Source organism: Aegilops tauschii, chromosome 2 (assembly GCF_002575655.3).
Source record: "Aegilops tauschii subsp. strangulata cultivar AL8/78 chromosome 2, Aet v6.0, whole genome shotgun sequence".
NCBI classification, from domain to species: Eukaryota; Viridiplantae; Streptophyta; class Magnoliopsida; order Poales; family Poaceae; genus Aegilops; species Aegilops tauschii.
Window position 1 is genome coordinate 43,734,811 of NC_053036.3, and position 72,089 is coordinate 43,806,899.

Consider the following 72,089-nt stretch of genomic DNA (forward strand, 5'->3'; position numbering starts at 1 on the left):
CCGAGGATAAAGGGAATTACGTATGTTGTCATAAGGTTCGACCAATAAAGATCTTCGTAGAATATGTAGGAGCCAATGTGGGCATCCAGGTTCCGCTATTGGTTATTGACCAAAGAGGTGTCTCGGTCATGTCTACATAGTTCTCGGACGCGTAGGGTCCGCACGCTTAACGTTCGTTGACGATATAGTATTATACGAGTTATGTATGTTGGTGACCGAATGTTGTTCGGAGTCCCGGATGAGATCATGGACATGACGAGGAGCTCCGGAATGGTCCGGAGGTAAAGATTGATATATAGGATGATATGGTTCGGCCAAGGGGTGAAGCCCACGGGGCTTTAGGTTGGTGCAAAAGGAGTTTTGCGGAGGCCAGGGGCCAAACGCCGGAGACCCTGGCGTCTGGCCCTAGGCCAGACGCCGAGGCTCATGGCGTCTGGGCCAGACGCCAAGGACCGTGGCGTCTGGTCCTGGAAGTCCGAGAAGGACTCTTCCTTGCGGGCAAAACCGACTTTGAGGAGGCTTTTACTCCAAGTTTTTCGACCCCAGGGCTAGCACCTGGAGCACATCAAGAATCACCAAGCTGTGTGCCGGCAGCCCCGTCCCCTCTAGTTTATCCTTCGTCATAGTTTCCGTTGTGCTTGGCAAAGCCCTGCGGAGATTGTTCTTCTCCAACACCGTCACCATGCCGTCATGCTGCCGGAACTCATCTACTACTTCGCCCGTCTTGCTGGATCAAGAAGGCGAGGACGTCATCGAGCTGAACGTGTGCTGAACACGGAGGTGCCGTACGTTCGGTACTTGATCGGGACGGATCGTGTAGGTGTACGACTACATCAATCGCGTTGATAAACGCTTCCGCTTTGCGATCTTCAAGGGTATGAAGATGCTCTCCCTTCTCGTTTCTATGCATCTCCTAGATAGATCTTGCGTGCTCGTAGTAACTTTTTTTGAAATTGCATGCTACGTTCCCAACAGTCGGTAGTAGGCCGGGTTGACATGGTGGACGTGCCCGGGAGCAGCCGGGCCGCCCCATATCCGCCCTACATTTGGGCTGGATATGAGGGGCGCCGAACAACCCGGGCGTTTGAGGCGCCCGGTAGTTTTTTTTTACCGGTCAGTGACCGGCGGTCCCCCGGGCGTTTGAGGCTGGTTTGAGGCGCCCGACTGTAGATGCCCTAAGTGTAGGTAGACGTGCTATATATGATTCGCAGGCGAGTCACTGGCTTAGAGCATCTACAATCGAACTTCTCAGATGCCCCCTACACGTCTGGGCAGATGACCTGGTCAGGAATTGTCATGAAAACACGACCCAATCGCACTTCATATCAACCCTATACGTTCGGACTGATCAACACTTCTCATATTGGTGGCGGAGAGCCCGGATGCGCCCGGGCGCGTCCGTCACGTCGGATTCAGCCCATGCTGGTCTACCCCAAGTCCCCAACCCCATATATATTCGTTTATATCTACATCCCGGATCAAATCTTAGCCACTTCTCTGCACTCCATTGATGGGATGGCACGTACGCACGCATGACATGCTTCCATCCATCAGTCCATGATTGATCCGTCAATGCACATCTCATGAGAGTGCTGCGTGCGTGCGTGTGCATGCAAGCGCCATGCCATTGCATGCGCGTGAGCAAGCCACCGCCACCAGAAGAATGCGTGCGTGCATGCATGCATGTCACTTAACCTTTCTGACCTAAACGCCAAGGTTAGCGGCGTCTGCCCTTTGCCATGTTAAACGGTCAACAAAACTGAACAGAGGCCAGACGCCGGGGTTCGCGGCGTCTTGAGTACAAGCAAGACGTCATGGTTGTTGGCGTCTCGAAATGTCAGATCCGAAAAAACTTCCAAACACGGGTCAAATCGTGCTAAACTTTGACAAATGGGCCAGAACAGTAAAAAAGCCCTCCTGCGATGCTGCAATGGAGTATTGTCGGGGCCGCCGGAGCATCATCGGTGCTGCAATGAAGCATCGCTGGGTCGTTGGTGCACCTGACGCTGCAATGGAGCATTGCCAGTGCAGCAATGGAGCATTGCCGGTGCAGCAATGGAGCATCACCGGTGCTTCAAGGAATTACGCGCCTAGCACAAGGAAGCGAGGATGATGTGGTGGACCAAGCTTCAAGGAATTGCGGGGAGACATGGGGCACGTTGAGATAGGCAATCAAGTGACCCAGAACAAATTGTGTTGGCGCAAATCAACGGCTGGCTAGGCGGCTGACCTTTTTCTAAGTTCAAAGCATCATTATAACATTGAATAGTTTTCAAGAAAAAATTGTAGATATCAAATCTGATATTGTTGATTTCACTGATATTTTACCTTGTTTTTTTGGACGAATTTAATTGATTAGATGATTTTAACTTTCACAGCCCAAGCTTCTGCGTAGCTGGATTTCTTTAGTATTATAGATGATCCTGTATCACATGGAGAATGGAGAGTGCTCACCGGATGTTTGCCTCAACAAACCCATTGCAGACTGCTCACTGGTTGTTCGCCTAAGAATTGATCAAATCATACGTAAACATGGCATAAACCACACATCTCCATGTTTACTTTCACTAAATTTGCATGCAGGACACCACATTACAATGCCACTGACCTACTACATGTTCAAGCTCAAAGCCACAACCAACTTTTCTGAATATAAGGAACAGTAAAGCAAACCAAAGAATCCATGATCACAAAAGGGGGAATGGACCGCTGAAGGGATTCACCATTAGGTTGCTTTAGCAAACATCATCTCAAGCTTGGTCCACCACAGCGGCGACACCTTCGGAGTCGCGCCCTCAGGCCCCACCGCCGTGATCTCCTTCATCTAAGCCGCCACCTCTGCCATCCACGGTCTGTTGCTCGGATCCGGGTCGATGCAGGACCTCCCGTCGACTCCAAATGGATGACTAGATATAGGGTGTAGGTGCACTGGGCGGAGGGTAGGAATGTGAGAGGGTTGTGTTGCTTTCACCAACAGAGAAAATCGTCCGAATGAGATCATTAGATGTGTGGTGGCTTTGAGTAGACTTTGTTACCTTAATCATTGTTAGGCCGGAAGCTTTATGTTTCGTTACTCTACAAGCCAAATATTCATGTAAATTTGGAGAGCACTAAAGAGAAATCTTAGATTATATTTTGGCATTGATGCAAGGGTAAAGAACTTAGGGTGTGTTTGGTTCTCTAGATAAACATGCCCAGCCAGACAATAGGATTCTAGCTCACCCGAGGCATAGCTCATACGAGCAAGGCTACTTGTTTGATTTATTTGCCTAGCCTCCACTAAACCATGATCACAACGGCAGTTACTTGCTTAATAGGCTTGTGCTCAATTCTTGCCGATGGAGGCGAGCCAAATCGGCTCTCCTGTCCGGGCGTGGATTTTCTAGCCCATGCAGGCTAGTTCGCTAGGCAAAGCTACCTTTTTTCTACTCCACACCAAATAGCCATCCAGGCTGGGCGAGGCTAGAATTAGGCTTGCTTGAGATCCAAATGCATGCTTACTCGTTTGATCTCCATCACATGGCTGCATGTGTAGTGCAGATTGTCAAGCATTATGAAATTTTCCAGCTGAAGATGAATAGAAAAACATATGGACGCGTCTAGCGAGCAGCCGTTGGCTCGCTAGCGCTTCGCGGCAGTCGGTAATCTATGAAAAGTATTTTGTCCCCTTGTGCTGATTAGGAAAGGTTCTTCTGGTCCCAACTAATTAAACAAGAAATAGCCAACAAACATGTGTATTAAATGATCCACATGCATCCGCTGCGCCTTCTTTTACTACATGGGCATGGATGGCTTTCTACCATTTAATTCATGATTTAAAAAATTCAAAAAACCATAATTTTCAAACCGTGCTTCGAAATTAAGATCCGTTTTCACTGTTGGAATCCTCGTGACGTGCTCTTCGAAACTAGATCCCGTATGGGTATGTTTCGATGAATTTTTTGTGTGCAATTTAGTCCCTTATTTTGTACAACTGACTAGAAGCGATGTGCAACTAGCTGACAGTGGATGTGCAACTTTCCGCCTACTCGTGGACGTGCAATTTTCACTGATGTAACCTCCACCCCCTCAAACCACCCCTTCCAGTGACATGTGCAACTTTCCCCCTGCATGTGGATGTGCTTTCATTGTTTGCTGCATCCGCCAACTGCCTAGCAGTGGATGTGCAACTCCGAATACTGCCACGACCAACTGTCTAACAGTGATGTGCAACTTTTCATCGCACCCCCGTGGATGTGTAGTTTTTCCTTCTAGCAACCGGTCCAAACCACCTCTGCTAGTGAGATTTGCAACTTTAATGCCATGTCTATATGCAGCTTTTCACTATCCTTGTGAATGTGGAACACCATCACACTATCCCTGCCTATGAGATGTGCAACTTCGTATGTTTTCTTGGCCAACTGCATAGCAAGCTATGTGCAACTCCGTGTGTTGCCCCCGCCAACCGAAACTACATATCTACAAGTAGGGAGGGGAAAGAGTTGCACATCGATAAGTAGACAGTTGGCTTGAACAACATACTAAGTTGCACATATCGCTGGTAGGGGAGGTGGTGCAGGGTGTGCCAACAATAGGCATCCACAAGTAGGGAGGAGGGTTGCACATCTACTACAAGGTGGTTGGCAGGGGTAGTAGACTAGTTGCGCATCACAAAAGTCGGTTGTTATGGTTGCTATGTTGTAGCCTCATCGGAAGTTGGATCATGCAGCTCTAAAATTGGTTTTGGAAAAAAGTTGCACCATGCAGTACTAAAGTTGCACCATGCAATACTAAAGTTGCATCATATAGCCCCAAAGTTGGCATCGAAAAAATTTCATCGAAATATACCCATGCGGGATCTAGTTTGAAAGATATAGCTTTTTGAATTTTTGAAAACCCGAAATAAATGCAGATGGATCTGCCTTTCTTCTCAAACTAAAGGAGCAGTGTGAACGCATTTAATGTCACGCCTACATGCACTAGTAGGCAAATAAATTAACGCATGCATGCGCTGTGAGAGCGAGGCCGCTCGTTTCATCTAAAAAGTGCGCGTGCACTTTGAAGAATTTGGGAAAACATATTATACGCACAAAACTTTCAAACTAAAAAGATGGACACTCATTAGTATGTTAATATCTTATCATGATATCTCTCATTATGTTACACTAGGCATGTAGTTGGGACACTATGTCAAGGCTCATTGGGGCCATGGGGGCCAAAGCCCCCTCCCCCAATATGTTTATAAATGTACAAGATTAATTATGATATTTTGAGTTAGACATCTACTGCAATCATATGCTTCTGTATCAACACTACAAGTCGCTTAGGCGTATGTTTTGTCCTCCTGGCTGGAACCAACAATCTCCCTGTATACGAAAGGGGACGAGGAGGCCGCCTCAGGCAGTGTGGTAGACAGTTCACTGATGTTTTGCTCGTACTTGATGGCCACCTCATAGTTTCCACTACCACATTCATAAGCCCAATAACCAGTGCTTGGAGCGTGGTAAGGAAAACCAAAGCCAGTCCAACAATGAAAGCTGATGTTGACTTCATAACTGTAATCTCGTGACCTGAAAAATGATAGGTAAATCCCTTACAAAAAAGTTAAGCATATAAGCACTTTTGACTTGATTTGTAGTGGTCAGTTATGCTAGACGAGAAAAGAGTTTCCTATTTCAGAGTCTTTTTATTCCAATATTAAGGATAGTGTGTGGGCCTATACTGAAATAAGATGGTTGATCCCATATCTGTAGTCAAATTTGATCAATAAATACAACCTTCGTAAGCTAATATAAGAGCGTTTAGATCACTATTTTAATGATCTAAAAGCTCTTATATTTCTTTACGGAGGAAGTATATACCTATACATATACACACTTATTACTTAATAATAATAATAATAATAATAATAATAATAATAATAATAATAAAGCTAAGTGCATTTCTCTGATTTTTTTATCTGTTCACCCATATTATTATTTTGAGATTTTTTCTTCTATCCGAGGTGTTACTATTTTTTGGTCCGCATTTGGGGAAAGAGTTTTGTTGGAAAAAACGCCTTACTCCCACTTGGGCCACGTTTGCAGCTACGCACTTATCTAAATGAATGGAATTTCAGCATGTGTTTTTTGATTTTTTTTGTTTTACCTTATTTTTAAAAAAATTACCTTTTTTTTAGATGCCCATTTTTTTCATTTTACCAATTCGATTTTCTTATACCGAGGCCTAATAAACAAGCAAACAACGCTGTTCCAAGCCCAGCCAGGTTTCCGGTTCAATCGTACCCAGGCCCAGTCCTAGTGAGTTGGTGGCGGCGTCGGGCCTGTTTTGCTGTCGAGGCCGCCGTGTGGGAGATCGATCGAATGGAGCTGCCAGCGGAGTCGCTCGTTTAGTCCCACATCGCTGCCGTGGGAGAAGCTGTGGGGAGCGAGGTGTATAAGAGGGCAGCCAGGGCCAGCGGTGGAAGGCACGCAGCTGCGTGGTGACCACAAAGCGAACTATTCTTTCGCCTTTTACTAAAGAATACCGTGTGGGCGCCACAATGAGCAGCATACGCTAATTTTTAAAGGGTCCTTCCCCACAAGGAAGGGTCCCACAATGCAAATTCAAATTTTATCGGAGTTCTCGTTTTGACGTAAATAAACTGCAGGCGTGCTGCAATCCCCGTCCCCAAGTGACGTTTTACTAAGTTAAGCCGGGAGCAGATTGAATAAATTTCAAGATATATAAATCTGACATTGCTTATTTCGCTGATGTTTTGCTGTGATTTTTTTGGGATGGTTTTAATTTATTGGACGAATTTTAACTTTCACAGCCAAGCGCTCTGGATTTCAATTTTTTGAGATGTTTTGCTGGATTTGATCTTGTATCACATGCAGAGCGCTCACCAGGTGTTTGCCTCAACAAACCTAGTGCAGGCTGCTCACCAGATGTTTGCCAAACCACACATCTCCCCGTTAACTCTCACTAGATTTGCTGGCAGGACACCTCATTACAATGCCACTAACCCACCACACGTTCAAGCTCAAAGCCACAACCAACTTTTCAGTACAAGGAACAACAAAGCAAACCAAAGAATCCATGATCACAACAGGGAGAAATGGACTGGACTGCCGAAGGGATTCACCATCAGGTAGCCTCAGCAGACATGATCTCAAGCTCAGCCCACCACAGCGGCGACACCTTCGGGGTCGCGCCCTCAGGCCCCACCGCCGTGATCTCCTTCATCTGCGCCGCCACCTGCGCCATCCGCGGTCTCTTGCTCGGGTCCGGGTCGACGCAGGACCTCGCGACGTCGCACAACGCGCGCGCGGTTTCCTCAGGGAAGGAGCCCAGGCTCGAGTCCATCAGCTCTGCAAGAGGCATCTTGCCTTCAAAATAGATGGACGCCCACTGTTCCAGTGGCAGATCTTGCTCAGGGAAGGGTACTCTCCCGGTTAATATCTCCAGCAGTATAATGCCGTACTGATGCACGATGCTCTCCGTGTCCAACATGGTGCAGTCGTCGGTGACCGAATCAGATCCCTTGGTGCCATTCCAGAAATCAAGATCTGAAACCTTTGCGGCAAAATCATCAGTGAGGTGGATAGTTGTTGAGCCGAAGCTCCTTGGCACGACGGGTGGATTCAGCTTGTGCATTTGCTCGAGACAGTATGCTATCCCCATCGATATTCTAAGTCGGGCCATCCAGTCCAGATTCTCAGCTTCTCTAACTGCAACACAATCAAAAAAATTATCAAATACTGAAATTGTTGAAGTGTGTGAACATTGTAGGAATCATTCTGTTGACAGAGAGAAATCTAAAAGGATATATTATGTACACACTTACCATGGAGATGCTCGAAAAGAGTCCCGTTCGGAGCATATTCAAACACCATAGCTCTGGTGAAAGGATTTTCTTCTTCACAGTAGCCAAGCAGATTGATGAAGTTCTTGTGGCCCACTTTGGATAAACTTGAGATCTGAAACCATAGCCGTTTCAGTCAATGTGTATTTCGCAAAAGAAAAAAAATGTGCGTAAGGAGGTCAGTGGCAGCTTACCTTTTTCCTGTAGTGGGATTCACATTCTTTTGACCAATCATTCTTAGACGATATTAAACTTGACACAACCGCTATTTCGACTCCGCTTGATAATGTTCCCTTATACAACATGCAGTTAGCCGTAGAACCAATTATATTGCTGAAATCCTCACAGGCTGCTTCCAGCTCTGACCGCTTCAAGGAAGGTACACCTGGAAAACATGATTGGTCATGTGTTAAGGTACAACCGATATACAATTACAAATATGCACAAATAGAAAGGTTACCTGTCACAAATGCTCGCTGCAGCTGCCCGCTTAACCCTGTGACCCAAGGCCTCACAGTACCCACTTTCTTCGCTCGGCAGTATACAGCAAATGCTGCTGCCATGACAAGGAGAGCCGCACCACCTGCCGTGACCAAACCGTAGGCTCTCCAGGAATGCCTATGCAAAGGGTTGACTGGGGCACCAACTTGAGGATCATGACTTGGCTGTGGGGTGGAAGGCAGAGGCCTGACGAAATGTGGAGGGGCTAGCGATGGGCGAAAAGCTGAAGGCGATGGTGATGGAGCGGTGAATGGCGAGGGCGACGGAGCAGGCGAGGTTGCTCTTCTCTGATGCCTGTGCCTCGGTTGCAGGAACTCTGGTGGGAGGTGGTTTCCACCGCCTACCTGCAGTAGTCTTCTCGGATGCGAATTTCTGATGGGTCAACAGCACATGAAGCAGAACAAAGAGAATATTAGTGGTTGCATATTTGGTGCCTCGTCTCTTCAACTGTGAGCACATCTTACACTTGAGTAAGAAACACTTTGACCATCATAGATAAATTTTACTCATATTGACACTTCCAGATGTATGAACAGGCTATTCAGCTAAGAGCTAACCATATGTTTATGTCGAGCTGTATGGTATCATTATACTATAAGAAAAACAGTGCCAATTCAGATTTGTTAATTCCGTTTCAGATGCTGGCATGATTGATAGATACCAGAAGAAAAAATGATTGGAGCAATCAGGCAGAAACATGGCCTCCCCCCAGATTTGTGCCACCTTTCCCCCTCCTGTACCAAGACTATAACAACTCGGCTCCACCTAACCACCGGCCGATAAGCCAGACCACCCCAAATCATTGCTGAATCACCAACCAACAACACCCAGGAGCGAGCCAATTTACAGTCATACAGTTGCATACGCCCCCCAAAAAAATCCCAGAAAATTCGAACCCAAGCTCTGTCGAACTCCATGACTAATAATAGTACTAAAATCACCAAGGGCGCCGCGGATTCGCAAGCTCACCTGAGTTCAACGGAAGCGGCATCCCTAGTCGCGCCCCATTCCTCTGCACCGAGTCCTCCTCCAACCGCTGCACAAACCAAGAGCAGGCAAAATCAGCTCACCTGGATCACCGGAAGTAGTCCAAGAAAGAAACAAACAAGCAAGCGAAAATCCATGGAGAACAAGACGAACCTGGGCTGCCGTGGGCGAGCGAGCAGGAGACGGAGACCAGCAACAGAAGCAGAAGCAGCGGCGGCGGCGGCGGCGGCACGGGAAGCCGGTGACGCGAGGAGGGCGGCGGGTCGTCCATCATCAGCACGGCAGCTCGTGGGGAGGAATGGCAGCGGCGGCGAGGCGAGCACGGGGCAGTGGCATGTGGCTGGAGCGAGTCGCGGGGACCAAATGAGAAGAGAGGAGAATGAAGCTGAGGCTGCTCGGTATGGTGGTTTGGTGGCGAGGGGAGGGGAGAGGGTGGGGGGATCTGGGAAGGGAAGCGCGTGAGCGGTGGAGGAAAGAGGTTGGACGCGGCCAAGGGGAGAGGGGGGGAGAAAGAGACCGGCCAGCGCGGCGACAAACGTCATTTATTTTCCTATAAATAAATAAATGCTTTCCTCTCCTGTTTATTTTCTTATAGTATATCATTAAAGCTTGGAAAAAAGGCTGGACGCGTTAACACTATTTGTTTCGTATTTTGTTGTTCTTGATTTTTTTTTTGGCCTGTTTTAAATGCTTTACTTTTCTGTTTTATTTTAAATTTTGTTTGCTTCTTTTTTCAGGCGAAGCAAAGGAGATGAAAAAGGGAATCATTTAAAGCAGGCCAAAAGAGAGCCAAAAAAGAATGAGAAGATTTGCAAATCACGGGTTATAAAAGTCTGGAGCCGAGTTTACGCCGACGCCCCTGCTGCCAAGTAGCGGTGTAGACTATGACTTATTGAGAGTTTTTGTGGCCGTTTGCCAATTCGGATTTGATAATTCTCGTCTGTAGGACTAACATAGCTCATCCAACTGCTGCCTCATTTGATTGATCAAATGGAAAAAAAAAAGGAAGAAAATAATCCATATGAATCTTTGCATTAAATCAAACGGTGTAAAGGTGATTCTCATCTACTCCATCCGTTCATAAATACAAGATGTTCTATCTTTTCTTGTGAATCAGATGTATGTAGACATGTTTTAGTGTGTTCGTTTGCTAATTTCAGTCTGTATTACAACATTTATATTGAAATATTCAAAACATCTTATATTTGTGAACGAAGGGGGTGGATGAGAGCCAGCCACCTCCTTATTGAGAATAACGTGGAAATCCATCTCGTGCGCGCGTGCGTGCGTGCGTGCTTACGGACTTGGACCGGGAGACCAAGCACGACGGTTTGTTTACCTCGTAGTAGTAATTTGGTTTACATGGATGGGAGGTAGTACTACCCCAGAAGCAGAGCAGTTGACCGTGACTAGCAGCGACAGTATTGTTCTTTAATCGCAAAAATAAACTATCACCAAGACTCACATGCCGCATTGATCACTGATTTGGACGTGATCCTCCTTCCAGCTCCTCATCAACTGCCCCCCGAATTACTTTACAATCAAGTGGCGGTTATCCGTGACCCATTCCAGCTCGCCGTCGACCGTTAACGAGTGGATTAACTTAAGTACTGGCGTCTGACGACGCAGGATAAAATACTTGATCTTGCCTCGTTTCGGTGTCGACACGATCTTTGAGCTAGGAAAAAAGAGAGGTCCTAGGTTCGTGCCAACAAAAATATAATATCAGGTGACATGATGCAGTGAGTACTCCTGCACTAGCTGACCTCTTTGAGCCAGACTAAAAGTCTGGCTCAAATATTTGAAGGTGCATCCGCAAAATTCTAGGCGAAAATCCTCATGGAGAAACGTCACAGGTTCAGACAGAAGACCGAGTGAGCTCACTGGAGATGAAAGATGACAATGCGCACATATAAAGGTAAAAGATGGTACTACCAAATGTTGGTAACCTGTCAATTAACCGTAACCGATGTGTCTGTTGTTCATTCCTCCAACTCCAACTAATTGACCGCGACCAACGAGCAGATAACTGTAGGACCAGTATACCACAAGGAGAGGATATCTTAGGTGACCACGATAGAGCTATCAGCGCGAGAGCGGCGGCTAAACTACATCAGTGGCTTTCGCGAGCCAACAGAGCTTTGGAGATGCGGCAAGGCTTCTTATCTCTCTCGAGGACCGACTAGCGGAAGTAAACCGACACGAGGGGGATATCGACGTCGTTCTCGTCCTCGTCCTCGCAGGCCACGCCGATGTCCAGGTGCCTCCGGTACTCGGGCACGTCCACCTTGCCCACCTCCCTGGCGACGTCGACCACCTTCTTGGGCAGCCTGTCCTTGTGCCTCGCGAACATGTTGTTGTACAGCAGGGAGGTGCCGCACGAGATGCTGTAGGCGGTGAGGCCCTTGTCGGCGAACCACTGCAGGAGCTCGGCGAGGGTGAGGTTGCCCTGGACGGACCACCGGTCCCACACGGTCCAGCTCGTCTCCTTGTGCTTCATGACCTTGGGCGGGACCGGCTCGGCCATTGAGAAGAGGGGCAGGGCCAGGTTCGCAAATGTGTTGCGGTAGTCCTCGACGGGGTGCTCGCCGGCCATGACCTTGTACAGCTCGAGGCACACGAGCCCTGTGGCCATGGCGGTCGAGGTCGCGATGGCTGGGATGATCCTGCCTGCGATGAACTTGGCCTTCAGCTTGTCGACCTCTGGGATGCTGTAGTTCCTCGCGCGCATGTTTGCTAACCCGGATATTAAATCCATGTGGAAGTTGGTGTCATCATCCTGTACAAGAGAAGCCAAGGCATTGTTACATGCTGAAGAGTACAGAAGAGTTGTAATGTGGATATAAACACTTGTCAACATTTGTGAACATAAGTTTTGAACCTAGGACTTGCTGATGCAATATTTGGACCAATTACTTACCTTCTCAAATTGGATAGGTTTCATTTGGAACCCTGGAGGTAGCCTCTTGGCATATTCTTGCAACTTAGCCAGAAGATCTTCAATAACGGCGACATCATCAACTGAGGTGCTGGAAAGATTCGATGCCTTCTCATCTGTCACAATATTAACCCCTTGCTTTGGCTCGAATGTAGGAACTATGATCTTCTGTACTACATCAGCCAGCTTACTAGTGTTCTTTGCCCATTCAGGTATAGCAACCCCAAATGACTCCGCTCTCAATATCGAAGCAGACATGATGAAGTTAAGGTGAGACTGATCAGCAGCTGAAAACTGCAGTGCACGAGGGAAGCGCTTGGGGGCAGACCAGAAAGGAGCACCCATACTGGTGGCAGCATCTTCAGGAAAAGTGAATGTGAGCTGCTTCACACGGTTTGAGAAATAATCCTCAAATCTGGCAAAAAAGAGAAAAGAGAGATTTTAACTTGAGCCAAAACGTGAAGCACAAAAATGAGCTACACACACCTCTAAGGAAAAGAGAAGTTATAGAAGTACGGTACTTCATGCCAATGCCTTGTGAACAGCAAGGTGATATAATCTCAAGTTCTCAACAGTACTAGTCTATACTGATCACACAATTGAATGTTCAAATAAAAGTGAAAACGGCTGAATCAGATCATCCATGCCTGGTAGACCGAGCTAATATTTTTTTGTGATGAATTATCTAGACGACTAAGTGAGCAACTTAAAATCTAGTTGAGAGCCTAGCAAAAATGTAACAAAATTCATGTAAAGGAGAATGTGATGTTTTTGTTATAAATTATCTAGACAACCAAGTCAGCAGCTTAAAATCCAGTTGAGAACCTAGCAAAAATGTAACAATATTCATGCAAAGGAGAACGTAACAAACAAAGGCAGAAAAGAGAACGTACTTCAGTCGGGCCCAGCTTATGCAATCATCAAATGTACTGCACCGGTCTTTGTTAAGACACTCAGAGACACGTTCAAGCAATTCTCTTGCTTGAGCATCACCTGCTTTCCTCATTGCAGCAGCATATTGAGCAGGGTTAGACAGAAAAGAGTTCACTTCATTTGGCGTTTTCTCAAGCAAACCCTCAAACTCTGAACGAGCCCATGTCAAGCAGTGATCAATGTTATGTGGAAAAGAATGGACTGTGCACATAGGCGCCTGCTTCTCAGGAGGATCTCTTGAAGCCCCGTAATTTTCAGTAAGGTGAGGAATCACCATTTGAGTATTGCACTTTGCGCCCAATGTACCTGACTCCAGCAGTGGCTTCTGGAAGTACAGGCACCTCATGTCCATATACATCCTGGCATTGACATTATCAAGAGCATTGATGACAACATCTAGGCCCTCCCAGAATGTGTCATGGAAGACATTCTCGGTATCTGGACAGGCACGGTTCTGGAGAGCATCAATGTAAAGGCTGGGGTTGATAGCATTAGCAGCTGTAGCAGCCACAGTAGACTTTGCCTGTCCAATATTCCAGTCACGGAACAAGAATTGACGGCTTAAATTACTTTTCTCAATGATATCATCATCTGTTATGGTTAACTTCCCCTTGCTGCTACAAGACACTCCCATTAACGCAAGGTTTTTCAGGAATTCACATCCAAGAGCACCAGACCCTACAACAAAAGTATTAGCCTCCTCCATTTTCTTTTGAAGCTTGGAACCAAATACAGAGACCTGAGCATCATAGCGGCTGTTTGATGGCTTCAAGTCTTGGGGTTCCAACGGATATGTTGGCAGGGATTCAACAGAGTCAAAGTAGAAGAACTGCATAAGTTGGAGCTTAATCAGAAAAGGATTATGTGTGACCATAAGAACAAAGAAGACAGGTGGATCAGAGCACAAACCTGGTTGAGAGGATGGAACTTCCCTGAACAAGCCTTCACAACTTCTTGGCCAACAATACCACCAAACATCGCAGCCATAGGGTTCAATACAGCTCGAGAACCACTTGCAAACTGTCGGAATAGTTTCTCATCAATAGTGTCCAGCTTGCGATCAGCTGAGGCTTCATTAATAGCAGCAGCAATCTTCAGAAAACTTTGAGCATCCTCCTCACAACCAGCAGCAGGGCAGCGTCCATGGTCTTTCTTAAATTTGTCCAGAGCTTGAAATGCCAGGTGAAGCACAGGGGGGCGCTCAAACTTCGAGAAGTCACTCAGAAGAAATTCTCCAGGATCTGTCATGGCATCTCTTAGTGCCTTGAAGCATAGCACCTTTGGTTCCTTCACCTGTGTGACAATTCCACCTTTTACATAAATGCCAAAGTTACTTGTGTCCTCCTCGATGCTAAATGAAAACGGCCTTGCATTTTTAACCTTCCTTGGTTTTCCATCATTCAGTTCTGTCATACCATGGACCTCAGAGAAAACAACAAGATCACCATCTTGGAACTCAAGCCGTTCATCATCAACACAGGATATCAGTGCAGGATTATCATTGCTGATGGATGCAATTATACCAGTATGCGGATCTTCACCATCAACATCAAGAACAGTAAACTTTGGTCCAAAGTCACAAAAGACACTACCAAAAAGGCCGCAGACTTCAGATTTGATAAAGGAAATAGGAGGCTGGTGGTTGTGACAATAATAATCAAATTCATAAGCCTTGTCTAAACCTATATCAGTGAAAACAACAGCCTGCCATGAAAATAAGCTTCAAGTTAGACAGTCATATCAAAGCTTCAACACGAAGTGTATGAAATCTGAAGTGGTGTATGCAGCAGGCTACAAATAAGGTCAGTGGTCAGCAACAAATAAGGTCAGTGGTAAGCTACAAATAAGGTCAGTGGTCAGCAACAAAAAGTTTGCAAGTGGAAAACAATGGATTTTGACAGTAAGGACTAGAGACAAACCTGGAACTTGGACAGGTGCTCCATCGTTAGTTCCTCTGTCAGAGCTGAGATAAGAACAGCATTGTTGAGCTCCTGCAGCTTTGCTACACAAGCAGCGGCCCTGTTCTTCCCAATGTCATCCTCAGATAAAAAGAAATTGCCAGACAAGTCCCACATCTCCACATTTTTTACATCATGTATAGTGACAGACTTGACTCCAGCAAGGGCAAGATTCTTTGCTGCAAAAAAGGTCAGCATGTATGTTTAATACAACAGGCCTAACACATGAGAAATGTGGCATATTAGTTGCAGAACCAGCTGAGACTTTTAACTAGTATAAACATTAAAAAAATGGGTAGCCACAAACAACACAAGCACTGGCCCCATCCCCAGGATTCATTCGCATTGCTGATCAATAAATCAAAGGAGCATTCAGCAATACCCAGTTTCTCTGTTATGGACCATTACATGCCCAACAGGGCGGGTTAACAACATTCAGCAATTTCAGATCAGTATCTCTACCAGATTGGGGCAATACCACCTCCATACAATAGACAAAAACAAACGCATAGACCAATTAATCTACATATACATGGAACATTGGTGAAGAATTTTCCAGGACAATTCTACATCTAGAATACAGTAACGTGGTAAGCCTTTTGTATAAACATTGGAAATTTATATAGACAGAAAAGGCACAAGCACTCATTCCCCATCCCCAGGTTCCATTCCGTACTGAAACGAGCATCTAGAAGTTCCCAGTTTAGCTGTCAGAGCATTCCATCCCCAACACAAGCGGTTAAAAACGTCCAGCGATTCCAGACCAGTATCTACCAGAGTTTAGGCAGTATCAGCACTACATAGCAGACAAAAACAGACCCCATAGACCAGTCAAATCTCTACATGGAATGGACATCGATACATAATATCCCAGGGCAATTCAGTATTTGCAGTATGTCATTGCAACAAACTAAATATTTATACGAAACGTATCAACCAGATCAGTATATGCAGTATGTCATTGGAATTCAGTATATGCAGAGTATGTCATTGCAACAAACTAAATAATTCCAGATCAGTGTCAACCAGAGTTTGCGCAATATCAGCACTACATAGAAGACAGAAACAGACCCCATAGCATAGACCAGTCAACCTCTACACCGAATGGACACTGGTGCAGAGTTTCCCAGCACGATTCAGTGTATGCACGACATGTCATTGGAACAAACTAATAAACAAAAAATGGCAGGCGGAGAAGGGACTAGCAGGCGAACCAATTTCAGCGCCGAGCCCGTTGAGCCCGGAGACGAGGACGTCGGAGGCGAAGAGGCGGCGCATGGTCTCCCTCCCGTACACGGCGAGCTGCCTGCTGTGGAGGTCCTCGTCGATCTCCCGCGGCGCGGCCCCGTTCCGGCCCCCGCTGCCGCCCGCGCCCTCCGTCTCCCCGCGCCTGGGCCTCTTGGCGTCCCCTCCGCGGCCGTTTTCGTCCCCCGCCGCGGCGTCGGACGGCCTCTTGGACGGGAGCATGGCGAGCAGGCCCCTGCGCAGCAGCCGCCGTAAGCACCCCATGGTCGAATCCGGAACAGACAGCACCCCATCCCCGCGCGAGGCGAGCGCTATATACTACTAATCGGGGAAGTGATGGAGTGGAGCGGAAGGGAAGTACCTGTGGGGCGGCGGCCTCGCCGGCGCGGGGGAGGGAAGGGATCGGCGGAGGCGCGTCGCTTGGCGGCTAGGTTTCGGGGCCGGGCGGCGTGGGAGCTTCGGGAGGGAGTATTGATTCGTGGGGCGGGCGGCGGGGGGAGGGAGGGGGGAAGGGGGAGGCGGCGCTGGTGTTGGCAGCGCGTTTGGAGTTGGACTGGTGGGGGGAGGATGACGGGGAGGTTTTATATGCGGGGAGGCAGGATTGGCTGCTCGCGAATCTTAGGGTGGGTTTGAAAGCGGGGGTTCAGTGCTTGCCCATTTCGAAACGCGGCTAGCTCTGGCACTCCCCGATGTACTGTCTACCAAACCGTGTTGTGGTTGTAGTACAAGATTTCAAAATACGAACTTGATGCACAAATTTTGTTTTTGAATCGGTCGCCGGGGGAAGGAAACCCCCCGCCCGTATGTCGATCTCGATTCGGAAAGAGATTGGTCTGGTTTATGTGGGAAACCGGGTTGAAAGCCATTGGTTGGTTTATGAAGAAAACCGGGCCGAAAACCATATAGGGTAACAGTGAAACGCACGCATGCACACACACACAAGGATCAATGTGACAATACAAGGATCAATCACGTAAGCGCAGGTGGTTAAGAGGTGCGGCACTGGTTATGTCATAAGAAAATACGTACATGACACCACAAGCAAAAGAGAGGTTGACATGGCAGGACAAAGTTGGCCTGCTCGTCCACACCAGTGCTGCTAGAAAAAGATGCGATCCAGGTGCCGCCACCACCAACTTGGGAGTCAAGATGATCGCCAGGTGCTTATCTTCCCCTTTGGCCTCCCTTCTGTCGCTGGGCCTCGTGGGCCCTCTGGCGGGTCTTCTGGCGGGCTCCCCTCGGTGAGCCACCTCCGGTGTATGACACTGTCATGGGAGGCCAATTATTTTTGTCCGAGTTACAACTCCACCCTTGACATGCAATTGGTGGGGGTCGTCTTTCCTGTTGTCCCAGTTGCAAGTCCATCCTCGACATGCAATTGGGGCCTCGCCTTTTTCTTCCAGTTGCCATTACATCCTCAATACGCAACTAGGGGGGCGGCCAATTTTGTCGCAGTCATAACTTCACCCTTGGTACACATATAGGGGGCCTACCCATTTTTGTGTCGCTTGCAACTTCATCCTCGAGACACAATTTGTCTTGACCGAGTTGTCACCCTTGACTGAAACTCAACCAACCCAGTTGCATGTGCACCCTTGATACGCAACTATTCCCGACCGAGTTGCATATCCACCACCGACACACAACTCACTCGACCAGTTGCATGTCATACAAATTTGATTTGTTTTTTGATTTTTTGCGCCATGCAACTTATAAAATGTTCACTGTATTTTAAAGAAATCATCGCATATTTATAAAGTCTTCATCATGTACTTTGAAAGAACATATTCACCTCGTCCTAAAAGATGTTCGCCATGTATTTTAAAAGGTTTATCGTGTATTTTTTAAAATGTTTTATGTGTGTCTTTAAATTTGTGACAATTATTAGAATTCATGAACATTTTTTAAATTCGCGTTTTTTAAATTCTTGAATATTTTTAGAATTTGTGATTTTTATTGACTACATGAACATGTTTCCTATTCATGAACAATTTTGGAATTTGTGAACATATTTTCATATTCATGAATATTATCCAAAATTCATGAACATTTTTTAAAAGAGCATTTCTGACACCCAAATAGACTAATTTGTTTGAAAAGGAAAAAAATCCCTCTTTTACTTGCCCATGTAGGCGCTGACATACAGTTCCTGAACCTAGAAGTTAAACGAAGCAACTTAACCCGGCAAAAAAAAAGGAAGCAACTTAGGGCCTATTCTGATGTCCTACAACTTCTCAAGAACTTCTTAGATTCAGCTTCTGGACTTGGCTTCTCGCTACACCTGGCGCTGGGAGCAGAGCTTCTCCAGCGCTGGCTTCTCACTACAGCACGCTTGCAGCCCAGCTGTTTTTTTTTTGAGGGATTGCAGCCCAGCTGGTGGGACTGCAGGCCTGCTCGTCCCAGCTTGGGCCGGCTGGAAGCAGCCCGTTGCGGGTGCAAAGTGCAGCCCACAGGCCGAAAGAGAGAGAGAGAAAGGATGGCTGGGCTGATTTTGATGTTTTTTTTTCAGAGGAGCAATTTTCCTGCAATTTTGTGGCTGTACAGAGAGCTATTTTTACTACTGCAGTGTTCAAAAAATAGAAAATGTATTTTTCAAACTGTCACTAATATTCCCAGTTATAACAAAGATGAATGACTTGTTTTGTCATGTGTTGTACAACAAAAGCTTCATGAACATACTGTGTCATATTTGCATATAAGTTTGCAAATCAAAATGGTCACACATCTAAAGGCATGAACATGATCACTCCACCAACTAAGAGCAACAACGGTAGCTAGTTCGTGTCTAAACAAATCCATATTAGGACCACTTTCCGCCGGTGTTGAAACATCCGATGCATTTGGAGGAATAACATTCTTCTTGTATCTTTCTAGAATAGTTGGAACATAATCCGGATCCCTCTCACATCGAAGAAAGTGGCGATCCTCTTTATCATCGAGACAGACGTAGTTGTGTCGTCAAACTTCATGAACTTGCAAGGGCCACCAGACCAACACGCTGTCAAGCAAACTGCAACTCCAGTTCTGCTTTGATACTGGCGCCTCGGACCTATGAGAAGGCCAATCGGATGATACCATTGCAGTGGAGCTAAGAGATTTTTGAAGAAAAAGGAGATGACATAGGTGCGTTGAAGCGCTATCGGCACTTGGCTTGCTGACCAACCGACGCTTCACCTTTAAGTCTGGCAGTTGAGGTGCCTATATAGCGTTGCTATCCGGCCTAGTAGAGCATCGAGGAATACAATGAACACTAGTGGCAAGCGACCAAAAAAAATAAGTACTAGAACATCTTCTACGGAAACAAATGAAAGAAAATCAAGAATACAACACAAAAGTGATGCACCATTAGCACATTGTTTTCTACCAAGTAACGAGATTGGCACCAGGTTTGGAACCTAAGGGATTAACTCGTAGCTCATTTTCTTTTGGGTACTTAACATGTGTGTTTGAATCTGGATGGTGATAGATCAAGTTATACATAGTAGCCACATGCCTAACTCCTTCTATGGTTTGGCTATCATAGCACATGAGATTGTCAGATTCTCCTTGGAACAATATACGGTCATTAGACTGAAGGAAATATGCCCTAGAGGCAATAATAAAATTGTTATTTATATTTTCTTATATCATGATAAATGTTTATTATTCATGCTAGAATTGTATTAACCGGAAACTTAGTACATGTGTGAATACATAGACAAACTGAGTGTCCCTAGTATGCCTCTACAAGACTAGCTCGTTAATCAAAGATGGTTAAGTTTCCTGACCATAGACATGTGCTGTCATTTGATGAACGGGATCACATCATTAGAGAATGATGAGATGGACAAGACCCATCCGTTAGCTTAGCATAAATGATTGTTTAGTTTTATTGCTAATCACTAGTAGAAAACAGGGCTTTGGTTCGGGCAGGGCAAGCCCATTAGTCCCGGTTCAGTCACGAACCGGGACCCATGGGGGCATTCGTCCCGGTTCGTAAGCCCAGGGGGCCGGCCGCGGCCTTGTGGGCATTGGCCCCAGTTCTTGGGGACCCATTTGTCCCGGTTCTAGGCACGAACCGGGACCAATGGGCCTCGCTCCTGGCCCACAACCATTGGTCCCGGTTCCAGCCACTAACCGGGACAAATGAGTTGCCTATATATACCCCATCGCCTCGGCAGAGCACTCCAGAGTGCTCTGTTTTTTTGGCCGGCGAGGGGAGGGCATTTGGGTGCTCTAGCTCACCTCCTATGCACATGAGGTGTTCGATGAAATGTCTGAGCCACACTAGTTAATCTTTCTCCTCTTGAGACTCGACCTCGGAGCTCCATTTTCTCCGAGATTTGTCTAGGTTTAGCGGTCCGTCACGTCCCGTCCCCGTCTTCACTGCCGTCGATCACCCGCGCCGATCTCGTCGCCGGCACCACCATGGTGAGCCTCTTGTTCTTATCTTCTTTTTGAAAGAAAAAAATTCTTACTTCAGATAGATACTTGTCTAATTTTCTTACTTTTATTATTCCTTGTTATTATATAGTGAGATGGTTTTGGTATCCGCCCCCGTCGGCCCACGTCCTGTCTATGATTCGGATGTGGTATATATATTATCTTTTCCGAGCTCTCGCGGTCGTGCGGGAGGTGTAGGTGTTTCCACGGGCGCTCCTGGTCAGTGGCTTGGAGCCAAAGCCACCGGGTTCGCAGCGACACGCCGCTGCGCTGGATGTCGCGAATGGCTAGCCCACCATAGGCGAGAGGGCGGCAGACACGGGCCCAGGAGACTGGACAGCAGCCTCCATTGACATCCTGCCGTCCAAACCAAAGGAAATCTCGGATGAGCTTGGTGATCCGCTTGAGGATGGGAGGGGCGATCTCTATCGCAAGGAAGTCCCAGACTTTAACTTTTCTCTCGGTGTTTTCCTTGTATTAAATAAAAAAAGCTAGTTCTTTTCCTTGTATTAAATAAAAAAAGCAAGTTCTTCAGCTACTGCCAAAATGATATAGCCACCGGCTCATCAGGGACATGCACATATATTGCTCGTCACTGGTAACTTGAAAACTTACCAGTGGCAAACAAAATTCCAGGTTCGCAAGTGGTAAGTGCTTACCACTGGTGAGCCTTGATAACTAGACAATACCCCACGTGTTGCAGCGGAATGGTAACAATTTAAAAGAGAAGGGCACACGGTAAGGAGAAAACGAGTAAGAAAATAAGAAATAAGATGATGAGTGGTGGAGAATTAAACGGTAAGAGATATGGGACGCGCGTATGCTTGACCCTGCTGGGTTGTATGATACCGTGGGAGAAGGTGGGCCAAATGACCTGATCGAGGTGGCTTCATGGTGTTGCACGCGGCAACATCCTCAGTGGCAGTGCGCCTACGACCACGGCACCCCCGTCCGATTTGGCCGGCATGGTCTATGACATGTAGTTCAGGCCGGACTACTATCGCCCATGGAAGGACTCGGGAGATAGTACCACTAACAATGACAAGCGACCGAAAACAATAAATACTAGTAGAACATCTTCTATGGAAACAAATGAAAAAAAAGAAAAGAATACAACACAAAAGTGATGCACCATTAGCACTTGTTATTTTTTCCTCACCATATCTTATATTTCTTTGTTATGCAAATGCAATTGCACATTGTTTTCTACTCCCTCCGTCCGTGAATAAGTGTACTTCTAGCTTTTGTCTTAAGTCAAAGTTTTGAAATTTTGACCAACTATATACAAAAGAGTAATAACATATATGACACAAAATTGGTATATTATAAAAGTACATTTCAAAATAGACCTAGTGATATTAATTTAGTGTCATAAATGCTAGTACTTTTCCCTATAAAGTTGGTCAAAGTTTTAAAACTTTGACCTAAGACAAAAGCTAGAAGTGCACTTATTCGCGGGCGGAGGGAGTACCGAGTAACTAGATTGTCACCAGGCTTGGAACGTAAGCGATTAAATTGTAGCTATATACACTTTCTTTTGGGTACTTAACATGTGTGTTTGAGTCCGGATGATGATATGTCAAGTCATGCATGATAGCCTCATGCCTAAAACCTTCCATGCTTTTGCTATCATACATGAGATTGTAAGATTCTCTTTGGAACAATATGCGGTCACTAGACATGGTTATCAGGTGTACATGACATGGGAGCAACGGGAGGGATGGGAGGGGCTGGAGGAGGGAGGCGGGTGAAGGAGGAGATCTAGAGGCTCGAGGCCTCGTTTGAAAAATCCAGCACCGGTAGCCTCTGACTGAGTTTCAGTCAATAGTCGCTATAAATTACCGGGCAAATTACAGCCTCGCTAGAATAGGTTAATATTCCGGGAGAGCGGCGACGGTATGGACGGGCTCATGCGCTCCCGCTAGGTGGATGAACGACTCGCTGACACGTAGCGTATTGTATTGAATGCTATCGTGTGCGTACACGGCGAGTACAGGTGCGGAGCCGTCCAAATTAACCGGGATATAGCGGCCCAGCATGGTGGTGTTCCGTTAGTACAGGATTGTCAGAGCGTCACGTAACAACCGCCGTCATCCACGCCCGTTACGCAGACGCCGTTCTTTTCTTTTTTTTGGAAACTCAGACGCCGTTCTTCTAATGGGTAAATGGGTACCCAACTCTGGGTCCAAATCATAGAGTGCAAGAAACAAAAAAAATTCACTAACAAACTTCCAAAAAAAAACATCGGATGACGAGATGACAATGTAGAATAACTATAAACACTCTGCACACCTGGAAACAGAAGTGGCAGGCGAACAAATGAACCGTTGCTGCTTTACTTTGATAATCACTCTGCAACTTCGATACTGCTGCCATCAGCTTCTAGATAGCATATTCACACCAATTGAATTGCGCTATCAATTCCGGGTTAGCTAGAGCACCCCAGAAATCAATCGTCATCGTGTAATACTTTGTGCACGGTAGTCCTGGCCATGGGCAGCCCGGCCCAAAAAAGCCCGACCCGGCCCGGCCCGACGCCGCTCCCGGGCTGGGCTCGGGCCTAGATTTTGAGCCCGAAGACCGGGCCGGACCGGGCCTGGGCCCATTGTTTTCGCGTTTTCCTAAAGGACGGGCCGGGCCGGCCCGAAGCCTGACGGGCTTTTACGTGTTCGGGCCGGGCTCGGGCCCAGAAAACCGGCCCGACGGCCGGGCCGGGCTCGGGCCTGAGTTTTTTGCGTCGGGCTTGGCTAGGCCCGGCCTGAAGCCCGGCCTGGTCCGAGGTATGGCCAGGTATAGTGCACGGTGCTACCAGATATCCCATCACAAAAATTACGAAAACGATCTGAAAGCAATCCTTCTCCATCTTACTAGAATTCTCGGAAAGCTCTCTGTTTATAAAGCTTTCAGCCGCTTTCAAATTCTGAGCAACTGAACTATCCATGCCAATTGTACACTTGATGAAATGGATTGCCGGAGCAGCAATTTGTGCATCCCTGCCACACACATCTCGGTTCCCACATGGGATGCCGAAAACCTTGTGGAAATCCTCGGCCGTGAAAGCAATCTTCTTCTTATCGTCTATTTCAATTACACGACACCGAGCATTTACCTTCCTCATGACCCAGACACTCATTTTCAGATCCAACCTTGCAATCATCGGCAAATTCAGAATCCCACCGAATCCAGTCTCAGATACAAGCCATCTCTTGTATTCAGACATGCACACCAGCTTTGAAAAACAGGCGTCTTCACCAATTCAGCAAAGAATGCCCCTTACTGCACTTTGTCGCCTATAATCCAATCAGCGATGCTTGAACTAAAAAAGCGAAAAACTACTAGCTACAGGTTTTACTGCATGTAAACATGAAACCATTTCATTCATAATATTTGGATGACACTAGTACACCATCAGCAGTACATTTCCACCTCCAAAACTGTCTCCAGCTACACCATCATTGGCGCTACACGGGTACAGCGTCACTTAGTACTGACCACCACACTTTGACCACCTAAAACGTACTTAGCAGCTTAATTTACATAGCACTTAACACTACTCCCAGCAACTCTCGCTGTCATCTCCACCACAGAACCTAATTCAGCACACGCAGGACAACATCCGCCACCAATCACTAAATTTGTTACGGAGACCACCAAATTTATGGATGCAGCATCGGCGACTTTGGCACCCTGACGACCCGCAACTGGAGCCGCTGCCAGCATGTATCCTGCGACTGTACTTGCAAAGGATGCAGCCTGCGACGCCTCCGGCGCTCCGTTTTGCTGAACCGGATGAACCTGCGGCGCCTGCACAACTTGAGCTCCAGCCGCCTGCCCGCCCTGCATCTGACCTGCCCCGATTTGCCACACTGGATGTGCTGCTCCTCCAAAAGTCGCAACATGCGCCGCGTAGGCTTCCTCCCATCTGTAGAAATCGCATCCACCCCTGATGGCTGCCACGGATTCACGAGAAAGCATACCTCGTGAGAAACTGACCAAGAAGAAACATCAGAAAAGAACTCCGAAATCCAATCCAATAAACTATACTTACGTTGTGATTCCGGCACTTGTAGAATCGCTGGCCGGCGTTCTGCCCGCGCCGCGCTATTTAGGTGACCACGTTCCTGCCGCAGTCCGGACAAGGCACTATCGGCAGAGCAACTGGGTCAGCACCTGGATCTGCCATCTTTGCAACCTAATTTTTCTCTCTTCTTCGATTTGTGGTGTACTAAAGGAAACACTGCGGGGCGGCTAGGGTTTCTTCTCTCGATTTGAGGATCGAATGGGGACTAGACCAACAAGAATCCGTGGGCTGGGTAAAATACATCTGCTGGGCCGCCCGTTACAAGATCATCGTCAAACCCCTCTGACGTCGGCCCCAACACCGTCTCCCACGGCGTCTCTTGCCCGTCTCGTACACACATTAACTCGCCTCAACCGCCAGCTGCACCACAACGGAAATCCCGCATCTCCAGGGGAACGAACGCCTCTCGATGCCGAGAGCGCGCGAGCTCGTCCGCGCTGAGCAATTTTCGAATATTCCGGTCACTAGTCTATCTAGTCATTCCGATTCATACTCGACAGCTGACATGTGAACTCCAACACACCCTCAACTACTCGGAAGCAGGCAATTGTACCAGGATTCCAGAAGCTGCATTAGTTAATCATATGGTTACGTGATCAAACATGTGGGGGATGCGGGAACGGGTCGTTCGTCAAAGCATGTTTTTTCTTCTAGTCTTCTAGACCAAGGCTTGGTAATAGAAGTACTCCCAGCCATGGTTTCCACTTTCAGTGAGATTTCACTGAAATTCACTGAATTTCATTAATTTCAGTAGACACTGAAATATTACGTTTCGATCAAAATATTTCAGCAAATTCAGTAGTATATAGGAAATCAAATATTTTTCAAAATATTTTTTGAAAATTTCAAATTTTTAATTAAATTCAAATGAATATTTCGGCCTTTTGGCTGAAATGCAAACTGAAATCACGGAATTTCACTGAATTTCAGTGATTTCAGTTGGTGCTGAAATTTTGTTGAAACTGAAATTGAAAACCATGCTCCCAGCTGGCAGCACCAGTTGGCTACCTAGTCCATAGTTAGTACTAACCTTTTTGGTTTGGCCTGATCGACCGATGGATCGGGCTGCTCCCCCCTGCTGCACAGGCGCCGCGGTGCTGATACTTCTGATCTTCCTGCCGTTGAGCGCATCCGACGACCGGCTTGTTCCCGGCGAGCCACTCTCTCCTGGCTGTTGGCATTGGTCCCGACGTCGACGAGTACTTTCCGTCGAGGTGACACACGTGCACAACCCGGCTGCTTGATGTGTTCTAGCCGGTCGATACTTTCGACCAACACACGCACGTACGTTGCAACCAAGTAGGCACTCAGGCAGGTGGATCGAATCTGTGGAAGCTAGCTAGACGTACTTGATCGATTGATCTTGCCGGGAACTCACACACACGCACGAAACAAATACGAGACGCTGATGGATAGCAATAGGTGCGTGTCGCACCTAATACTTTATTTCTTTTTGATCTGAGTTCGGTGTAGAGATTACAGGGTATATGTAAGTATATATAGCAGCTAACCTGGCTACTACTAATCCTATACCTACACGGGAGTTGTTCCAAGCCCGAGCCGGACTGGACTCGTGGTTAATTCCAACAATCACCCCTTAAACACGATGTCCTCACTTTACAGCTTGGACGCTGATCCTTCGCCGCATCTTCACGAACTTCTGTCGTCCCAAAGATCTGGTTAGGATATCTGCAAGCTGGTCATCGGTGCAAATGTAGTTGACGTCAATCTTGCTTTCTTCTACACACTCCCTTATGTATCGATACCTCGTATCGATGTGCTTGCATCTACCATGATGCATTTGATTCTCCCATAGAGAGATTGTAGACTCGTCATCAATGTTGAGCACCACTCGTTCTGGTTCCTTACCTGTGAGGTCACCGAGTAGCCTTCCTAGGCAAACGCTTTGACACACCATGGTTGCAGCTGCAATATACTCTTCTTCACAAGATGATAATGTGACTACCTTCTGCTTTTGTGATAGCCAACTTACTATGCTTCCTCCCAAGAAATATTCCACGCCCGATGTACTTTTACGGTCGTCCACATCTCCTGCCATGTCACTATCACTATAGCCAAGTAGCTCCACCATCTCATTCTTCTTCTTTCTCAAGTAGACACAACCGAAATTTGTCGTCCCTTTGATGTACCTGAGTATATTTTCCACCGCTGCCCATTGCTCCGTCGTGGGTGCTTCCATGAAGCGACTCACTATGCCAACGGAATAGGCCAAGTCCGGTCTTGTATTCGTGAGATACCTCAACTTTCGGACCACACTTCTATACTCCGTTGCATCAACCGCGGGTGCTTCACTCTTCTTGCTTAGTCTGAGACGAGGCTTCATCGGAACATGACTTGGATTGCAATCTTTCATGCCACAGCTTTCAAGTACCTTCTTTGCATATGCCTCCTGGCATATTATGATCCCCTCCGGCTTTTGCTGTATCTCGATCCCGAGGTAGTAACTCAAGAGCCCTAGATCAGTCATCTTGAATAGCTTCTTCATTTGTAGTTTGAAGTTTGCAATCACCTCTTCGTCTGCTCCAGTTATCAGCAAATCATCCACATAGATGCCCACTAGTAGACGATCCTTGCCATCACCTCGCTTGTACATAGCATGCTCTAGTGGGGCTTTCTCAAATCCAAGAGAAATCAATGTACGGTCAAGCTCAACATTCCATGCCCGAGGAGCTTGTCGTAGCCCGTACAACGCCTTGTGTAGCTTCAATACCTTGTGTTCCTCTCCTTCTTGGATGTACCCAGGTGGTTGCTTCACATACAATTCTTCTTCTAACTCCCCGGTCAAAAACGCGGAGTTCACATACAAGTGATGTATCCTCCAAGATTCTTGAGCCGCGAGAGCTATAAGTAGTCTCACCGAGTCCATCCTTGCAACTGGAGCGAACACTTCTTCGAAGTCCACATCTTGCTCTTGCACGCATGCTTTAGCTACAAGCCTTGCTTTATGCTTCATCAAGTTCCTTTCGGCATCTTTCTTGACTTTGTACACCCACTTGAGCTCTATGGCATTCTGACCGTTGGGAAGATCCGCGAGCTCCCATGTATTGTTGTCTTGGATCGACCACAACTCTTCATTCATAGCACGACGCCAACACTCTTCTGTCTTTGCGTCTTCAAAATTATCCGGTTCCCCGATGTGCAAACATCGTTGCCCTTTACTCTTCATCTTCACCGAATTTATTTGAAGCGCTTCCTCTGGAGAGAGATCCAACACGCGTCGTTCTCGTGCTACCGGAGAAGACACGCTTGCTTCTGAACTTGCCAAAGTTCCATTTTCTAGCAATTTGGTACCTTCCAAATTAGCTGCACTTTCACAAGTTGAACCAGCCAAAAACACTAGAGATGCTTCACGTGCATGCCCTTCTGGTCCTCCAGCCACGTGGTCTACTGAAAGTTGAGCCACGGCTGGGCCTTCTGGCTGTTCTGGCCTGCCTGCTGGGCTCCCCGGCTGGGAGCTTGGTGCTGGGCCACGCCCAGCTTTCGGCCCGTCCGCGGGGCCACTGCCTCCAGTGCAGCTGGCTGAGCTGCACGGCACAGCGTGCACGCCTCGTAGGCCATGCCTGTCGCTTGTAGCGCCAGCGCTGGACGCGCTCCTCGCGCTGCTCCTTGTGCTTCGAGGAGAGGCTGCAACTCCTGTTCCTGGGACGCCAGCTGATCCAGGTGAGGTCCCTGACGCGTCTCGCCGCGCGCCATCGTCTGGAGCATCGCTCTGTGTTGCCGAAGTTTCCGGTTGTTCTGGCAGCACGTCTTTGTTGTTTTCTTGCGTGACCACACTGTCACACATGGTGTCGTGGACTTCTGGCGCCACATCATCGCCTGAATCTAGCGTGAACACACAGTCACGCCTTGTGTCATGGACTTCTGGCGCCACGTCTTCGCCGTTCTCGAGCACGATCACATCGTCACGTCTTACGTCATGGTCTTCTGGCGCCACGAATTTGCCTGGGTTTACTGACGTAATCACACTATCACGCCCTGGGTCATGGTCTTCTGGCGCCATAACTTCGCCTGGGTTACTGACGCAGATGCACTCACCGGACCCGTGTCCAGCTGACCAAGATCATCTGGATCCTCTTCGTCCACTAGCTCGCACATTAGCATCATATCCCCATCGTCTCCTTCCTCGGCCATGAGCGCCCGTTGCTTCGGTGCTTCCTCGCAGTTAGCCTTGAAGTGACCGAGGAGGCCACACTTATGACACCTCACTTTTCTGATGTCAAACTTCCTCCTCGGTGGTGCAGGCGCATCCTCGTCGTCCGAGTCGGCGAAGTTCTTTCTCGCCGAGCGCCGCTTCCCCTTCCCCTTCTTCTTGCCGCTGCTCGTAGATCGGCCTTGCTTTTCTTTCGACAGGGCGATCCATTGCGCCTTTGTAAGCATGAGGTGCTCACTCGCCGAAACTGAGACGAGTTCTCTCGTCATGGGCCTTGAACCTTCCGACGAGATCCTCAACCGTGAGAGTCTTCAGGTCGAGACATTGCTCGATCGACGTGACAATCTGAATATAGCGTGCCGGCGCGGCGCGCAAAAATCGTCGGACGATCGCAACTTCTTCTAGGGTTGAACCATAGCTGCGTATGCCATTGACGAGGGTCTTGGGACGGGCGGCAAACTGATCAACCGTCTCACTTTCATCCATCTTCAGGCACTCGTAGCTTCTCATCAGGGACTGAAGGTGTGCTTCCTTGACACGGTCATGACCCTGGTGCAGGATCTTGATGGTCTCCCATGCCTCCTTCGCCGAGTTCTTTCCGACAAGGTGTTGCAGCACATCCTTCGGCATGGCGGAGTAGATCGCTGTTAACGCCTGACGATCTTTCCGGTACTTCGCCGCGCCCTTTGCGTACTCGGCGCCGCCCGGGTCGACGGCTTCCCAGAACTCAGCTCCCTCCATCGCGACCTCCATGTTCATCGCCCATAGTGCGTAGTCCTCTCGATCCAGACGGGGGAATTGTGATCCCCCCACCATCGGCATCGGTGCTCCCGCTGCCGCCGTCACAATCTCCTTGCCCGTGGTCGACATGATCCTTCGATTGCTTTCCGAGAATCACGTCAATACCAAAGCTCTAGATACCAATTGTTGGCACTGGTCCCGACGTCGACGAGTACTTTCCGTCGAGGTGACACACGTGCACAACCCGGCTGCTTGATGTGTTCTAGCCGGTCGATACTTTTGACCAACACACGCACGTACGTTGCAACCAAGTAGGCACTCAGGCAGGTGGATCGAATCTGTGGAAGCTAGCTAGACGTACTTGATCGATTGATCTTGCCGGGAACTCACGCACACGCACGAAACAAATACGAGACGCTGATGGATAGCAATAGGTGCGTGTCGCACCTAATACTTTATTTCTTTTTGATCTGAGTTCGGTGTAGAGATTACAGGGTATATGTAAGTATATATAGCAGCTAACCTGGCTACTACTAATCCTATACCTACACGGGAGTTGTTCCAAGCCCGAGCCGGACTGGACTCGTGGTTAATTCCAACAATCACCCCTTAAACACGATGTCCTCACTTTACAGCTTGGACGCTGATCCTTCGCCGCATCTTCACGAACTTCTGTCGTCCCAAAGATCTGGTTAGGATATCTGCAAGCTGGTCATCGGTGCAAATGTAGTTGACGTCAATCTTGCTTTCTTCTACACACTCCCTTATGTATCGATACCTCGTATCGATGTGCTTGCATCTACCATGATGCATTTGATTCTCCCATAGAGAGATTGTAGACTCGTCATCAATGTTGAGCACCACTCGTTCTGGTTCCTTACCTGTGAGGTCACCGAGTAGCCTTCCTAGGCAAACGCTTTGACACACCATGGTTGCAGCTGCAATATACTCTTCTTCACAAGATGATAATGTGACTACCTTCTGCTTTTGTGATAGCCAACTTACTATGCTTCCTCCCAAGAAATATTCCACGCCCGATGTACTTTTACGGTCGTCCACATCTCCTGCCATGTCACTATCACTATAGCCAAGTAGCTCCACCATCTCATTCTTCTTCTTTCTCAAGTAGACACAACCGAAATTTGTCGTCCCTTTGATGTACCTGAGTATATTTTCCACCGCTGCCCATTGCTCCGTCGTGGGTGCTTCCATGAAGCGACTCACTATGCCAACGGAATAGGCCAAGTCCGGTCTTGTATTCGTGAGATACCTCAACTTTCGGACCACACTTCTATACTCCGTTGCATCAACCGCGGGTGCTTCACTCTTCTTGCTTAGTCTGAGACGAGGCTTCATCGGAACATGACTTGGATTGCAATCTTTCATGCCACAGCTTTCAAGTACCTTCTTTGCATATGCCTCCTGGCATATTATGATCCCCTCCGGCTTTTGCTGTATCTCGATCCCGAGGTAGTAACTCAAGAGCCCTAGATCAGTCATCTTGAATAGCTTCTTCATTTGTAGTTTGAAGTTTGCAATCACCTCTTCGTCTGCTCCAGTTATCAGCAAATCATCCACATAGATGCCCACTAGTAGACGATCCTTGCCATCACCTCGCTTGTACATAGCATGCTCTAGTGGGGCTTTCTCAAATCCAAGAGAAATCAATGTACGGTCAAGCTCAACATTCCATGCCCGAGGAGCTTGTCGTAGCCCGTACAACGCCTTGTGTAGCTTCAATACCTTGTGTTCCTCTCCTTCTTGGATGTACCCAGGTGGTTGCTTCACATACAATTCTTCTTCTAACTCCCCGGTCAAAAACGCGGAGTTCACATACAAGTGATGTATCCTCCAAGATTCTTGAGCCGCGAGAGCTATAAGTAGTCTCACCGAGTCCATCCTTGCAACTGGAGCGAACACTTCTTCGAAGTCCACATCTTGCTCTTGCACGCATGCTTTAGCTACAAGCCTTGCTTTATGCTTCATCAAGTTCCTTTCGGCATCTTTCTTGACTTTGTACACCCACTTGAGCTCTATGGCATTCTGACCGTTGGGAAGATCCGCGAGCTCCCATGTATTGTTGTCTTGGATCGACCACAACTCTTCATTCATAGCACGACGCCAACACTCTTCTGTCTTTGCGTCTTCAAAATTATCCGGTTCCCCGATGTGCAAACATCGTTGCCCTTTACTCTTCATCTTCACCGAATTTATTTGAAGCGCTTCCTCTGGAGAGAGATCCAACACGCGTCGTTCTCGTGCTACCGGAGAAGACACGCTTGCTTCTGAACTTGCCAAAGTTCCATTTTCTAGCAATTTGGTACCTTCCAAATTAGCTGCACTTTCACAAGTTGAACCAGCCAAAAACACTAGAGATGCTTCACGTGCATGCCCTTCTGGTCCTCCAGCCACGTGGTCTACTGAAAGTTGAGCCACGGCTGGGCCTTCTGGCTGTTCTGGCCTGCCTGCTGGGCTCCCCGGCTGGGAGCTTGGTGCTGGGCCACGCCCAGCTTTCGGCCCGTCCGCGGGGCCACTGCCTCCAGTGCAGCTGGCTGAGCTGCACGGCACAGCGTGCACGCCTCGTAGGCCATGCCTGTCGCTTGTAGCGCCAGCGCTGGACGCGCTCCTCGCGCTGCTCCTTGTGCTTCGAGGAGAGGCTGCAACTCCTGTTCCTGGGACGCCAGCTGATCCAGGTGAGGTCCCTGACGCGTCTCGCCGCGCGCCATCGTCTGGAGCATCGCTCTGTGTTGCCGAAGTTTCCGGTTGTTCTGGCAGCACGTCTTTGTTGTTTTCTTGCGTGACCACACTGTCACACATGGTGTCGTGGACTTCTGGCGCCACATCATCGCCTGAATCTAGCGTGAACACACAGTCACGCCTTGTGTCATGGACTTCTGGCGCCACGTCTTCGCCGTTCTCGAGCACGATCACATCGTCACGTCTTACGTCATGGTCTTCTGGCGCCACGAATTTGCCTGGGTTTACTGACGTAATCACACTATCACGCCCTGGGTCATGGTCTTCTGGCGCCATAACTTCGCCTGGGTTACTGACGCAGATGCACTCACCGGACCCGTGTCCAGCTGACCAAGATCATCTGGATCCTCTTCGTCCACTAGCTCGCACATTAGCATCATATCCCCATCGTCTCCTTCCTCGGCCATGAGCGCCCGTTGCTTCGGTGCTTCCTCGCAGTTAGCCTTGAAGTGACCGAGGAGGCCACACTTATGACACCTCACTTTTCTGATGTCAAACTTCCTCCTCGGTGGTGCAGGCGCATCCTCGTCGTCCGAGTCGGCGAAGTTCTTTCTCGCCGAGCGCCGCTTCCCCTTCCCCTTCTTCTTGCCGCTGCTCGTAGATCGGCCTTGCTTTTCTTTCGACAGGGCGATCCATTGCGCCTTTGTAAGCATGAGGTGCTCACTCGCCGAAACTGAGACGAGTTCTCTCGTCATGGGCCTTGAACCTTCCGACGAGATCCTCAACCGTGAGAGTCTTCAGGTCGAGACATTGCTCGATCGACGTGACAATCTGAATATAGCGTGCCGGCGCGGCGCGCAAAAATCGTCGGACGATCGCAACTTCTTCTAGGGTTGAACCATAGCTGCGTATGCCATTGACGAGGGTCTTGGGACGGGCGGCAAACTGATCAACCGTCTCACTTTCATCCATCTTCAGGCACTCGTAGCTTCTCATCAGGGACTGAAGGTGTGCTTCCTTGACACGGTCATGACCCTGGTGCAGGATCTTGATGGTCTCCCATGCCTCCTTCGCCGAGTTCTTTCCGACAAGGTGTTGCAGCACATCCTTCGGCATGGCGGAGTAGATCGCTGTTAACGCCTGACGATCTTTCCGGTACTTCGCCGCGCCCTTTGCGTACTCGGCGCCGCCCGGGTCGACGGCTTCCCAGAACTCAGCTCCCTCCATCGCGACCTCCATGTTCATCGCCCATAGTGCGTAGTCCTCTCGATCCAGACGGGGGAATTGTGATCCCCCCACCATCGGCATCGGTGCTCCCGCTGCCGCCGTCACAATCTCCTTGCCCGTGGTCGACATGATCCTTCGATTGCTTTCCGAGAATCACGTCAATACCAAAGCTCTAGATACCAATTGTTGGCACTGGTCCCGACGTCGACGAGTACTTTCCGTCGAGGTGACACACGTGCACAACCCGGCTGCTTGATGTGTTCTAGCCGGTCGATACTTTTGACCAACACACGCACGTACGTTGCAACCAAGTAGGCACTCAGGCAGGTGGATCGAATCTGTGGAAGCTAGCTAGACGTACTTGATCGATTGATCTTGCCGGGAACTCACGCACACGCACGAAACAAATACGAGACGCTGATGGATAGCAATAGGTGCGTGTCGCACCTAATACTTTATTTCTTTTTGATCTGAGTTCGGTGTAGAGATTACAGGGTATATGTAAGTATATATAGCAGCTAACCTGGCTACTACTAATCCTATACCTACACGGGAGTTGTTCCAAGCCCGAGCCGGATTGGACTCGTGGTTAATTCCAACACTGGCTCCACAATCGTCTCCGATGGTGGTGCTTTTGCCTTGGGCTTCTTCGCCCCCTCCAACTCCACTCCGGCCAAGCTATACTTTGGCACATGGTACAACAACATTCCTGGTCTCACCATCGGTGGGTCGCCAACCGAGAAACTCCGGCCATCAACACCGCACCCTCAGCACCCCCGACCTTCTCCCTCAACAACACCTCCAATCTCGTCCTATCCGACGGTGACGATGGCAGCCATGTCGTTTGGGCAACAGCCAACGTGGGAGCCGCTGCCTCAGGCTCGTCTCCCCCGACGGCAGTGCTTCTGAACACCGGCAACCTTGTGGTCCGGTCGTCAAACGGCACCGTTCTATGGCAGAGCTTCGACCACCAAACCGACACATTCCTTCCTGGGATGAAGCTCGGGATAAAGTACAACACGCATGGCGGCAGGGACGAACGCCTGGTATCTGGAAGGGCCCCGACGACCCCTCGCCGGGGCGCTTCTCCTACGGCGCTGACCCGGTCACGTTCCTCCAACTATTCCTCTGGGATGGGGAGCAGCCAGTGGCCCGCAGTGCCCCGTGGACGGGGTACTCGGTTAGTGGCGACTACCTGACGGGGAACATTAGCACGGAGCTCGTCATCTACCAGGCTGTCGTCGACAACGACGACGAGATCTACGTCACCTACAGCCTCTCCGACGGCGCCCCTAACACCAGGTATGTGCTCACCCACTCCGGTGAGTTCCAAATCCAGAGCTGGAGCCGCAACACATCGGCGTGGGTAGTCCTTGGGAAGTGGCCGTCCCATGAATGCAACCGGTATGGCTACTGCGGCACCTATGGCAATGATATAAATACATTCGATGAGTGCACGGCGGAGTGCAGCCGCAACTGCTCCTGCATGGCATGTGCCTATGCCAACTTAAGCAGCGGAAGGACCGGAAGAGGCAGGACGATGTGCTTGGTGTGGGCTGGAGAGTTGGTCGACACGGGGAAGATTGGCACGGTGCTTGGTAGCGACACACTTTATCTCCGTCTTGCGGGCCTTGATGCTGCAGCTGGTACCAAACCTCAATATCCTGCTTTCTACTACTCCCGTCCTTTTTGAATGGGTGGGAGTACTAGTTTTGTTATTAATTTCTCCTTCTTTATATATCCTACTGATTTTTTTTGTTCTTCATGTTTCTACTATTGGTTTTATCTTTGCTAATCTTTTCTATTATATTATTCATTTGTATTATTTCTCTTATGTTATATGTATGTATTGCATAGGTAAAAGGACAAAGAGCAATAAAACAAGGATTTTACTATCAGTTTTAGGCAGTATTTGTGTTCTGATACTCATAAGCTTCTCCCTTGCATGGTTAATATACAAAGGTATGTTTATTTCCATGTCATTAGGAGGAAGTCATATTTTACCATCTTATGAGAATGTCCATTTGACCGTGTGAACTGTGAGTTCATTGTCTACTACAATAATATGCCTAAACAACTAAAATATGTAAGATTACAGCAAACAAAAACATTTAGATGGTTCCGTGGTTTAGAAATCGTGGGAGAGATGTAACGGTAACTGTAACGGGCTACACTACACAGTTGGTCATAGAGGTTGTCGCTTCTTAATTATGCTCAAGTAATCACTGGTATAGAAGTACTCGGCGTGGTGTATAGAGATACATGCATATATGATATAAGAGATAGCCGTTTTGTTTGGTACGCCATTTTGCCATGGGTGGCACATATGCCTTGTGGGTTGTTTGCTTATGCTTTGTGAGTTCATAGAGGAAAAGTTAACAAACACTAGCAACTAGATGCCCTGTGCGCTGCTGCGGAATTGCTTGCAATATATTTTAATGAGATTTATTTCCATGAACATAAATAGTTAGATTAATAATACAAGAACTAAAACAGAAAATACATATGATTATTGTATGAATATAAAATATTTATTAAATATAAGTAGCATAATGTCACTAAGACATTTAAGCCTTTTCCATGCATGGTTGCATGTTAAGGTGTGTCCTTTCCATGCATGGTTTCAAATTGAGGTGGCATAGTAGCATGGTCGTGGGGTCAACTACTTAGTTATATTATACTATATAGGATTCTACGGATCAGATGAAATATGTTTTGTTCGTTTTCCATGCCTCTATTATGCTTGTTGGATGGGAAACCTAGTATCATCGTGATGTCAATAACATTGTGCGAACAGGTAAAAACAAAAGATGGAGAAAGCACATGAGTACTATGTTGGATGATATGAGTACCACCGATCAACATGGGGAAGAAAACCCTACCCATGATCATGCATTTCCATCTTTTAGATTCGAACAAATTTCCCTCGCAACATGCAGTTTCTCCGAAACATGCATGATCGGACGAGGAGGGTTTGGCAAAGTTTATAAGGTACCTCATGAATATGCAGTTTCATGTTATTCGTCTAAATAGGAGATATAATTTGTTCCATATGTCAAGCTCAAATTAAACTAAGATTTTCATTGCATATCTCTAGGGAATATTAGGTGGTCAAGCAGTTGCCGTGAAGAGGCTAAGTAAGGATTCTCAACAAGGAACAAAGGAATTCAAGAATGAAGTAATTCTAATAGCCAAATTACAACATAGAAACTTGGTTCGTCTTCTTGGATGTTGTGCAGAGGGAGGAGAAAAGCTACTGATTTATGAGTATCTACCTAACAAGAGCTTAGATGCCACAATTTTTGGTTTGTATTCTTGCAACAAAAAAATGCCTTAAGATGCTAGAACAAATTTCTTCTTATTTGGTTCCTTCTATTTACAGATGATTCAAGAAAATTGTTGTTGGATTGGACACTACGGTTTAATATAATAAAAGGAGTCTCTAAGGGACTTCTCTACCTCCACCAAGATTCAAGACTGACGATAATTCATAGAGATCTCAAAGCTAGAAATGTTTTGCTAGATGCAGAGATGAAGCCTAAGATAGCAGACTTTGGTATGGCTAGGATCTTTGTTGATAACCAACAAAGTGCAAATACCCAGCGTGTTGTCAGAACATAGTGTTGGGGAACGTAGTAATTTCAAAAAAATTCCTACGCACACGCATGATCATGATGATGCATAGCAACGAGAGGGGAGAGTGTTGTCTACGTACCCTCGTAGACCGTAAGCGGAAGCGTTTATCAACACGGTTGATGTAGTCGTACACCTTCACGATCCGTCCCGATCAAGTACCGAACGTACGGCACCTCCGCGTTCAGCACACGTTCAGCTCGATGACGTCCTCGCCTTCTCGATCCAGCAAGAGGGGCGAAGTAGTAGATGAGTTCCCGGCAGCACGACGGCGTGGTGACGGTGTTGGTGAAGAACAATCTCCGCAGGGCTTCGCCTAAGCACTAAGAAAACTATGACGGAGGATAAACAAGAGGGGACGGGGTAGCCGGCACACGGCTTGGTGTTTCTTGATGTGTCTTGGGTGCTAGCCCTACCCCTCTATTTATATGTTGAGCCTTGGGGTCGAAACTTGGAGTAAAAGCCTCCACAAAGTCGGTTTCACCCGAAAGGCAAGAGTCCTTCTCGGACTCCAGGGCCAGACGCCAGGGTTCCCGGCGTCTGGCCCCTAGACTCCGCAAAACTTCCTTTTGCACTTTCCAAAAACCTTGTGGGCTTTCCCCTTTCACCCAAATAAAGTGTTCTCGTACCCAAACATTTCGGGAAACATCCGGAACCCCTTCCGGTGAATTCCGGAACCCTTCCGGAGACCAAACACTATTATCCCATATATCAAACTTTATCCCCGGACCATTCCGGAGTTCCTCGTCATGTCCATGATCTTATCCGGAACTCCAAACAACATTCGGTTACCAACATACATAACTCATAAATACTATATCGTCAACGAACGTTAAGCGTGCGGACCCTACGGGTTCGAGAACTATGTAGACATGACCGAGACACTTCTCTGGTCAATAACCAATAGCGGAACCTGGATGCCCATATTGGCTCCTACATATTCTACGAAGATCTTTATCGGTCGAACCGCATAACAATATACGTTGTTCCCTTTGTCATCGGTATGTTACTTGCCCGAGATTCGATCGTCAGTATCTCAATACCTAGTTCAATCTCGTTACCGGCAAGTCTCTTTACTCGTTCCGTAATACATCATCCCGCAACTAACTCATTAGTTGCAATGCTTGCAAGGCTTAAATGATGTGCATTACCGAGTGGGCCCAGAGATACCTCTCCGACAATCGGAGTGACAAATCCTAATCTCGAAATACGCCAACCCAACAAGTACCTTCGGAGACACCTGTAGAGCACCTTTATAATCACCCAGTTACGTTGTGACGTTTGGTAGCACACAAAGTGTTCCTCCGGTAAACGGGAGTTGCATAATCTCATAGTCATAGGAACATGTATAAGTCATGAAGAAAGCAATAGCAACATACTAAACGATCAAGTGCTAAGCTAACGGAATGGGTCAAGTCAATCACATCATTCTCCTAATGATGTGATCCCGTTAATCAAATGACAACTCTTTATCTATGGCTAGGAAACATAACCATCTTTGATCAACGAGCTAGTCAAGTAGAGGCATACTAGTGACACTCTGTTTGTCTATATATTCACACATGTATCATGTTTCCGGTTAATACAATTCTAGCATGAATAATAAACATTTATCACGATATAAGGAAATAAATAATAACTTTATTATTGCCTATAGGGCATATTTCCTTCAGTCTCCCACTTGCACTAGAGTCAATAATCTAGATTACACAGTAATGATTCTAACACCCATGGAGCCTTGGTGCTGATCATGTTTTGCTCGTGGAAGAGGCTTAGTCAACGGGTCTGCAACATTCAGATCCGTATGTATCTTGCAAATATCTATGTCTCCCACCTGGACTTGATCCCGGATGGAGTTGAAGCGTCTCTTGATGTGCTTGGTTCTCTTGTGAAATCTGGATTCCTTTGCCAAAGCAATTGCACCAGTATTGTCACAAAAGATTTTTATTGGACCCGATGTACTAGGTATGACACCTAGATTGGATATGAACTCCTTCATCCAGACTCCTTCATTTGCTGCTTCCGAAGCAGCTATGTACTCCGCTTCACATGTAGATCCCGCTACGACGCTTTGTTTAGAACTGCACCAACTAACAGCTCCACCGTTCAATAAAAACACGTATCCGGTTTGCGATTTAGAATTGTCCGGATCAGTGTCAAAGCTTGCATCGACGTAACCATTTACGACGAGCTCTTTGTCACCTCCATAAACGAGAAACATATCCTTAGTCCTTTTCAGGTATTTCAGGATGTTCTTGACCGTTGTCCAGTGATCCACTCCTGGATTACTTTGGTACCTCCCTGCTAAACTAATAGCAAGGCACACATCAAGTCTGGTACACAACATTGCATACATGATAGAGCCTATGGCTGAAGCATAGGGAACATCTTTCATTTTCTCTCTATCTTCTGCTGTGGTCGGGCATTGAGTCTTACTCAACTTCACACCTTGTAACACAGGCAAGAACCCTTTCTTTGCTTGATCCATTTTGAACTTCTTCAAAACTTTGTCAAGGTATGTGCTTTGTGAAAGTCCAATTAAGCGTCTCGATCTATCTCTATAGATCTTGATGCCCAATATATAAGCAGCTTCACCGAGGTCCTTCATTGAAAAACTCTTATTCAAATATCCTTTTATGCTATCCAGAAATTCTATATCATTTCCAATCAACAATATGTCATCCACATATAATATCAGAAATGCTACAGAGCTCCCACTCACTTTCTTGTAAATACAGGCTTCTCCAAAAGTCTGTATAAAACCATATGCTTTGATCACACTATCGAAACGTTTATTCCAACTCTGAGAGGCTTGCACCAGTCCACAAATGGATTGCTAGAGCTTGCACACTTTGTTAGCTCCCTTTGGATCGATAAAACCTTCCGGTTGCATCATATACAACTCTTCTTCCAGAAATCCATTCAGGAATGCAGTTTTGACATCCATTTGCCAAATTTCATAATCATAAAATGCGGCAATTGCTAACATGATTCGGACAGACTTAAGCATCGCTACGGGTGAGAAGGTCTCATCGTAGTCAATCCCTTGAACTTGTTGAAAACCTTTTGCAACAAGTCGAGCTTTATAGACAGTAACATTACCGTCAGCGTCAGTCTTCTTCTTGAAGATCCATTTATTCTCGATGGCTTGCCAATCATCGGGCAAATCAACCAAAGTCCATACTTTGTTCTCATGCATGGATCCCATCTCAGATTTCATGGCCTCAAGCCATTTTGCGGAATCTGGGCTCACCATCGCTTCTTCATAGTTCATAGGTTCGTCATGGTCTAGTAACATAACCTCCAGAACAGGATTACCGTACCACTCTGGTGCGGATCTTACTCTGGTTGACCTACGAGGTTCGGTAGTAACTTGATGAGAAGCTTCATGATCATTATCATTAGCTTCCTCACTAATTGGTGTAGAAATCACTGGAACTGATTTCTGTGATGAACTACTTTCCAATAAGGGAGCAGGTATAGTTACCTCATCAAGTTCTACTTTCCTCCCACTCACTTCTTTCGAGAGAAACTCCTTCTCTAGAAAGGATCCATTCTTAGCAACGAATGTCTTGCCTTCGGATCTGTGATAGAAGGTGTACCCAACAGTTTCCTTTGGGTATCCTATGAAGACACATTTCTCCGATTTGGGTTCGAGCTTATCAGGTTGAAGTTTTTTCACATAAGCATCGCAGCCCCAAACTTTAAGAAACGACAACTTTGGTTTCTTGCCAAACCACAGTTCATAAGGTGTCGTATCAATGGATTTTGATGATGCCCTATTTAACGTGAATGCGGCCGTCTCTAAAGCATAACCCCAAAACGATAGCGGTAAATCAGTAAGAGACATCATAGATCGCACCATATCTAGTAAAGTACGATTACGACATTCAGACACACCATTACGCTATGGTGTTCCGGGTGGCGTGAGTTGCGAAACTATTCCGCATTGTTTCAAATATAGACCAAATTCGTAACTCAAATATTCTCCTCCACGATCAGATCGTAGAAACTTTATTTTCTTGTTACGATGATTTTCAACTTCACTCTGAAATTCTTTGAACTTTTCAAATGTTTCAGACTTATGTTTCATTAAGTAGATATATCCATATCTGCTTAAATCATCTGTGAAGGTGAGAAAATAACGATACCCGCCGCGAGCCTCAACAGTCATTGGACCACATACATGAGTATGTATGATCTCCAACAAATCAGTTGCTCGCTCCATAGTTCCGGAGAACGGCGTTTTAGTCATCTTGCCCATGAGGCATGCTTCGCAAGTACCAAGTGATTCATAATCAAGTGATTCCAAAAGTCCATCAGTATGGAGTTTCTTCATGCGCTTTACACCAATATGACCCAAACGGCAGTGCCACAAATAAGTTGCACTATCATTATCAACTCTGCATCTTTTGGCTTCAACATTATGAATATGTGTATTACTACTATCGAGATTCATCAAAAATAGACCACTCTTCAAGGGTGCATGACCATAAAAGATATTACTCATATAAATAGAACAACCATTATTATCAGATTGAAATGAATAACCGTCTCGCATCAAACAAGATCCAGATATAATGTTCATGATCAATGCTGGCACCAAATAACAATTATTTAGGTCTAAAACTAATCCCGAAGGTAGATGTAGAGGTAGCGTGCCGACGGCGATCACATCGACTTTGGAACCATTTCCCACGCGCATCGTCACCTCGTCCTTAGCCAGTGTTCGCTTAATCCGTAGTCCCTGTTTTGAGTTACAAATATTAGCAACACAACCAGTATAAAATACCCAGGTGCTACTGCGAGCTCTGGTAAGGTACACATCAATAACATGTATATCACATATACCTTGGTTCACCTTGCCATCATTCTTATCCGCCAAATACTTGGGGTAGTTCCGCTTCCAGTGACCAGTCTGCTTGCAGTAGAAGCACCCAGTCTCAGGCTTAGGTCCAGACTTGGGGTTCTTCTCTTGAGCAGCAACTTGTTTGCTGTTCTTCTTGAAGTTCCCCTTCTTCTTCCCTTTGCCCTTTTTCTTGAAACTGGTGGTCTTATTGACCATCAACACTTGATGCTCCTTCTTGATTTCTACCTCCACAGCCTTTAGCATTGCGAAGAGCTTGGGAATCGTCTTATCCATCCCTTGCATGTTATAGTTCATCACGAAGCTCTTGTAGCTTGGTGGCAGTGATTGAAGAATTCTGTCAATGACGCTATCATCCGGAAGAATAACTCTCACTTGAATCAAGTGATTGTTATACCCAGACATTCTGAGTATATGCTCACTGACAGAACTATTCTCCTCCATCTTGCAGGTGTAGAACTTATTGGAGACTTCATATCTCTCAATCCGGTCATTTGCTTGAAATATTAACTTCAACTCCTGGAACATCTCATATGCTCCATGACGTTCAAAACGTCGTTGAAGTCCCGGTTCTAAGCCGTAAAGCATGGCACACTGAACTATTGAGTAGTCATCAGCTTTGCTCTGCCAGACGTTCATAACATCTGGTGTTGCTCCTGCAGCAGGTTTGGCACCTAGCGGTGCTTCCAGGACGTAATTCTTCTGTGCAGCAACGAGGATAATCCTCAAGTTACGGACCCAGTCCGTGTAATTGCTACGATCATCTTTCAACTTTTCTTTCTCAAGGAACGCATTAAAATTCAACGGAACAACAACACGACCCATCTATCTACAACAAACATAGACATGCAAAATACTATCAGGTACTAAGTTCATGATAAATTTAAGTTCAATTAATCATATTACTTAAGAACTCCCACTTAGATAGATATCCCTCTAATCATCTAAGTGATCACGTGATCCAAATCAACTAAACCATAACCGATCATCACGTGAAATGGAGTAGTTTTCAATGGTGAACATCACTATGTTGATCATATCTACTATATGATTCACGCTCGACCTTTCGGTTTCAGTGTTCCGAGGCCATATCTGCATATGCTAGGCTCGTCAAGTTTAACCTGAGTATTCTGCGTGTGCAAAACTGGCTTGCACCCGTTGTAGATGGACGTAGAGCTTATCACACCCGATCATCACGTGGTGTCTGGGCACGACGAACTTTGGCAACGGTGCATACTCAGGGAGAACACTTTTATCTTGAAATTTAGTGAGAGATCATCTTATAATGCTACCGTCAATCAAAGCAAAATAAGATGCATAAAAGATAAACATCACATGCAATCAATATAAGTGATATGATATGGCCATCATCATCTTGTGCTTGTGATCTCCATCTTCGAAGCACCGTCATGATCACCATCGTCACCGGCGCGACACCTTGATCTCCATCGTAGCATCGTTGTCGTCTCGCTAACTATTGTTTCAACGACTATCGCTACCACTTAGTGATAAAGTAAAGCAATTACAGGGAGATTGCATTGCATACAATAAAGCGACAACCATATGGCTCCTGCCAGTTGCCGATAACTCGGTTACAAAATATGATCATCTCATACAATAAAATATAGCATCATGCCTTGACCATATCACATCACAACATGCCCTGCAAAAACAAGTTAGACGTCCTCTACTTTGTTGTTGCAAGTTTTACGTGGCTGCTACGGGCTGAGCAAGAACCGTTCTTACCTACGCATCAAAACCACAACGATAGTTCGTCAAGTTAGTGTTGTTTTAACCTTCTCAAGGACCGGGCGTAGCCACACCCGGTTCAACTAAAGTTGGAGAAACTGACACCCGCCAGCCACCTGTGTGCAAAGCACGTCGGTAGAACCAGTCTCGCGTAAGTGCACGCGTAATGTCCGTCCGGGCCGCTTCATCCAACAATACCGCCGAACCAAAGTGTGACATGCTAGTAAGCAGTATGACTTGTATCGCCCACAACTCACTTGTGTTCTACTCGTGCATATAATATCAACGCATAAAACCTGGCTCGGATGCCACTGTTGGGGAATGTAGTAATTTCAAAAAAATTCCTACGCACACGCAGGATCATGATGATGCATAGCAACGAGAGGGGAGAGTGTTGTCTATGTACCCTCGTAGACCGTAAGCGGAAGCGTTTATCAACGCGGTTGATGTAGTCGTACACCTTCACGATCCGTCCCGATCAAGTACCGAACGTACGGCACCTCCGCGTTCAGCACACGTTCAGCTCGATGACGTCCTCGCCTTCTCGATCCAGCAAGAGGGGCGAAGTTGTAGATGAGTTCCTGGCAGCACGACGGCTTGGTGACGGTGTTGGTGAAGAACAATCTCCGCAGGGCTTCGCCTAAGCACTACGAAAACTATGACGGGGGATAAACTAGAGGGGACGGGGTAGCCGGCACACGGCTTGGTGTTTCTTGATGTGTCTTGGGTGCTAGCCCTACCCCTCTATTTATATGTTGAGCCTTGGGGTCGAAACTTGGAGTAAAAGCCTCCACAAAGTCGGTTTCATCCGAAAGGCAAGAGTCCTTCTCGGACTCCAGGGCCAGACGCCAGGGTTCCCGGCGTCTGGACCCAGACGCCAGGAACCCTGGCGTCTGGCCCCTGGACTCCGCAAAACTTTCTTTTGCACTTTCCAAAAACCTTGTGGGCTTTCCCCTTTGGCCCAAATAAAGTGTTCTCGTACCCAAACATTTGGGGAAACATCCGGAACCCCTTCCGGTGAATTCCGGAACCCTTCCGGAGACCAAACACTATTATCCCATATATCAAACTTTATCTCCAGACCATTCCGGAGTTCCTCGTCATGTCCATGATCTTATCCGGAACTCCGAACAACATTCGGTTACCAACATACATAACTCATAAATACTATATCGTCAACGAACGTTAAGCGTGCGGACCCTACGGGTTCGAGAACTATGTAGACATGACGGAGACACTTCTCTGGTCAATAACCAATAGCGGAACCTGGATGCCCATATTGGCTCCTACATATTCTACGAAGATCTTTATCGGTCGAACCACATAACAATATACGTTGTTCCCTTTGTCATCGGTATGTTACTTGCCCGAGATTCGATCGTCGGTATCTCAATACCTAGTTCAATCTCGTTACCGGCAAGTCTCTTTACTCGTTCCGTAATACATCATCCCGCAACTAACTCATTAGTTGCAATGCTTGCAAGGCTTAAGTGATGTGCATTACCGAGTGGGCCCAGAGATACCTCTCCGACAATCGGAGTGACAAATCCTAATCTCGAAATACGACAACCCAACAAGTACCTTCGGAGACACCTGTAGAGCACCTTTATAATCACCCAGTTACGTTGTGACGTTTGGTAGCACACAAAGTGTTCCTCCAGTAAACGGGAGTTGCATAATCTCATAGTCATAGGAACATGTATAAGTCATGAAGAAAGCAATAGCAACATACTAAACGATCAAGTGCTAAGCTAACGGAATGGGTCAAGTCAATCACATCATTCTCCTAATGATGTGATCCCGTTAATCAAATGACAACTCTTTGTCTATGGCTAGGAAACATAACCATCTTTGATCAACGAGCTAGTCAAGTAGAGGCATACTAGTGACACTCTGTTTGTCTATGTATTCACACATGTATCATGTTTCCGGTTAATACAATTCTAGCATGAATAATAAACATTTATCATGATATAAGGAAATAAATAATAACTTTATTATTGCCTCTAGGGCATATTTCCCTCACATAGTGAGTATCCATTAGGTGTAAAATCATATTAATTTTGAATAAATACAACTCCAAGCTGACAACTCTTATAACTGAAATGATCAAGCAGTGGATACATGGCTCCTGAGTATGCAATGGAAGGCGTCTTCTCTACGAAATCCGATGTCTACAGCTTTGGCGTGCTACTACTAGAGGTTGTGACTGGTATAAGGAGAAGCTCAAATAGTCAAACTATGGGCTTCCCAAGCCTCACGGTCTATGTGAGTATGCACAAAACTTATCACTAGTTTATTTATGAAATTAAGTAGTTAAAAACTCCGCAGCATTGACAAACAAACTTAATATTGATATGATTTTCTTGTTTGTTCTAGTCATGGAATATGTGGAACGAAGGGAAGACTGGGGATTTGCCGGACTCGTCTATTATGGGTAATTCTTCACCAGATGAAGTTTTGCTTTGCATTCATGTACCACTCTTATGTGTCCAGGAGAACCTAGATGACAGACCACATATGTCATCTATTGTGTTCGTCCTAGAGAATGGAAGCACTTCACTTCCAACCCCCAATTGCCCCGCCTACTTTGCGCGACAAGGTGCTCAGATGGAGCAAATCAGAAATGATATTCAGACTTCGACAAATAGTTGTACACTTAGCGAAATAGATGGGCGATGAAATAAGGCATTTTTAGCTTTACATATGTCAAAATGCTCTCAAAAGAAAACTTTGTATGTATCACACTCTATGTACCATTTAAAAGAAAAAAAAATGCAAACTACCGAAAGATGTGTGGCTCAATATAATCCTCACACATCATGTGTTGTTTAGAAGTCATCATCTTTGAACGCATTCTCTATTCTGGTTTTTGGAAGGGATCCAAGTGGGACGGGCTGGCGGACAATAGTGTAGTCCAAATGTATTTTTAGATCTAGAAAATTGATGAGCAAATTATGAACTAACCGATGAGTTCCACGGGAAGAAGCAGGATGCCGCTTGCACCCCTAGTTTTTTGCGTAGACTGTTGTATTGAACGTAGAAACAATATATCAAAAAGTGAGAAATATATCGTTGGCCCCTCAAGTTCTTGAATAGTTTACACACAAAATAATACCACCAAAATAATTTACTTAGGCCCGTTAAAACGATTGTATGAGTATTTTTATAAGTACATAAAATGGACCAGGTATTGGCAAAAACATGTAAGCCTACAAAAAAGAAAAATAAGCAAGCAAAAATAAAATAGGAGAAAAGGAAAAAATGGAATAAATATATAATAATACAATCTTTATATCACTAACCAGGGCCCCCATGTGTCAATTTAGTGATAAACCTGACAAATTGGCCAATTTGTGTATAATGTGATACTTTGCAACATAAGTAGTAGTAGTTTTTTTTGCTATTTTTCTTAAAGTTATAGTTTTGTGGAAGTGTGCAACAATGTTCTTAAAAATTGGTGTTTTGTGCAATTAACTCTTTCATACAAGTAGAACGTCAAGCAAAGCAGTAATAGTCTAAACAAGCGGCCGAAAGAACAAATACCAGGACACCGTCTATGGTATCAAATGGAAACAAATAGAACCACAAGAGTGGTGGCACCATCAACACTTCAAAAATTGGTCCTCGCTGTAAATTTCAGGTGCCTGACATTTAGCAAAAGTGAAACAGTAAAAGACTATGACAAGCGACCGAAACAACAAATACCAGGCCATCTTCCATTGGAGCAAACAAAAAGAAAAGATACAAGAGCACTTGGGAAAAGGGTTCTCACCATCTCCCATATTGCCATGCAATGGCAGATTCTTATATAGTGACTAACTAGATCGGCATCAGGTTTGGAACATAGGGGATTACATCATAGTTACAGACACTTCCTTCTGGGTACTCAATATGTGTGCTTGTGTCTAGCATGGTGATACCTCATGCCTCTAGCACCTTGTGTACTTGGGCTATCAGATAATACGAGATTGCAAGATTCCCCTTGAAACACTATACCATCGTCAATAACGGCTATTAGATGAATAATATGGCGTGGGATGGTCATGACATGATGCCAAACCCACCGTGGCGGATGGGTGCCATCCACATCATTGCACACCCATATCTATGTTGTTCCGCGGTTGAGATGGTGTTCATGAGCAAAACACAGCTCCGCCGCATCTCAGCTAAGCTGGACGTCGAGTATGCGAGATCAGAGCACCCAAGAGACCCTGGTACAATGCTTAAAGACTCGTCCTCCAAGCTGAAGTGGAGTAAACCTCGGACGGGCACATCACGGCACACATAGATCGTCCAAGAAAGGAGCCTCTTAAGAAGGTCGCTATTCAACCCTCCATGATAGGGTACCGGGGTGGCTTCGCCATCACACGCCAATCCTGGTGTCTCCCGATGGTGAACACCTCCATCCCATGGGTGTAGCCACCAGCATCCATGGAGCGGTAGTAGAATCGCGCAACCTTGTACGCGTTGGAGCAAGGGTCACGTCTGAGACCTAACGTCCTGTGGATACACCTAGGGCGCCCATGCGGCACAACACTGTAGGGCTCTGGGGCAAGGTCAGGACGCGGTGTGTGGCTGGGTTGAGCTCCCGTACCGTAGCGTGCTGCCCATGGACATCGGCACGAGACCGTCACAGTGCGCCCAGGGCCGGTCCTGAGATTTCGGGGGCCCGGGGCAAGATAATAAAAAGGGTCCCTAAAGGCACATAATTTTTTTCCATTTCAATTGCAAATTAATACTCATTACACTATAATTTATGCTGCCTTGGCATGTGTGGTGCTTTTCTCTAAAAAACTATTAAAAAAACCCGAGTCATAATCATTCACATAAAAGTTAGTTGTTGTTGTTAATATATACTTATATATTTTTATTATATGTGAATTAGTAACACTTTTGTGGCAACTCAAATTTTTATCACCATATAATATTTCGCTAGGTTGTTCTTGAACAGTAACTAGAACACTGCTAATTAAATAAAAAATGCTAAGAAAGGCATGGAACTAGGTACCTTAATGGCTAGAAAATTAGAAATTGCAAGCTTTTGCTGCTGCTTACGAGTCAAGGACAGGAATCCGAGTTTACTTTTTTATTCCCAAACAATACAAGAAATTGGAGTGGGTGGGAGAAGTATGCATGAGGATTAACTTCACGAACCGAACAATCAGACAAGACTATATAAAAGGAAGAGGATTATGGAATCTTGAAAATCGCATTACCTTCGTCCACTAATGACGTCCAGCAGCCGAAACTCACAATTAGACAATGCGGTACTTGGCATTTGCATGGCTGATTCGTTGGCAATTTTGAGAGAGAAGAAATAGAAAGATGAGAACACCACGCGCGTGAGGCAAGGCCAGAATTAATCGGCCTGGTAAGTTCTTTCCCTTTTTGATGATTGAGAATTAGTCAATCTGTTACATGGAAATAATTCTTTCCTAAACATCAAACACGTATACAAATCAGTCGATTTGTTATATGGCAAATAATTATTTACCTTTTTCAGAATCAGTCGATCTGATAACATGGGAAAGAAATATTTCCTAAAAATACAATTATTTCCTAAACATCACACACGTAAGGGAACCAAGCCATCGGGGGGCCCTTCCTACTCGGGGGCCGGGGCGGTCGCCCCCCCTCAGGGCCGGCCCTGAGTGCGCCAACTCGTGGATGCTGGCTTCCTCCATGGGGAAGGGGTCCATAGGTAGGATGAGGGTAGCGGCGCACTCGCTCGTCTCCCACCCCCGGTGTGGTGACCTTAACCGGCGCGTTGTCGGGAGGATGTCGGCCATTATTCTGGTCCGTGGTGCGATGAGCACGCACGGATTGGGCTTTTGGAGACGGAGGTGATCGCGCTGGAACGACTGGTCGCCGGTGATGGTGTCGTGCCAGGCCTTGCAGACCCAGGTGAACCGCATCAGTGACTCGACGGGGAGACGGAGCAGGATCTGCGCGACGAGCTCGTGCGGCACGTGCAGCGTCGTCTCGTCCTCCATGGTCGGATTGGTTCTTGCAAGGTGCGCTCGTCCTTGCATGTTTTATCCACACGTACAGACAGTTCGAAGGAAAATGTAGTTCGGATCATTGACGGGGTCGTTTAACTTGCTGGGATAGTCCCGACCAAGACGAGGCAACCGCCGAGTACTTCCCTGACACCGATTGGATGGCACCGGAGCGATCTGAATTTACAAGGGGAGATCTACACGTACATATATATAGCACAAAAAGCTAGCCTAGTAGGCTAGTACAGATACTATTCGGTGATGGTTCCAAGCTCGGCCCGGACTGGACGCAGTGGTACTACTCCGTTTCACGACGTAGCGCATATAGATTTTTATAAACTTTGATCAAGTTCGTAAAGAAAAACATATACATCTAGGATACCAAATACATATGCTTAGATACATCACAAGATATATTTTCATATTGTATATATTTGGTATTGTAGATATAAATAGTTTTCTCTATAAGTTTGGTCAGAGTTTGTAAAGTTTGACTTTCACTAGTAGAAAACAGGGCTTAGGTCACAGGACAGTTTTCACATTTGCCTCGGTTCAGTCACGAACCGGGACTAATGTGAGCATTGGTCCCGGTTCGTGCGGCCAGGGACCTGCCGGGCCTTGTGGGGGCATTGGTCCCGGTTCGTCTGGACCCTTTGGTCCCGGTTGGTGGGACAAACCGGGACCAATGGGCCACGCTCCTGGCCCACCACCCTTTAGTCCCGGTTCCTACCACAAACCGGGACTAAAGGCCTGGTCCTAGTTGCAGCCAGTGTTTAGTCCCACCTCGCCAACCGAAGGGCGCTCACATCAGTTTATAAGGCCGTCCCTCTCTGCCTTGTTGAAAATAGATGCCCTTATACAGGGAATTTGACATAAATTCATAGTAAATTTCATAGAAATTTATTATGAATTTAGGTTGAATTTTCTCTATAAGTGCATCTATGTTCATTTTTTTATATTTATAAAATAAATAAACCTTAATAAAATAAAATAAATAAGTTTTTTGTTCTAAGTAGAAACAAAACAAAAAAAATAAAGCAAAAGAGAAAAAAAACACGAGCCATCAACTCCATAACCGCCATATCTGGGATAGAGAAGGGCGATCCCTTGGAGTGGGATTCACATACAGTTGCCCGTAACATCTACCATTCGAGCCTAGCAGGTGGAACTCGGATCTGTCAACAGTGTCAAAGCGGCAAATAGCAGGTGGAGGAGAAGCCACCGATGTCATGTGTAGATCCCTTCTAGGTCTTGCGGATCGTGCTATTACAGCAATTTGGTTGGTTGATCCCAAAAAAAAAGGAATTTGGTTGGTTTTCTTGAAGCCCTAGCTTGTTGTGCCGTCCTATTCTCTCAATGCAATTTAGCAAATGCTACTACAGTACAGTAAAGGGCACAAAGAAAAATCACGCAGTGAAGGAAAATACCTCCATATCAAAGCTGCTACTTATCTTGTTGGTTATCAGGATGTGGATATGTAGAATTTTCTCTAGCCACGGCAACAGACATGCATTCATCGAGGGGGTTCACTACAGAACAAAATAAATGCTGACGTTAGTTGTTGAGGGTACGTTTGACATCCCTGAGAGACTAGATAATGAAAAGATGAATCGTCAAACCTGGATGAACAAAGACGCTACCAAGTGGATGAATCTGATGGCCTGTCCTCCCTTGAAGATCATGCGTCCTCCCTTGAAGGCGCCACCAGGGCCATGGACGCCTCATACACCGCCGCCGACGTGTTGTAGTGATGAGGTATCGTGCAGGATCTGACACAGGATCACCTTCAGGCAAGATGAATAAGTCTTCAGGGGCACGACGGCCGGCCACAGCAGGCCCCTGCCATGGACGGCGCCGCCCGAGCCACAGCCGCTCGCCAGCTCGCCTCTGGAGCAGTCCAAGCTTATCCGCGAGCTCGTCCACTAGTGCCCGTCGCCGCCACGATGTCCTGCAGGCTAGAGAACGGCGGTTCGCCGTTCTTATCCACGGCCGCCGTTGGAACCGACTCCGGCCGCCTATATAAGGAGCCCCCGAGTCCGTCCAGTCCCTCAGGCGACCTCAAGCCACCCCACCTAGCACCCCCATAGCAGGCAATCGACCAGGGAGGGTCTTCTTCCCCATCTCCGGCCAGTACAGCCGCCGCCGCCCTCCGGTCCATTCAGTCGCAACCAGAGCCCCCCCCGTCCGTATAGCACCACCATCCTCCTCCCTCGACCGTGCGGAGCCGCCCAAACCCTCAGTTGCGTCGGGGAACCACCGTAGGCCAAAGCCCCAAACCTCACGAAGCTGCCGTCCGCCGCGGAGCTCGCCGCCGGCGACTCCCTCCATCCCCGCCACCTCCTCGACCACCGGGAGGACCGCCCCGGCCTGGCGGATCCATCCCCGCCCTCAGGACCCCGCGAGGAGCCGCCGTTCGCCGGCGTTGATCGCCGGAGCCCCGCCTCTGTTCGGCCAGAGGAGGAAGGAGGCGGGGGCGACTGGTCAAACCTGACCAGTGGGCCCAAGGGACCCACTGTCAGTGACCCACGAGCCGGTCCACGCGGGTTAAGTGGAGGATCTGACACAGGGTCACCTTCAGGCAAGATGAATAGGTCTTCAGGGGCACGACGGCAGCGGCGGCGCCATGGCCGGGACTGGTGACGATGGCGGCGGCGAGCGAGCGGGAGGGTGGCGGCGGCTGCGTGCGAGTGGGAGGCCGGAGGATCACCACTCATTGTGCTCGACATATCACTACAAGAAACCTGTTAATCCATGACGGATTTCTAATGACATTTTTGGAAATTCTCATCGATGACCTGGTAAAACCCCACAAGCCCGGTGAAAGCCCGCTAAAGCCCGTCTAACCGTTCCCGTATAAAAACTTAACCCTAAATTCCCTCCTCGGCCCCTGCATCGTGTCCCACAGCACGTCGCCACCCCTCGTCCCTCCCACAGCTCGTAAACCTTAATAAAATAAAATAAAATAAACTATAGTAACTACAATAAATAAACCTTAATAAATTAAGTAAAAATAGCAGCAGTAAAATAAATAAAAATAGCAGCAGTAAAATAAATAAAAATAAAATAATTAAAGTAAAATACATAAGTAATTAGAAATAAAATAAATAAGTTTTTTGTTGTAAGTAGAAACAAAACAAAACAAATAAAGCAAAAGAGAAAAAAATAGAGGAAAAAAATTATGCCACCTACTGGGCCACCACGGCCTGAATACGACTAGAAACCCATCCATGGGCCAGGATTCAGGCCCGCAGAAGGCCCAGTAGGCCCACAGGCAAATAGTGACAGAATAGGCCCGCAAGCCTGCATTTGAGAGGAGCTCGAAGTGGTCAGCGCAGCTGCGCTTATAAACCACTGTCGAAGCCTCTCGGCTAGCGAGGTGGGACTAAACATCCCACCGCACCGCGCCAGTTCCAGCACAAGGCCTTTGGTCCCGGTTGGTGCCACCAACCGGGACTAAAGGGGGCATTGGTCCCGGTTCGTGGCACCAACCGGGACCAAATGCCTTTAGTCCCGGTTGGTGCCACCAACCGGGACCAATGAGTTCCCTATATATACCCCATCGCCACAGCAGAGCACTCCAGAGTGCTCTGTTTTTTATGGCCGGCGAGGGGAGGGCATTTCGGTGCTCTAGCTCACCTCCTATGCACATGAGGTGTTCGATGAAATGTCTGAGCCACACTAGTTAATCTTTCTCCTCTCGAAACTTGACCTCCGAGCTCCATTTTCCCCGAGATTTTTCTAGGTTTAGCGGTCCGTCACGTCCCGTCCCCGTCTTCAGCGCCGTCGATCGCCCGCGCCGATCTCGTCGCTAGCACCACCGTGGTGAGCCTCTTGTTCTTATCTTCTTTCTGAAAGGAAAAAATTCTTACTTTAGATAGTTACTTGTCTAATTTTGTTACTTTTATTATTCCTTCTTATTACATAGTGCGATGGTTTTGGTATCCGCCCCCGTTGGCCCTCGTCCTGTCTATGATTCGGATGTGGTATATATTATCTTTTTATAACTATTTGGTTCATTTATTGTTTATGACAAATATACCGACCAACGTGACATAGATTTTATTTATCTAGGAGGTGGTTGAACCGGAAATTCTAACCGACCCTATTGTCGAGAGGTTAAATTTAGTTAAAGAAGAAAACAATTACTTGAAGGAAAAAATAAAAAAAATTGAGGAGGAGAAGATGATATTGGAGTTGCATGTTGCGGATGTCGTCGATGATCACAAGATCAAGATGGATGCAATGCGCTTGAAGATTAGAAAGATTAGAAAATATGCCATTCATACCGAGGCTTGGTATCATTATGCCGTTGGATCAATTGTTACCTTGGTTGCGATTATGATCGCATTTGTTTTCGCATTGAAATGTTTTACATAGTTTCAATGTATGGTTTAATTAATTAGATGCTCTGGAGAGCTATATATATGTTGTTAGATGAGAACTATGTATGTACTTTGGTTCTAATGTGATGATGAACTTCTATTAATTTGGTCACTTAATTATCTATTCATGATGTTCTGTAATGGTTTTTGACACACTTAATTATATATAATGCACGCAGATGAACCGGCAATGGATGTACAGTGACAGACACACCTCCGAGTACATTAAGGGCGTGCATGATTTTCTCGAAGTGGCTGAGGCAAACAAGCAGAATGGTTTTATGTGTTGTCCATGCCCTACATGTGGGAATACGAAGTCTTACTCTGACCGGAAAATCCTTCACACCCACCTGCTTTACAAGGGTTTCATGCCACACTATAATGTTTGGACGAGGCACGGAGAAATAGGGGTTATGATGAAAGACGGCGAAGAAGAAGAGGACGATGACAACTATGTGCCCCCTGAATACGGTGATGCTGCAACGGGGGAAGCTGCTGAAGATCAAGAGGAACTAGACAATGTGCCCAATGATGCTGCAAGGGGGGAAGCTGCTGAAGATCAAGAGGAACCAGTGCCCGATGATGATGATCTCCGCCGGGTCATAGTCGATGCAAGGACGCAATGCGAAAGTCAAAAGGAGAAGCTGAAGTTCGATCGCATGTTAGAGGATCACAAAAAAGGGTTGTACCCCAATTGCGAAGATGGCAACACAAAGCTCGGTACCATACTGGAATTGCTGCAGTGGAAGGCAGAGAATGCTGTGCCTGACAAATGATTTGAGAAGCTATTGAAAATATTGAAGAAGAAGCTTCCAAAGGATAACGAATTGCCCGACAGTACATACGCATCAAAGAAGGTCGTATGCCCTCTAGGATTGGAGGTACAGAAGATACATGCATGCCCTAATGACTGCATCCTCTACCGCGGTGCGTACAAGGATCTGAACGCATGCCCGGTATGCGGTGCATTGCGGTATAAGATCAGACGAGATGACCCTGGTGATGTTGACGGCGAGCCCCCCAGGAAGAGGGTTCCTGCGAAGGTGATGTGGTATGCTCCTATAATACCACGGTTGAAACGTCTGTTCAGAAACGAAGAGCATGCCAAGTTGATGCGATGACACAGTGAGGACCGTAAGAAAGACGGGAAGTTGAGAGCACCCGCTGACGGGTCGCAGTGGAGAAAAATCGAGAGAAAGTACTGGGCTGAGTTTGCAGCTGACCCAAGGAATGTATGGTTTGGTTTAAGCGCGAATGGCATTAATCCTTTCGGGGAGCAGAGCAGCAATCACAGCACCTGGCCCGTGACTCTATGTATGTATAACCTTCCTCCTTGGATGTGCATGAAGTGGAAGTTCATTATGATGCCAGTTCTCATCCAAGGCCCTAAGCAACCCGGCAACGACATTGATGTGTACCTAAGGCCATTAGTTGAAGAACTTTTACAGCTGTGGAATGGAAACGGTGTACGTACGTGGGATGAGCACAAACAGGAGGAATTTAACTTGCACGCATTGCTGTTTGTAACCATCAACGATTGGCCCGCTCTCAGTAACCTTTCAGGACAGACAAACAAGGGATACCACGCATGCACGCACTGTTTAGATGACACTGAAAGTATATACCTGGACAAAAGCAGGAAGAATGTGTACCTGGGCCATCGTCGATTTCTTCCGACCAACCATCAATGTCGAAAGAAAGGCAAGCATTTCAAAGGCGAGGCAGATCACCGGAAGAAGCCCGCCATGCGTACCGGTGATCACGTACTTGCTATGGTCAATGATTTACACGTAATCTTTGGAAAGGGTCCCGGCGGACTAGCTGTTCCGAATGACGCTGAGGGACACGCACCCATGTGGAAGAAGAAATCTATATTTTGGGACCTACCCTACTGGAAAGAGCTAGAGGTCCGCTATTCAATCGACGTGATGCACGTGACGAAGAACCTTTGTGTGAACCTGCTAGGCTTCTTGGGCGTGTATGGGAAGACAAAAGATACACCTGAGGCACGGGAGGACCTGCAACGTTTGCACGAAAAAGACGGCATGCCTCCGAAGCAGTATGAAGGTCCTGCCAGCTACGCTCTTACGAAAGAAGAGAAAGAAATCTTCTTTGAATGCCTGCTCAGTATGAAGGTCTCGACTGGTTTCTCATCGAATATAAAGGGAATAATAAATATGCCAGAGAAAAAGTTCCAGAACCTAAAGTCTCATGACTGCCACGTGATTATGACGCAACTGATTCCGGTTGCATTGAGGGGGCTTCTACCGGAAAACGTCCGATTAGCCATTGTGAAGCTAGGTGCATTCCTCAATGCAATCTCTCAGAAGGTGATCGATCCAGAAATCATACCAAGGCTAAGGAGTGATGTGGCGCAATGTCTTGTCAGTTTCGAGCTGGTGTTCCCACCATCCTTCTTCAATATCATGACGCACGTCCTAGTTCATCTAGTCGACGAGATTGTCATTCTGGGGCCCGTATTTCTACACAATATGTTCCCCTTTGAGAGGTTCATGGGAGTCCTAAAGAAATATGTCTGTAACCGCGCTAGGCCAGAAGGAAGCATCTCCATGGGCCATCAAACAGAGGATGTCATTGGGTTTTGTGTTGACTTCATTCCTGGCCTTAAGAAGATAGGTCTCCCTAAATCGCGGTATGAGGGGAGACTGACTGGAAAAGGCACGCTTGGAGGGGGGGACTCAATAATATGCAGGGACGGATATTCTTGGTCTCAAGCACACTACACAGTTCTACGGAACTCTTCCTTGGTGACCCCGTATGTCGATGAACACAAGAACAGTCTGCGCTCCAAACACCCGGAGCAGTGTGACGATTGGATTACATGTGAACACATCAGGACTTTCAGCAGTTGGTTGGAAACACGTCTCAGAGGTGACACCACTGTTTGTGATGAGTTGTACTCGTTGTCCAGGGGACCATCTTCGACTGTATTGACTTACAAAGGATACGAGATAAATGGGAATACATTTTACACGATCGCCCAAGATCAAAAGAGCACCAACCAAAACAGCGGTGTCCGCTTTGATGCAGCAACCGAGAGGGGAAAGGACACATATTATGGTTACATAATGGACGTATGGGAACTTGACTACGGACATGATTTTAAGGTCCCTTTGTTTAAGTGCAAATGGGTCAATCTGTCAGGAGGCGGGGTACAGGTAGACCCACAGTACGGAATGACAACAGTGGATCTGAACAATCTTGGGTACACTGACGAACCGTTCGTCCTAGCCAATGATGTGGCACAGGTTATCTATGTGAAGGACATGTCTACCAGACCGAGGAAAAGAAAAGATAAGAAAGCGAATACATCATACGATGAGCCAAAGCGCCACATAGTTCTTTCAGGAAAAAGGGACATTGTGGGAGTGGAGGGCAGGACAGACATGTCTGAAGATTATGAAAAGTTTCATGAAATTCCTCCCTTCAAAGTCAAGGCTGACCCAAGCATCCTCATAAGTGATGAAGATTATCCATGGTTACGGCGCAATAAGCAAATGACACAAGCGAAGAAAAAGTGAAGACTTTCTCCCGCAACTATTATGATGATACCATGCCAACTTTGTAATAGACGAGTATGATACCATTGTCTGTTTTGTACACGAAGTGCATCCAGTTTTTGCCGTAACCCTCTCAACTTTCTTGCACATGCTATGTGGATGAAATGATGATACCATGCCAACTTTCAACCTTTTCAGACTTCATTTGAAATGCTTTTCAATTTTAGGGTCTTATAGCTCAAAATAATTAGTAAATGCATGAAAAATAACAGGCCAAAAATTAAAAATTATGCCACCTACTGGGCCATCACGGCCTGAATACGATTAGAAACCCATCCATGGGCCAGGATTCAGGCCCTATGCAAGGCCATTGGTCCCGGTTGGTGGCACGAACCGGGACCAATTCCACCCTTTGGTCCCTGTTGGTGCCACGAACCGGTACTAATGAGGCTGTGGCCCCACGAGCACCTTTAGTACCGGTTCGTGGCACGAACCGATACTAGAGTTTCTTACTAAGCAGTTTTTTAGTCCCACCTCGCTAGCTGAGAGGCACTACGAGCGGTTTATAAGCCCTGAGTGCAGAGACGATGAAGAAGAGGCGCAATGCTCACTTTGCTTAGCTTCAAGCCTCGAGGAATAAGGTAGACTGCATGGAGCTATGTGCAGTGCAGTCTACACTATTCCGAAAGGCTTGAAGCAAATCAACGAGCATTGCGCCTCTTTTTTATTTTTAATAACTTATTACAACTCTGGACTTCTTGTGTTCCGACAAAATAAAATAAACTTTAATAAAATTTATGAAACTAAAATTAACAAAGTATTTTCTGTTCAAAACATTATAAGAAACCTCTATTATTATTGAAACTAAAATCATATAAAATTGATGCAACTAAAATTATCGAAGTATTTTCTGTTCAAAATCATTAAAAGCAAAAAGAATTTTCATAAATAACTTTTTTTGATAGAAACTTTAATAGCAAAAAGAATTATCATAAAGTAAAATAAATAAGTAATTAGAAACAAAATAAAATAAAATAAATAAGTTTTTTGTTGTAAGTAGAAACAAAAAAAAATAAAGCAAAAAAGAAAAAAAAACTAAATACAGCAAAAAAAAATTCATAAAGAACTTTTTTGATAGATACTTTAATAGCAAAAAGAATTATCATAAAGTAAAATAAATAATTAATTAGAAACAAAATAAACTAAAATAAATAAGTTTTTTGTTGTAAGTAGAAACAAAACAAAATAAATAAACAAAAAAGAAAACAAAAAACTAAATACAGCAAAAAAAATTGTTGGGGCGCTGCGCGCTTAGCCTTCCAACCCTCAGGTTTGCAAATACAGGCCCAGAAGGGCTAGGAGGCTAAACGGGCAGCGCGCCAAAGTTAGGCCTAGAAGCCTGCTATAGAGAGGAGTTCGAAACAGCTGCCGCGCCGCGGCATTTAAACTGGTGCGGGCGCCCCTCGGCTAGCGAGGCGGGACTAAACTTTTGGCCGCGATGCGGATAACAAAAAAAATTGTTGGGGCGCTGCCCGCTGGGCCCTCCAACCCTCGGGTTTGCAAATACAGGCCCAGAAGGGCTAGAGGGCTCAACGGGCAGCGCGCCAAATTTAGGCCCAGAAGCCTGCTATACAGAGGAGTTCGAGACAGCAGCCGCAACGGGGCTTATAAACCACTCCGAGCCCCTCTCAACTAGCGAGGTGGGACTAAACTTTTGGCCGCGACGCGGGCAGCAAGAGGCCTTTGGTCCCGGTTGGTGGCACCAACCGGGACCAAAGGCCGCCGCTTCCCGCCCTTTGCGCTGCTGAAAAGAGGCCTTTGGTCCCGGTTAGTGGCACCAACCGGGACTAAAGGGGGGCATTGGTCCCGGTTGGTGCCACGAACCGGGACCAATGCTCTGAGTATATAAGAAAACACTTGGCGTTTTTCAGATTCATCTCTGCAGTTGCCCCCCGACGACGCCGCCAGGCTGCCTCTCGCTCGCCCCGTCGACGCCATCGCCGCCCTCTGCCTCGTCGACGCAGCCGCCCCTGCGCCGACCACGCCGCCGTCGGCCCGCCCCGACCACGCCGCGCGCCCCTGCCCCAACCACGCCGTCGTCGCCCCAGCTGCCCGACCACGCCGCGGGCCCTCGCCGTGCCTCTGCCTCGCCCTGCCCTGATCGACCACGCCGCCGTCGCCCCTGCCCCGACCACGCCGCCGTCACCGCCCTCTACCCCGACGCGCGCCTTGCCTTCTGCCTCTGCCCCGACCACGCCGCACCTCTCCTTTGGTCAGGCCGGCGCCGCCCCCTGCCTCCCTATTTTTTTCACATATATATGATGTTTTTTTTTCCAGATTATATGTATATGTGTGAGTATATATATGTATGTGTGTATATCTGATTATATGTCCTCTTTTCAGATTTTTTGTTTTTTACATTTTTATAAAAATGTATATATGTATGTATGTTCTCTGTGTATATATATGTTCATGTATGCAAAACATAGATTTTTAGAAAATTTTTATCTATATATGTTCTCTGATTTAGTCCATTTTAGGTTAGTTTCATTTTTAGAAAAGTTTTATATATTTAGGAAAAGAAGGAAGAAGAAGAAAAAGTTTTATATATATGCAAAAGTTACATTTTTAGAAAAGTTTTATATATCTAGCTAGGAAGAAAAGGAAGAAGAAGAAAAAGAAGGATAGGAAAAAAGAAAATAAGAAGAGGAAGAAAGGAGAAGAAGAGGAGAGGAAGAAGAGGAGAAATAAATAAGAAGAGGAAAAAAGAAGAAAAAGAAGAGGAGAAGAAGAAAGGAATAGAAGAGAAGAAGAAAAAATAGAAAAAATTCTATTTTTTCTTCTTCTCTCCTCTATTCCTTTCTTCTTCTCCTCTTTTTTTTTCTTCTTTTTTTTCTTCGATCTTCTCCTATATTCCTTTTCTTCTTCTCCTCTTTTTATTTCTTCTTCGTTTTCTTATGTTTTATCGGGTCTGTCGTCGTCGATATACCCCTCTCCCGATAACTTCAACACGAGGAGGGGTCGATATACCCCCTCCCCGCCGATAATATTATTTTCCCATGTACGTATGTCGTCGTTGTCGATATAACCCCCTCCCGATAACTTCAACACGTGGGGGGGGGTCGATATACCCCCTCCCCGATAACATTATTTTCCCATGTATGTATGTCGTCGTTGTCGATATATATAACTCCCTCCCAGATAACTTTGGCATGATGGCCGGTCGATATTTATACCCCCTCTCGACCGTGATAACTTATACCACGGGAGCACCCCCCGGCCCTCTCGCTCGACCAAAACTCTTGAGGACACCCAAACCCTAGAAAAAAAGATGTCGGTCTCCTACCCCCTCCCGCCGCGCCCCTACCCTTGAAGCGTTGCCTAGGCCACCCCAAACCCGGAATAAGCTAGGTCTACGTTTGCACTAATATATCCACCTGCTGTCATGTTTGTGTAATAATTGCCATGTTGTAATATTTGCAGAAACAATGGAGCACGGACGAGATGAGCAAGCAGAAGAGGTCTTGGGGGGACATAATCTTAGCCGGAGGTGATATCTTGTCGTATCTTAACGACAATGATGGTCTGGAAGAACAGGGTGAAGAAGCAGACTACGGTGATCGAAGAGTGGAGGAGGAAAGACATGATTATGATGGCTCCGGTGACCCAATGCTGGTGCAAGAAGGAGCCCGTGGTGACGGCTCCGGTGACCGAACAGAGTCCGGCCAGGTAAATATATTAGTTAAGCCTGTGCTGACTAGATAATTGATGCATTCATTGTTTTGGTATGTACACATATTAATTAACACTCGTCTTTCTTCTTTTTTCTAGCCCTCCGGATCGAGCACAACTTCGGTAAAGAGACGAGGCCCGAAGAGAAAGTTGCGCTCGGATGAAAGGTTTGAGATCACAGCAATCGCGCGCGACGGCCAACCGATTGAACCCCTCCGGACAAAGGATGCTTTTGCTGCTCAGTGCGGGGTTCTAGTTAGGGACAAGATCCCGATCAGCATCCACCAATGGTATAAGCCTAAGAAGGAAGACCCTGAGGTGTCTTATGTCAATGATATGCAGAAAGATGATCTTTGGACTGAGCTGAAGGCAAATTTCACCCTACCGCCAGAGGAGGATCCGGAGAAGCCAGTTATAGAGCAATTAATCAAGTCTCATGCTCTTAAGAAGATGGCAGACCTATTTAGGAGGTGGAAGAATGAGCTGAAAACGTTTGTCGACAAAGAAGAGACACCAGAATTCATCGGCCGGTATGAGAAGATCAGAGATCACTGGCCCGCATTTGTGGCCCACAAGACATCGGAAAAGAGTAAGAAGATGTCAGCGACAAACAAGAAGAATGCTGCGAAGAAGAAGCTTCACCATCGCACGGGGTCAGGTGGCTACCTCAAAGCCCGACCTAAGTGGGTCAAGGCTGAGAATGATCTGCTTGAAAAAGGGATCGAACCACAGACAATGAACCGGACAGACCATTGCCGGACTTGGTTCTTCGGGGCTGGCGGAACCTTGGACCCTGTAACAGGGAGGTGCGTTTGGACGAACGAGCTTTAGAGAATACCAGTCAAGAAGATTCAGCAATATATCGATGCAGCGCAGGAAGGGACGTTCGTTCCAGACAGAGAGAACGACGAGCTCACAATGGCCCTCGGGAATCCTGAGCACCCTGGACGGACACGAGGCACGCCAGGCTCCGTTCCGTGGAAGGCTGGTTTTCCGGACGCGGGCGGTTACAAAACCCAGGAGAGGAGGAAAAAAGTGGAGCAGATCCAAATTCAGAAGCTGCACGAAAGGGTTCAAGCGCTAGAGGAATGAGACGGCAATCGAGATGTCGAAACTGCCCCCGAAGCTACACCGCCATCTCAGCGGAGAAGCAGCGTGGCTTCCACCGAGCTGCTTCAGCTGGAGCATGCGGCTCCTGCTAGCTACCCCGTGGATGCTATCACGGAGTCTCAACATTGCCACCTTATGGCGGAATGGCAGAACTTCAAAGTCAAGGCGGCTGTTGGCTCTGTTTTACCTACTGAACCCGGCGCAACCTACCACTGCCGGCCGATTCCAGAAGGATATGCTAGGGTGATGGTGGATGAAATAACGGAGGGATTTGAGGAGCTCCAGCTTGACCACCCTACCGGTGAAGGGGAGACTCGGCTGGGTTCTGCTCTGAAGACTCCATGCCTATGGCGGAAGGAGCTCATCAAGCTTCCGAACTGGACGGCTCCGGCGAGTAAGGGCACTCCACCTCCTCCTCCGCCTCCTCCTCCGGCGAGTGATCAGGGCACTCAGGCTCCTTCTCCGGCGCGTGGCGGCACTCCGCCTCCTTCTCCGCCAGCGCCGGCGCGCCAGAGCAGCCAGCCTCCTCCTTCTCCGCCTCGTCAGCAAGGGCGGAAGAGACCCGCCGCCGCTGCGGCTGCTCCGACGCATCGTAGTCCTTCTCCTCCGCCTCGTAAGCAAGGAAAGAAGACAGCCGCAGCCGCTCCGTCTGCTCTGCCGGCGTCTAGCAGTACAGCTGCCAGAGGCGGGAGGCAATACAGATTCGGTCCTTCTCTGAAGACTCCAGAGAAGTTACCATGCGAGAGGACCGAGGAGGAGAACGCGAAGATCGTGCGAGCCAAAGTGAAGAACTTCTTTGAAGGGTGAAAGCAAAGAAACATCCACCTCCGGAGGAGAAGGTAGATCCGGTGAAAGCAAAGCGCACTCTGGCTGCCCTGACAAAACCACCAAAGTCTCCGTCGAGAGGCAACTATGAGCGCGTTCTTGCAAAGACATATGCCGAAGCGGAGCGGTCGGGAAGTACTGTCAGTGATAAAAGGATGAAAGAACGACGAGCTGGGAAAAAACTTGCCCAGCTCGGCGAACAAGCGAACCAATCGTGCCCCCCACTCAAGGTGTCAAAAGACATCGTCGCTAATGATCCGAGTATGGTGCCCGGTTATAGCAATCTTGGAGATTACCTGCCCGACGATGTACATTATGAAATCATGGAGGTGGACGAACACAAATACCATTACGGGAAGCCTCTCGTCAAAGATGAAAGATCTCTAAGCATGATGATGCGAAGACTACATGATTGGTACATGAAAACCTGCAGAGAGTCTGATGGGATGGATACTTCGACGCTGAGAGTTAAACCGGAGCATGACCTCGTTGGAATTAATCTGCTGAGTGTTCCATTTGAGGATTTCTTCCAGTTTTACAATTAAAAGGCCCTCGATAAAACAACGATCACTTGCTACTGTCTGTAAGTAGTACTACTTCTGTCATTAAGTCTCACTATATAGGTCAGCTCTTTCATTGCATGTATTTATACTTATCCTCACTATATTATGCAGATTGAAGATCGCCGAATTGAAGAAAAGACAAATCGGTGATATTGGGTTCATTAACACAAATCTCATAGATGCATATACGGTTGAAAAACATCCCAAAGAAGCCGAGGCCAACTTGCTACAATCGTTGGTATTAAATCAAAACAAAGATATAATACTCTTTCCTTACAACTTCAAGTGAGTGTTACTGTCTTGTGCATATTCGGTTTCCCTTATTAGTCTAGGTTATGGTAATGTAATTGATGACTTATGCATGCATGCGCAGCTTCCACTATATTCTCCTAGAGATTAAGCTTGAGCAGGGAGTAGTAACCGTCTTAGACTCGAGACGAAAAGATCCCCAGGACTATGCGAACATGACTCAAATGCTCGAGAAGTAAGTTAAATCGATCATTATCCACCATATCAGCAACTTTGTTCATTTCCTGATATCAAGTAATTGTTTTCTTTGTCTGGCAGGGTTTGGAGAAAATTCACCTCGAAAGCTCCGGGACTGCCGAAGAAGCTGCAATTTAATCACCCAAAAGTAAGTACTATAGTAGCATGTTCCGCGCATCTCCTAGTGATTCAAGCGCTAGTTTCATCAATACCATTTAGCATGCTTGCTTATCAGTTTGATTGACCTCTATTTCTTGTAAAGTGGTTGTGGCAGGAACCCGGGAATAATTACTGTGGATACTACGTTTGCGAGTCCATCCGCTACACGACCTGTGAGCGGGACTACACTGAAGAACAATATGAAGTGCGTAAGCAATAATATTCACAATTTTATTTTATTACCATCATTTGTGTTGAGTTTCATTTATTCATATATATATGTATTGACCCCCTTCTTCAAATTAGATGTTTCGGAAGCGGGATGAACTCCTAGCAGAAGATCGTATGCGAGGAATTCAAGAGGAATTGGCGGCATTCTTCCTTGACCACGTGATCGCTGAAAACGGAGAATACTATGTGGACCCTGTGTTCCTACAATTTAATTAGGAGATTGTATTGTAAGAGATAATTATTGTATATATGTAGCCGGTAGTGTCGGATAGATATACGAGAACTTGTTGTTCGACCAATATCTCGGAGAAGGAGAGGTGGTCGATATCACTTCTCTCTGTATGCATATGTTCATGACGATCTTCTGTTTCCTTCATTTGATTACTAGCTAGCGTGTCTACTCCTCTCCATACGTATATAGGACGTAGCGTCGACCAAGCACGGAGATAAGAGAGGACACTTCTCTCTATTAATTAGCTAGCTAACAGAATATATGAAACACATAAATTAACCCTCCAAAACCCCTAAACCACCCCCTTTAAAAAAAAACAAAAACCTCAGCTCCTGCCAGCTGCTGACGTGTGGATGCCTATTGGTCCCGGTTGGTGACACCAACCGGGACAAAAGGCCCTGCCTATTGATCCCGGTTGGTGGCACCAACCGGGACCAAAGGCCCTCTTGCCAGCGCTCCCCGTACCGGCCACGTGGACGGCCTTTAGTCCCGGTTCGTGTAAGAACCGGGACTAAAGGTCTAGGGCATTAGTAACGACCCTTTAGTCCCGGTTCCAGAACCGGGACTAAAGGCCCTTATGAACCGGGGTAAAAGCCCCTTTTCCTGCTAGTGTTTATAAAAAATCTATATGCAAATTATGGAAAGGAGGGAGTATCTCCCACGGAAGGACTCGGGAGATAGTACCAGTAATGACAAGCGACCAAAGACAATGAATACTAGAACATCTTCTATGCAAACAAATGAAAAAAAAGACAAGAATACAACACGAAAGTGATGCACCATTAGCACATGGAATTTTCCCCCTCATCATATCTTATATTTCTTTGTTACCCAAATGTAGTTGCACATTGTTTTCTACCGAGTAACTAGATTGGCACCATGCTTGGAACATAAGGGATTAAATCATAGCTATATACACTTTGTTTTGGGTACTTAACATGTGTGTTTGAGTCCGGATAATGATATGTCAAGTCATGCATGATAGCCTCATGCCTAACACCATCTATGCTTTGGCTATCATAGCACATGAGATTGTAAGATTCTCCTTGGAACAATATACGGTCATTAGACATGGTTATGAGGTGTATATGGCATGGGACGTTCATGACATGACGCCGAACCCACCGTGGCGGGTTGGAGCCATCCACATCATCGCACACCCATACCCAAGTCGACCTGACAGATCTCTCCTCTTTGGGACCTTCATGAGCAAGACACAGCTCCCCGTGCATCTCAACCAAGTTGGACGTCGAGTTTCGTAGGTCAGGACACCCAAGAGGCGCTGGTATGATGCTGAAAGTTTCATCCTCCAAGCTGAAGCGAAGGAAGCCTCGGACGGCTACGTCACCCCCCGCGAGCAAGATGGACTCGTCGATTGCCCAGAGCAAGGAGCCTTTGAAGAAGGTTGCAGTCCGACACGCCATGACAGGGCATGGCGGTGGCGCCGTCGTCGGACGCCAATGCTTATCTCTCCCAATGGTGAACACGTCCATCCCGAGGGTGTAGAGGCAGCCACCTGTCGCGGGCATGTGCACGGAGCGGTGGTAGATACGCGCAACCTTGTACGTGTTGGAGCGTGGGTCATGCCCGAGACCTAACGCCCCATGGAAGCACCTATGGAGCGCGGCCGGCGTGACGTAGCTCCGGAGCAGGGGTGTGGCGCGGCGTGTGGCCGGGTTGAGCACCCGCACGGTGTCGTCCGCGGACACCACAAACACAAGGCCGTCACAGTGCGCCAGATCGTGCCTGCGGCCGGCTTGTTGGGCGGGGAAGAAGATGGCCTGAACGAGGGTCGCGGCGCCCTGGCCCTTCTCCCAGCGGTACAAGCAGGGCGTGGTGACCTTGACCGGGCTGGCATGAGGACGGCCGGCGTCGTTGATTTTGATCCGCGGCGCGATGAGCACGCACGGGTCTTGGAGGCGGGCGTGCTCGCGCTGGAACGACCGGTCGCCGGTGATGGTGCTGTGCCAGGCCTTGCAGACGCATGTGAGACGCAGCAGCGGCTCGACGGGGAGACGAAGGAGACAAGGAGGATCTGCTCGACCAGCTCGTGCGGAAAGTACCGCGTCGTCCGCCTCCGCCTCTTGGGCGCCCGCGCCCTCACGTCGTCCATAGCTGGATCGATTCTTGCAAGGTGCTGGCTTCCTTCTCTGTTTTATCCACGCGTACGGACTGGGATTTTTTTTTGGAACGTAGACGCATAGAGCGTTCAGCTTTAAATTAATAAAGCCACAAGGCAGCATCCACATCAGTCCAACCTTACAACCAAACCAACATAAGTTCAGCGGGCTTGCAGTCCCGGCAATGATAAAGCTAGCAGTTCACACGGGCGAAGATATAACATAGTTTAGTTCGCAACCTAGATAAATAAAACGCAAAAGATTCAAGCTTGCTGCGCTGGTACTCTTGATCTCGTCATGCACAGCTTGATCTGCTCCATAGTCTCGATCATGCGTCCCTCGTCACGCTGTTTCCTCAATGGCGCTCAAGCCTGTAAGAAAGTATGGCATTTGAAAAGAATCTCAGCAGGGTGAGCAGGAAACTTGTGTTCGATAGTAATTTTGTTCCTCACGGTCCAAATGGACCAAAGCATCGCCCCTACGCAGCGCCACACCACCCGTGCATTCGCACCCCTCTGCGCGGATAGTAAGGAAAGCAGATTGTTGCTAGTTTGCGGATTCCAGTTCTGCTTAAAAGCCTCCCTGGCCGCACTCCACACAAATCTAGCGAGACAACATCTGAAGAAGACGTGGTTAGCATCCTCCCCCAGCCCACAGATGGTACATGTCCCATTCGCCGGTCCGTTGCGCTTGGCCACGTTATCCGATGTAGGCAGGCGATTACGGAACATTTGCCACATAAACATCTTTACCTTGAGGGGAATGCCAGCCTTCCACAACCCCCTAGCCATGTCCAACTCATTCCCCTCTGTGAGCTTCTCGTATAAGGATTTGACCGAGAATTTCCGAGAGGCCGTCAGCCTCCACGAGATCTCATCATTATCCTGGCTGAGTCCCCTCCCCTCGAGCTCAGCAACCAATGCATTCTAGGCTGCCGCCTCTCCCATCTCCAACGGCCTGAAAAAGGAAATCACCGGAGGGTGCACTCTAAGAGCGTCAGCGACCAAAATGTGTGTGCCTGTGGCCAGCTGATACAGCTCCGGATGTGATTGCCACAACGGAGATTCTCCCCTCCAGCAGTCCAGCCAAAATCACATGGACGCTCCGTTGTTGACAGAGAATTGGGCCCCAACCGTAAAGGCAGGTCTCACAGCTTGTATGCCATTCCAAAAGGCCGATCCCTTGGCCTTGGCCTTAAACAGGTTGCCGTCCGGGAAGTATTTTGCCCGAAGAATGTCCGCCCAGAGACCCTTCTCGTTTTGGGCAAGCCGCCACCACCGCTTGGTTAGCAAGGCAACGTTCATCAGTTTTGAATTCGTGATCCCCAAACCACCGAACTTCTTCGGCCTGCAGACCGCTGCCCACTTTACCAAGTGGTATTTGCGTTTCGTCCCAGTTCCTTCCCAAAAGAACCGGGCGCGCGGCGTGTCAAGTTTAGCATGCACTCCATTGGCAAGGAGGAACATGCCCATTGTAAAGAGAGGAAGGGAGGATAAGCTATAGAGTTGGTCAAAATTAACCTAGCAGCCGAGGACATAAACCTCCCTCTCCACGGACTAACCCGATTCACCACTTTGCCGTAAAGTGGCGCCCATTCAGCTATAGTCAGGCTCTTGTGCGTTATCGGAAGTCCAAGATACTTGATCGGGAACTTGCCAATCTTGCAATTGAGCAAGTTTGCGACCCTCGTACTTTCATGCTCCTCCATCCCTATGGTGATCACTTCGCTTTTGAGAAAATTAATCTTAAGACCCAACAAAATTTCAACAACGATCAACAGCAACTTAACCGAGGCAATGCTATGGTCGTCCGGCTCGAATAGCAATATCGTGTCATCTGCGTATTGCAGATGAGTCACACTGCCTGGGATAAGGTGAGTGATTAGCCCTTTGATGTGGCCCGCATCTCTGGCCTTGCTAATCATAGCCGCGAGCGCATCAGCAACAAAATTAAAGATCAAAGGCGAGCTCGGGTCCCCCTGCCCGAGGCCACGCTTGTTGCGGAAGAAATTGCCAATCTCACCGTTGATGGTCACCGCCGTGTGCCCACTACTCACGAGGTGCATGATACGGTGGACAAAACCCCCATCAAAACCCTTTTTAATTAGGACCTCACGCACGAACTCTCAGTTCACGCGATCGTAGGCCTTTTCATAATCTAACTTGAGAAGGACGCCACACGACTTGGTACATTTAAGCTCATGTACGATTTCCAGAAGCGCTAAAGGGCCTTCTAGGATGTTAGGGCAACATGGTTCACATCCGAGGCGGAATCGTACGTTTATCTCTAGGGACACCCTACGTGCCCCGCAAAAAAAAAAGGACAGCCTACTTGCAAGTAAACAAATTACGTTTCGCTCAGCTTTTTCCTGCACAACGTGAACTCTATGGCCTGCAGTTACCCCGCAAAAAAAAAAAGAATAGCCTGCAGTTAACGGCCCATAGTTGTTCTTCTGCGACGGCCCATTGCTAATTAAAATACTTGGTCAAAGTGAGATGGCAAACTGTGTAAAGGCTTTTGGCACATAAACAAAATCCGTTGCAAATTAATTAAATTATTTTATGAAAATGAAAACATTGTAGATATTTTGACAATGGAAAAGGAATGTCCATTTAAATGCACAAGTTACACAGACCTTACTATGCAAAATCAAAACACATCTAGATGTGCCCCAAATATTGCACATCCAAGTCATATACCATAGAATTTACATGAAGATTCGTTTAAACATTTTCTTTTATCTTTTTTCTTTTTCTTTATAGTGTGATTGAGTCATCTAGATGTGCAATAATCACGGCACATCAAGATGTGCCCTAGACAGACCCATATATATACTAGTGCAACTTTAACAATAATGATGATTTAGGTAGATCAATTTAAAGAATTTCATTTAAAACTTTTAACAGCAAACAAGTAGTATCACACGATGGCATCATCAAAACGCTGCCACATGCAATTATGGAGGAAAATCCAATTGACAAAAAGAATCAACGAAGCAACAAGAACCAAAAGAAATTGGCAGAGCACAAACGACAAAAAAATATTATTTTTTAATTCAGTTATTTTATTCTTATCAGTAAACAAACACATATGATAAAATTAAGAACAAAAATAATTGCTATTCTAAGGTATGATGAATTAAGGGCACTGGTATTACCCTAAAATCATAAAGAAAGTTAAAGGAAAAGACAACAAAAACTTGCACAAAAATTGCATAGAAATTGTACTGTTTCATGATGGATAAAATGATACAGATTTGATATTGTAGATATTAATATTTATTTACTAGAAACTTGGTCAAAGGTCCACACGTTTGTCTTTTGAAAAAACCAATACACCTTATATTGTAAAAATGGAGGGAGTACATATGAATGATAGTTTTTCGCATGAACAGCTAGCTGCTTTTGCAATGTCTCATCCTTGGATTTTACTGGCCTACTTTATTTAAAAAAAATGTTCGTAAGTTTAACTTATCCAGGGATGGATGTCGAATAATAGGTAATATTGAGATACGCCATGTCTTCAGACTTAATGAATCTGCAAGAGCCATCTCACCAACACGATTGGAACCTCCACAAGTACGCTGCAACTTCAGTTCTGCTTGGGTATTGGTTCTCGGATCCATGGGAAGGCCAATGAGATAACACCATTGCAGTGGAACTAAGAGATACGAAGAAAAAAAAAGAGAGAACATAGATTTATTTTTTTGAGTAAAAAGAGAGAACATAGGGTGTGTAGGAGCACTAGCTAGCATCACTTGGCTTGCTGGCCCACAGCCCACCACCGCTTGATGTTTAAGTTGGCAGCTGAGATGCCTATGGTGTTGCAACGCGACCCAGTAGAGCATCGAGGAAACCAATGAACACAAATAACAACAACATTTTCTAGGAAAAAAACAGAAAAAAAACAAGAATACAACACAAGTGATGCGCCATCGGCACTTGGAAAATTGTTTCTCATCGTCGCTTATTCCACATTGTTTTCTACCAAGTAACTAGACTGGCAACATACTTGGAACGTAAGGGATTAAATCATAGCTATAGACAATTTCTTTTGGATAATTAACATATGTGTTTGAGTCTGGATGGTGATATGTCAAGTCATGCATGGTAGCCACATGCCTAACACCTTCTATGCTTTGTCTATCAGAGCACATGATATTGTAAGATCCGTCTTGAAACAATATACCTTCTTTAGACGTAGCTATCAGATGTATACAGTGTGGGACATTGATGACATGACGCCGAACCCATCGCGGCGGATTAGAGCCATCCACATCGTTGCATGCCCATATCGAAACCGACCTGCAACGGAAGGATCCCTCCTCTTTGGGCCCTTCATGAGCAAGGTATAGCTCCCCGCACATCTCAGCTAAGTTGAAGGTCGAGTATCCTAGGTCAGGGCAACCAGGAGGCGCTGGTGTGACGCTGAAAGATTCATCCGTCAAGTTGAAGCGGAGGAAGCCTCGGACGGCTACATCACCCCCCACACGCATGATTGACACGTCGATTGTCCAGAGCAAGGAGCCTTTGAAGAAAGTTGCTGTTCGACGCGCTATGATAGGGTATGGTGGTGGTGTTGTAGTCTGACGCCAATGCTGATCTCTCCCGATGATGAACACCTCTGCCCTGAAGGTGAAACGGCAACCACCGGTCCCGCGGGTGTCCACAGAGTGATAATAGATACGGGCAACCTTGTATGTGTTGGAGCGAGGGTTGTGCCCGAGACCAAACGCCCCAAGGAAGGGATAA

The 72,089-nt window shown here is 46.9% G+C and overlaps 1 protein-coding gene, 1 long non-coding RNA gene, 1 other non-coding gene and 2 pseudogenes across 4 annotated transcripts; 2 read left to right on the forward strand and 3 right to left on the reverse strand.

The window, feature by feature from the left end:
- The first annotated feature begins 6,451 nt into the window (after positions 1 to 6,451).
- Positions 6,452 to 6,570, forward strand: LOC120975037 (U5 spliceosomal RNA). The gene has a single exon (XR_005770883.1). It is a non-coding gene; the product is annotated as a U5 spliceosomal RNA (small nuclear RNA).
- Positions 6,571 to 6,929: 359 nt separating this feature from the next.
- LOC109748407 (protein MALE DISCOVERER 2-like) lies at positions 6,930 to 9,750 on the reverse strand (annotated as a pseudogene).
- Positions 9,751 to 11,226: 1,476 nt separating this feature from the next.
- On the reverse strand, positions 11,227 to 16,881 carry LOC109748406 (ubiquitin-activating enzyme E1 3). Of its 2 annotated transcripts, XM_020307437.4 has the most exons (7): positions 16,749 to 16,881; positions 16,357 to 16,622; positions 15,104 to 15,321; positions 14,094 to 14,888; positions 13,145 to 14,013; positions 12,234 to 12,666; positions 11,227 to 12,092 (listed from the first exon to the last, which is right to left on the reverse strand). In XM_020307437.4, exons 2-7 carry the CDS (start codon positions 16,607 to 16,609, stop codon positions 11,496 to 11,498), a joined length of 3,165 nt encoding a protein of 1,054 aa, XP_020163026.1. In that variant the 5' UTR covers positions 16,610 to 16,622; positions 16,749 to 16,881; the 3' UTR covers positions 11,227 to 11,495. The 2 variants fall into 2 exon arrangements, with proteins under 2 accessions (XP_020163026.1, XP_020163025.1); XM_020307436.3 differs by lacking the exon at positions 16,749 to 16,881 and having other exon boundaries at positions 16,357 to 16,666.
- Positions 16,882 to 24,155: 7,274 nt separating this feature from the next.
- Positions 24,156 to 25,300, reverse strand: LOC120974385 (uncharacterized). Its single transcript, XR_005769787.2, has 2 exons — positions 24,858 to 25,300; positions 24,156 to 24,759 (listed from the first exon to the last, which is right to left on the reverse strand). It is a non-coding gene; the product is annotated as an uncharacterized lncRNA (long non-coding RNA).
- Positions 25,301 to 25,775: 475 nt separating this feature from the next.
- On the forward strand, positions 25,776 to 47,222 carry LOC109748412 (putative G-type lectin S-receptor-like serine/threonine-protein kinase At1g61610; annotated as a pseudogene).
- Positions 47,223 to 72,089: the final 24,867 nt, after the last annotated feature.

What these genes read in the sequence shown, in the direction of transcription:
- LOC109748406 (XM_020307436.3), bottom strand. Translation starts at nt 16,651, where the DNA reads ATGGGGTGCTTACGGCGGCTGCTGCGCAGGGGCCTGCTCGCCATGCTC. An exon ending in CGGGCTCGGCGCTGAAATTG is followed by an intron (nt 15,322 to 16,356) that starts GTTCGCCTGCTA and finishes CCTTTTTTGCAG; the next exon opens with CAAAGAATCTTGCCCTTGCT. An exon ending in AGCACCTGTCCAAGTTCCAG is followed by an intron (nt 14,889 to 15,103) that starts GTTTGTCTCTAG and finishes TTTTCATGGCAG; the next exon opens with GCTGTTGTTTTCACTGATAT.